The sequence below is a fragment of the Sorghum bicolor genome, chromosome 6 (genome assembly GCF_000003195.3).
Source record: "Sorghum bicolor cultivar BTx623 chromosome 6, Sorghum_bicolor_NCBIv3, whole genome shotgun sequence".
NCBI classification, from domain to species: domain Eukaryota; kingdom Viridiplantae; phylum Streptophyta; class Magnoliopsida; order Poales; family Poaceae; genus Sorghum; species Sorghum bicolor.
In genome coordinates, this window is record NC_012875.2 from 57,008,868 (window position 1) to 57,077,107 (window position 68,240).

General features: G+C 43.4%; 12 protein-coding genes and 2 long non-coding RNA genes across 16 annotated transcripts; 6 read left to right on the top strand and 8 right to left on the bottom strand.

Annotated features, from left to right (window-relative positions):
* Positions 3,807–5,020, top strand: LOC8074738. The gene is made up of 3 exons (XM_021462462.1): positions 3,807–4,492; positions 4,595–4,672; positions 4,789–5,020. The coding sequence occupies exons 1-3, from the start codon at positions 3,992–3,994 to the stop codon at positions 4,954–4,956; spliced, it is 747 nt and encodes a 248-aa protein (XP_021318137.1). The 5' UTR covers positions 3,807–3,991; the 3' UTR covers positions 4,957–5,020.
* LOC110436161 lies at positions 7,088–8,007 on the bottom strand. Its single transcript, XR_002453874.1, has 2 exons — positions 7,864–8,007; positions 7,088–7,747 (listed from the first exon to the last, which is right to left on the bottom strand). It is a non-coding gene; the product is annotated as an uncharacterized LOC110436161 (long non-coding RNA).
* On the bottom strand, positions 8,390–10,677 carry LOC8066829 (CRIB domain-containing protein RIC10). Its single transcript, XM_002448523.2, has 5 exons — positions 10,615–10,677; positions 10,303–10,480; positions 10,066–10,166; positions 9,852–9,945; positions 8,390–8,711 (listed from the first exon to the last, which is right to left on the bottom strand). The coding sequence occupies exons 2-5, from the start codon at positions 10,361–10,363 to the stop codon at positions 8,464–8,466; spliced, it is 504 nt and encodes a 167-aa protein (XP_002448568.1). The 5' UTR covers positions 10,364–10,480; positions 10,615–10,677; the 3' UTR covers positions 8,390–8,463.
* On the bottom strand, positions 11,111–20,374 carry LOC8074739 (protein ROS1). The gene is made up of 17 exons (XM_021462950.1): positions 19,957–20,374; positions 17,996–19,027; positions 17,169–17,259; positions 16,521–17,055; positions 15,456–15,538; positions 14,970–15,054; positions 14,812–14,900; positions 14,636–14,704; positions 14,508–14,544; positions 14,337–14,419; positions 13,105–13,548; positions 12,983–13,019; positions 12,807–12,896; positions 12,189–12,254; positions 11,993–12,107; positions 11,867–11,905; positions 11,111–11,519 (listed from the first exon to the last, which is right to left on the bottom strand). Exons 1-17 carry the CDS (start codon positions 20,003–20,005, stop codon positions 11,341–11,343), a joined length of 3,123 nt encoding a protein of 1,040 aa, XP_021318625.1. The 5' UTR covers positions 20,006–20,374; the 3' UTR covers positions 11,111–11,340.
* Positions 21,882–22,917, bottom strand: LOC8074740. Its single transcript, XM_002448525.2, has one exon. The coding sequence runs from the start codon at positions 22,885–22,887 to the stop codon at positions 22,102–22,104; it is 786 nt and encodes a 261-aa protein (XP_002448570.1). The 5' UTR covers positions 22,888–22,917; the 3' UTR covers positions 21,882–22,101.
* LOC8074741 (APO protein 4, mitochondrial) lies at positions 23,790–26,300 on the bottom strand. Its single transcript, XM_002448526.2, has 3 exons — positions 25,977–26,300; positions 25,584–25,864; positions 23,790–25,184 (listed from the first exon to the last, which is right to left on the bottom strand). Exons 2-3 carry the CDS (start codon positions 25,841–25,843, stop codon positions 24,458–24,460), a joined length of 987 nt encoding a protein of 328 aa, XP_002448571.1. The 5' UTR covers positions 25,844–25,864; positions 25,977–26,300; the 3' UTR covers positions 23,790–24,457.
* LOC8074742 (polyubiquitin) lies at positions 26,496–28,939 on the top strand. The gene is made up of 2 exons (XM_002447100.2): positions 26,496–26,578; positions 28,209–28,939. The coding sequence occupies exon 2, from the start codon at positions 28,209–28,211 to the stop codon at positions 28,668–28,670; it is 462 nt and encodes a 153-aa protein (XP_002447145.1). The 5' UTR covers positions 26,496–26,578; the 3' UTR covers positions 28,671–28,939.
* LOC8066830 (peroxidase 1) lies at positions 31,548–33,944 on the top strand. The gene is made up of 4 exons (XM_002447101.2): positions 31,548–31,958; positions 32,079–32,270; positions 32,503–32,671; positions 33,243–33,944. The coding sequence occupies exons 1-4, from the start codon at positions 31,701–31,703 to the stop codon at positions 33,665–33,667; spliced, it is 1,044 nt and encodes a 347-aa protein (XP_002447146.2). The 5' UTR covers positions 31,548–31,700; the 3' UTR covers positions 33,668–33,944.
* Positions 34,375–36,032, top strand: LOC8066831 (NDR1/HIN1-like protein 10). Its single transcript, XM_002447102.2, has one exon. It carries the CDS (start codon positions 35,223–35,225, stop codon positions 35,871–35,873), a length of 651 nt encoding a protein of 216 aa, XP_002447147.1. The 5' UTR covers positions 34,375–35,222; the 3' UTR covers positions 35,874–36,032.
* LOC8066832 (zinc finger BED domain-containing protein RICESLEEPER 2) lies at positions 36,050–39,537 on the bottom strand. 3 transcript variants are annotated; one of them, XM_021463684.1, is made up of 4 exons: positions 39,312–39,454; positions 38,847–39,176; positions 36,559–38,682; positions 36,050–36,431 (listed from the first exon to the last, which is right to left on the bottom strand). In XM_021463684.1, exons 1-3 carry the CDS (start codon positions 39,313–39,315, stop codon positions 36,563–36,565), a joined length of 2,454 nt encoding a protein of 817 aa, XP_021319359.1. In that variant the 5' UTR covers positions 39,316–39,454; the 3' UTR covers positions 36,050–36,431; positions 36,559–36,562. The 3 variants fall into 3 exon arrangements, with proteins under 3 accessions (XP_021319359.1, XP_021319360.1, XP_021319361.1); XM_021463685.1 differs by having other exon boundaries at positions 36,050–36,448; XM_021463686.1 differs by lacking the exon at positions 39,312–39,454 and adding an exon at positions 39,461–39,537 and having other exon boundaries at positions 36,102–36,431.
* Positions 39,895–47,682, bottom strand: LOC8074743. The gene is made up of 20 exons (XM_002448528.2): positions 47,397–47,682; positions 47,177–47,265; positions 46,466–46,575; positions 46,326–46,383; positions 45,970–46,058; positions 45,740–45,806; positions 45,594–45,656; positions 45,298–45,468; positions 45,087–45,180; positions 44,915–44,994; positions 44,747–44,819; positions 44,619–44,662; positions 44,421–44,488; positions 43,958–44,043; positions 43,719–43,876; positions 42,333–43,635; positions 41,620–41,906; positions 41,312–41,530; positions 41,071–41,227; positions 39,895–40,599 (listed from the first exon to the last, which is right to left on the bottom strand). The coding sequence occupies exons 1-20, from the start codon at positions 47,506–47,508 to the stop codon at positions 40,289–40,291; spliced, it is 3,639 nt and encodes a 1,212-aa protein (XP_002448573.1). The 5' UTR covers positions 47,509–47,682; the 3' UTR covers positions 39,895–40,288.
* Positions 54,924–58,832, top strand: LOC110436168. Its single transcript, XR_002453887.1, has 5 exons — positions 54,924–55,068; positions 55,139–55,269; positions 55,444–55,502; positions 56,839–56,893; positions 57,766–58,832. It is a non-coding gene; the product is annotated as an uncharacterized LOC110436168 (long non-coding RNA).
* Positions 59,199–61,274, bottom strand: LOC8074744 (putative F-box protein At2g33200; the record flags this gene model as incomplete). Its single annotated transcript, XM_002448529.2, has 1 exon — positions 59,199–61,274. A coding segment is annotated over one exon (1,671 nt), but the record flags the coding sequence as incomplete, so codon positions are not given.
* On the top strand, positions 63,986–66,395 carry LOC8074745 (cyclin-P1-1). Its single transcript, XM_002447103.2, has 2 exons — positions 63,986–64,461; positions 65,727–66,395. The coding sequence occupies exons 1-2, from the start codon at positions 64,019–64,021 to the stop codon at positions 66,136–66,138; spliced, it is 855 nt and encodes a 284-aa protein (XP_002447148.1). The 5' UTR covers positions 63,986–64,018; the 3' UTR covers positions 66,139–66,395.

Consider the following 68,240-nt stretch of genomic DNA (forward strand, 5'->3'; position numbering starts at 1 on the left):
ATTCACCAGAATCAATATAATTGATGGAAATTTCTTTCACCCCATTATTTGACTCAACATTTCCCAAAACTATGGAGTCAGGGTGTTCCGATGTCCCAGGATCAGAATTTGGATGCACCGTTGATCCGGGTTGTGGATTAGGTCCTGGTGTTGGACTTTCATCCACTATTGGGTGTCTAGCAACATGAGGTTGGCTTGGATTTACTGATTTGGAGGATCTAGTCCTCGGTATCCTCGGACGCTTGCTTTGAGCATTATCCTTCGGTGCGGCCGTACTTCTCCCCCTCTTCTTTGGAAGTGGGAGTTGAATGGTTTTTATTGGTACCTCCACTCTTTCAGGCGCATTGCGAGCAGGATAAGAGGATTTAGTGACACCCTTATAATCAGTAAATGCTTCTGGCAGGTTATTTGCAATATGTTGCAAGTTTATGATTTTCTGAACTTGTTGTTCAGTTTCTTGAGTACGTGGATCTGAGGGGGAATTGCCTTGGGCATTCCAGTTGATTTCCTGGCATTCACTTTGGTACTTGAAATCTCCCCCTAATGCTGGGAAATGGTCCTCATTGAATATGCAGTCAGCATACCGGGCCGTGAATAAGTCCCCTGTAAGAGGCTCGAGGTATTTAATAATCGATGGGGATTGATATCCCACGTAGATACCAAGTTTCCTATGTGGACCCATAGAGGTACGCTTAGGTAGTGAGATCGGTACGTATACAGCGCAACCGAATTTTCGCAGATGGGAAATATTTGGCATATTCCCACGTACTAATTGCAATGGGGAGACAACATGGTATGCAGTTGGACGCAATTGAATTAAGTCAGCAGCGTGTAAGACTGCATGACCCCAACATGAAGTTGGTAGATTGCAATTTTGTAGTAGTGGTCTTGCAATGAGTTTAATTCTTTTAATAAGAGATTCTGCTAAACCATTTTGTGTATGGACATATGGGACAGAGTGCTGAACTTGAATTCCTAAAGCCATACAATAATCATTGAAAGCCTTTGAGGAAAATTCAGCAGCATTGTCCATTCGAATTGATTGAATTTGATGTTCAGGATTATGTGCTCTAAGTTTAATAACTTGAGCAATAATTTTTGCGAAAGCATGATTACGTGTGGACAAAAGACACACATGAGACCATCTAGTAGATGCGTCTATTAGAACCATAAAATACCTGAACGGTCCAGACGTTGGTTGTATGGGGCCACAAATATCTCCTTGAATGCGTTCAAGAAATTTTAGTGGCTCATTTTGGATCTTGACGTGCGATGGACGCAAGATCAATTTACCTGTAGCGCATGAAGTGCACATAAAATCTGAAGATTTCGGAAATTTAGCAGTATTTAACTCATGACCATTTGAATTGCTGATAATTTTCCGCATCATCCCTATACCAGGATGACCAAGGCGATCATGCCAAGTTTTGAATGCATCAACATTCTGAAAAATTACCTTGTACGCAACATGTGGCACGGGTTTGATGTATGTGTAGTACAATCCGGACGGAAAAGAGGGAATTTTCTCAACAATTTGTTTGCCATATCCATTGTTTTTAGTAACAAGGAGAATTTCCTCATTATTGTCATCAAGGGTTTCTATATGGAAACCATTTTGACGGATATCTCTATAACTTAATAAGGTACGCTTTGAATCGGGATATAATAATGCATCCTCAATTGTAATTTGGGTACCCATAGGGAGTACGATAATGGCACGACCTGAACCAATTATCGTAGCATCGCGCCCAGCGATTGTCAAAACATTTCCTTGTCTTTTAATAAGAGTTTGGAAATATTTTGTTTCCCTAAGAATAGAATTAGTGGTACCGCTGTCCACTAGGCATAATTCCTCTTCCATCAGATCGACCCCCGTAGAAACGGTGGTCGGTACAGAGGCATGAATTGCCTCTGTTGGTTGTTCTTCTTCCTCAGTTCCTGAGAGCAACGTGTCTGATAACGTGTTAAGAGTGAATGTAAATGAACAGTGAACAACTAGTGTCTTTCATTGATCTCATAGAATATATACAAGTGAAGGGGGGCATGTCCGTACGGACACAACCGTTCAGTTTACAGAACCACCGAAGAGACATGCCCCTTCGGAGATTACTAACTGCTAATCCTATGATTAACTGCTAATCCACTTCTCTAATCTTGTTGTATCAACGGATGAGATCATTAGTGATAAGGTGTCTATTCACCAACAGACACCGTTTCGCAACACATTCTATCCTGCGATACATGACGCATCACTTGTGACACGTGGTATAATGCATATGTGTCCAACGACAAATATACCAAAAAAAAAAAAACATTTGCTCTACACTAGTCCTGGATCGAGATAACTTAACTAACATTGGTCCCATTGAAAGGATTCGGTCGCTTCAGATCAATATCACCATATCCGGCCGATACCCTTCCTGCGTCGTCGTCGTCGTCGTTGCGTGCGCGATCCATGATGATGTGGATGTCCGTCTCTCTCCGGCCCTCACTCGCTCATCACTCCCTCGGAAACCAGTAGTACGTAAGTTCAACAAACGATATCCGCTTGTGATCACGCATCGGATATTCCGGATACGTCGCGGATCCTCGGATTAGGTGGTCCATGCTGCTCGCCTCGCCTCGCCACACAGAACGTGCTCCTGCATGCCTGCCGATCCGATGTGACCTGACCGGTGACACGGTGACCCAGAGCGCGAGCTGGCCGGGCTCTCTGTCGACTGTCGTCTTCGTCTCCCCGGTCGGCCGGCCAGCAGCAGCCTTGTTGACCAACTACTACAAGCAGCAGCAGCTAGCTAGCTTTCCACTCCACCACCACCACCGCACCAACAGTACGAATGCGACCATCTTCTCCAATCTCCCTCTGAATCTTTCCTGGTGATGATTCTCAATCCGATCTCCTCGCTGCTACTTTTCGCCATTATTACGTACCCCCAACTAACTGCTCAGCACCACATTCATTCATTCATTCCGCTCAAAGTACGCCCTCTGCTCACTACTAGTGACTAGTACTCACCATTTTTATTTATTCTAGTGTTTTCTAATCCTCACCTCCGGGGTTAATTAATCGAAAAAAAAAACCTCACGCGAAGACAGAAACAACTCCCCCCCCTAACTTTGATGCCCCCCCCCCCCCCCCACCCATCCCTTTCGTAACTTTGATGTTTTTTCCACCGTACCTCGTAATGACCTATTTCTTTTATCGTTATGGTATTCATACGTCAATTTTTTTTTAAAAAAAATAACTATTTCATAGAAAATTGTAATGTATCTCCAAATAATTCTATCATGAAAATAGATTTTCAACGATCTATCTAATAGTAATATATCATAAATATTAACATTTGTCCCCCAGTAATCTTAATTTCTTGGCTTCTTCGCCACTAGTCAGCTCGTCATTATCCTCCCGCTGGTCAGTGGTCACCAGTGCTCCACATGCACTCTGCTCAGTTTTCAACACATAACCGGGTTTATGAGAACGCCATATCATGCATGCATGCCCACATATGGGATTTAATTAAGAGAACTGCATCTCCAGTTCAGTACTCCATTTCAGTTCCGAGGCAACAAAAAAAAGGCGATGATAGATGTGGATTGCTCTGAGCTTCACAGCAACCTTCAGCTGGTGAAGTGGACCTCTCACTGTATCCAAACCATATCATTGGCCGGAGCTGATGATATACATCCCAACCGCCACGCTTCGTTCGTCACTCGCCACAAAACTAGACTTCTTTTTTTTCTTTTCTTTTTCATCAATCAATGACTAATAACAAATACAATAGCAGTCGTCACCATAATAACCACACTATACAGTAGACTGTGGTACTATATATATACACATATATATGCGCTCTACTATATACTAGGTCAATAAGGATATATATATATAGCTCTCGATTAGCAAGTGATCATTACTGAATAATATACGCAACTAACGAGAAGATTCTTAGAGAGGGATTTCTCAACTGTATTCCACACGCAGACAGTTCATATGCATGCACTGCTGCTACCACTAGTCGATAGTGTCGTCCCTGGACCTGTATATATAGCCAGGGACTCTAGCGAGCTTTCTTCACTCCCATCCCATCCAGACAACAAAGCACAAGATCGAAGAACAAAGAGCTGCTTTCTGCTGCTGATAGCTCCTACTGCTCCATACTTACGGGCACTGGTCACAATGGAGAACAAATCACCCTCCTCATGCGTCAGCGCAGCCGCCACATCCACCATGTCAGCCGGCGAGAGCAGCTGGGCGATGCACATCGCAAACTTCCTGGCCTCCACGCCGCAGCAAGAAGGCATCAGAGAGATGGATGATCAGCAAGCGGCAGTCTCTGGCGGCAGCAGCTTCTCCTCTGGCTTCTCTTCTTCCTTCGATTCCTTTGGCGACGACGCCTCCTTCATCACGTCTGAACTCATGTGCGACGACGACGACGAAGAGGATGAGTCCCTACAGGACACGGCCTGTTCTTCTGCAGCTGGCCACCAAAAGGTCAGCAAAAAATTCTCTGGTTAGGCCTAGGCCTTTTTTTTTTTTCAAACAGTATAGCACATAGCTTGTCTTCTAACGTGATTGTGGACTCTCCTTGTGCAGATGGTCACCATGGAGAATTTCGATCTGAAGCAAATGTCAGCCATGGATGCGAAAGAGTTCAACATGCCCCAGCTCATGGTATGCTTGTTCTACAGCCTTTAGCTAGAGTTTAGAGCTTTACATCTAATTTTTGAAAATGGTGATTAATTAATTGCCTCTTGTACTTACACCTGTGTGTTCTTGGGATATTGCAGGCCAAGTACTTGGAAGCTATGGGTTCAAAACAGCAGTTGATTGGCGTGGATCAACAAGCCATCAATAGTTTTAGTACCAACGAGAAGGCGCTATACGAGAGTAATGAACTGAGGAAGAAAGGGCTTTGCTTGGTCCCTATCTCTATGTTGATAAACTATCTTGGATGATTGTTTTCAATGTATACCACCAGTATATTCAATGCAAGTGTATACAATTATTATAGTTCATACATCACGCTCTTCTGTCAGCTGAGCGAGAGAACCTACTCCCATCCAGCTGTTGAGCTGTCTGATCATATATATACCATTCAAATAGAAAAAAAAAGAAAACACATATTCAACTATTGGAAAACAACAAAAAAGAAAAGCAGGATAGTCAAGTTCATGACACCGAGGAAAACTTTATATAGCGGAACATATTAAATTTCAAAATTTAGGTAAACCCTGCAGTGCAATTGCTTGTCAAGAAGCAAGTTGAAAACATGTGTGCATATACCTTGTTTAAGTAGGAAAAAAATCCAAACTTTTGCGCCATTATATGCTCCTTGTCGTACTGAAATGCAGGGGATTAAACACCAACTAGTAGAACATAACAGCTTAGTGCTAGGGTGTGAACTACACAATTAACAGTTTAAGAAAGTAATTAGCTAGTTCAGTCAGTTTGCGGTCCACATGGATAGGGATGATTCCTTACGTTTGTCCACACGTCAGTAATACGGTCACCAACTAGACGCAAGCTGTAATATTGACCTCATGTCACAAGGAAGCTAGCATTTCTTTAATGAGTGGCTAGTACCAAAAACCTGCTTAATCAGCCAGAATAAGCAAAAGGGGCATCGCTGACCTTCCAGAAATACTAAGTCCTGACTAAACCAAAACAAGTAATTAAGTGTTCATCGAATTAGTTAACTCAAATAATTTATATACCTTCTGCAGAGGTTGCAACTAGCAACATACATACTTCTCTAGCAAAATAAGATATTTGCATGTGCTACCGTACCACAAGGAGACAGTTATCATCAAGTGGACCTGGAATTCTGGACAGTGTAAGAATATTGTGCTCAGTTCTCCTAAACTATATGATGCATTTGTCATTTTAAAGGACATTAGTGCAGTAGAGACATGCTTCACTTTAACATTAATTATTTGGAATTTACAATATTTCCAATCTGATGGCTCAGAATGAGGGTGGGCATCTGCCCCTATGCTCACAATGTATTTTCCTTTTTAGACCCCTTGAGGTTTCTGAAAAAAAAACATGAGCCTTCTGAAAGGAATGTCTGTATACGGTATACTAAGTTCTGAAAATTAGCTCAAAATATGGCAAACAAGTGCATGTCTTTAACATTTTAATGCAGCAATGTAAAGACAAATAAATGGACATGGCATGCCACATTTCTGTGCATTTGTGATCTATCAATGCACAAGATGCTTATACTGACTCTAGCTGGCTGGAAAAGGCATGATTATTTTATTTGTCAAGTTGTGACTATTTTTCTATTTCATTACACATCCCTAGTGTTTCCAAATGGTCAGTTTCCATAGAAGACCTAATTGGATAAGTCTTTATTAATAAAAGCCAACTTGGTATGTCTGACTCATATCCTCAGTATTTATCTGTTCGATGGAAATTTTCAGTGACAACCACGCATTTGTAAGTTTAAATATTACAGCCGTTGGGCAGTTCCTTATACTCCCTCCATCCTAAATGATAGGTTGTTTTAGCTTGTCTAGGTACAAAGCTTGAGAGCCAACTATTCCCTCCATTCCAAATTATACGATGTATTGTTTTTTTAGATACATTGCTTTTACTATATATCTACACAGAGTGTATATCTAATTGTATAACAAGAAAATGTATTTAGAAAAAACAAAACGTCTTATATTTTGGAATAGAGGGAGTAAATATGTATCTAGAAAGGCTAAAATGACCTATAATTTGGATCAGAGAGAGTAATAGTCATTTTCAGCATGTACATGGTAACAACTGGCTGAGAACTGAACTAAAAGTACCACATATCTGAATATTGTGAAGTTTAGGAGGTATTTAAAGTGGAAATGTATCGTTCAAAAAATGATAAATGGACAAGACATATAAGGGTATTATGTTTCTTTTAACTGAAAAATTATTCAGGGCATATGCCAAGTTAGAATTCAGAATATTGGCTAGTCCCAAGTCGTAGGACATCATGCATAGGATTCTTCACCATCTCAAAAGAATTCATTGGTTCATTGTCACATAGCTACTTGTAATGGTTGGGTGTTATGAAATAGTACTACTACTAGGTGACGACCTTGATGCATAGTCAAGTGATAAACTAATTAGTAATTACAGTACAGGGTAGCGCCAGCTAACGATATCAAACAGCCATTGACAAATTTCTTCGCATCATCGATCAAACAGGAAAGGTTTACCTAGTTCCTTCTTCTAAGTTCTAATCAGGTCGACAGACTAACATAATATTCCAGACAACAGTATGATATAGCCGAGAACTAAACCAAAAGCAGGGTAGGTTCACAGAATGCAGTCGCCCGGACCAACCAGAAGCATCCGGATCGGCAACGGCTATGGGGATCAGCAGCTCCGAAAGAGACAAGGAACCGATATGTGTTGGAACTGCAAAATCATGCGCATAAAACAAAGGGAGAAAACCTTGTAGTAGTTAGAACTTTGTAACCTTGTGCATCGTTTGAACGAATCTCGGTCCCCTCCCAACTTGCTCCAAGCCTACTTTTCTTGGGGGCGCCGCGCATCGCTGGATCCTGCCGCCGACGCGCGCCCATACGCCCTGTCACACGAGTATCCCACTGCCGCAACGCCCGTCGAGCGGCCGAAGTGGTTATCCAATTGCAACATGGAATTGTCTTTCCAAATGTCTTGGCTCTAGGCAAATTTTTAGTCTCTCCCGCATCCCAAATCATCAGAACCCTAATTTTTAGCAAGTTGTTGCTCGCCAATCTGCAAGTTTGGTAGCGGGAAATCGAGGGCGTCACATGGCGATTCCACGCGAAAAAGTAGGAAATGCGGGGAAGAAAACAGGATTTACTTGCTACGAGCGTCAGAGTGGAACTCACATACGCGCGCCGAGAGATTTCCAACAGCGGGGTAGAATACCGCGGGACGGAGAGAAGGAACGCCGGCGGTCGGCCGTCGGCTTGCCATCGCGCTCCGGTTCTCCGCAACATTCCGGCGAGAGGGGACAAAGGAGAGGGATGGGGAGGGGGTTTGTGATGGGCCGAGCTGGAATGTCAAACGAGACAATACCCACTGGGCCTGGCCCATCAAAATAACGCTTAACAGGCCGATATCGTTGACGCTTAATCGTGTTATTTTTTTTGAAAATTAATCGTGTTATTAAAAACTGTGATTTGGCCATATGATTTGACTTACGAACTTAATTAATTAACAAAAAGCTGATTAATTATATGATCCTTAACATAGTCTACTTTTCTATAATCTTTATGTTTACTAAGATCTGATTTAAATCTCTATTATTCGATTTAAAATCTAGTACGATTTTAGCAACCTTGGCAGAGACAGGATTAAAAAAATAAAATAAAATACACACACATACACACTTCACCCAAAGCTGAGACGATCAAACAGAACAAGCAATCTTTGTAGCCTCGCCTACACAAACCCGGAAAGCGCGGGAAACCGGAGCACAGTTCAGATCATCGCGCGGCATTTGCAGCAGCCTCGACATGACCCGCTGGTGACGGTGGCGACGTCGTCGCCACCTCGTCTGTAGAGCTGCTGGACGGTTCCGACGCCGACAGTGCCGTCGGCGACCCGTCCCTGGGCTTCTTCGTCGCCGGCTTCCTTGGCGGCCTTGGAACGTCGGGGCACGTGGTCGAGTCGTCTCGCCTGCCGGTGCCGGTGTTCTCTGCGACCGCGCCGACACGCTGCAGGCTGTCGAGATCTGTCAAACATACAGAAACCACCACGGAAGGCGTGTCAGCGGCGCGCGCATGCCTGGCAAGAACACGGCACGGGATCTTTCCTTCCTAATCCTGGGAAAGCAAAATCAAGTGCGTAATCTTGGAAATGATAAGGCCAGTCTCAATGGCATGTTTCAATGCACTGTTTCCAAAACAAATTTGCTGATAGAGCATCAATGAAACGAACAATGAAACAACCTCCACAATGCATGAGTCTCACCTTGATGTTTCCTAGGCTGGGCAAAGCATTTAATTACTGCAAAAATGATTGGATCACATGCAAGATGGTGAAACGATTTAGTCCTCAGTGGGGATTTCATCCTGTTTCACCGCGTGGGAAACAACGCCAGCGGAGTTTCACCATGGTGAAACTACTTCCTTCTCTCTTCTCTTTGTTTCATGCAAAAAGTACAGTTTTGCTGATATGGCGTTCTAATAAATGTGCATGACATCCTGGTGAAACCCCCACTGAGACTGGCCTAAGAGCGGCAGTGCAGTCTGCTCCGGATCAGATTCAGAGGAGAGAGGAGGATGTCTGCCGATTGCCTGGCCACGGTCAGCGGCTGTCGCCCGGAACACCAACCAACCACACGCCGACACCACTTGACACCAACCGATGGTGTCCCCATCACAGGAAGCTTCAGGTTTGCCTCTGCCGGTGTTACCTGTCTTATGAAGCAAGAACCGAACCAAAGATGTTTCTGGGGCAAGTTTCTCTTTCTCCTGCTGTTTGCGTTAAGCCACGGACAGAATCGAATTTTGGTCACCATTTGTCTGCACGAGACCTGAAGCGATTCAGGGTTCAGACATGCTTCTGGTATCTCATCTCTCAGAGTTGAGAAGCCTGAAGCAAGTGCATTTTCTTTTTCTTTTACTAGCATGTGTTGTGCAACGAGTACGAGTACAAGAACTAATAATTACAGAGGAATCGACACAGCAACACGCTGCGACAGACATGCGCATGATCCTACTGGCAAGATAACATATATAAGGAACCAAAACCTTTGCTAAGAAATTAAGGTGCAATCACAGGAAGCAACCACTGGAACTGAATTACTGAACCACACCAAACAGAGCGTTGCATTCTGAATGGAAGAGCAGGACACGAATGGTCACTGTACCTTGAGAAACGGAAACCCAGGAGGTCGAGGTACCAGTGAGCGCTGCAAAGTTGCCCAGGGACGACAAGTCCGAGGACGCCATGATGTCGTTCATCTGCGTTGATATACAAGATAGAAAGCAAAATTAAGTTAAAATCACTGATCGGAATTCAGACATTTGGAGAAAGTTGCAGCGGCAATGCACTGAATTCATTGTGGTGCCCTGTGCGTTTACCCAGCTCGGAGACGCGCTGCCCGCCGCGCTGTCCCAGCCGATGTGCGCGACGTGCTTCACGTCCGTCGGGTAACCGATCTCCATCTCATGCTCCTTCACCGCTGCAAGGACGATCCATGGAGATTGGAGGAAACAAACAGGCGAGCAGGAAGAAACAAGGCGTCCATGTTGGAATCGCCGTGCATGACCAAAGTTGAGGATTTCAGACGGGAAAGAAGATAAAATGCCCTCTTTTACCGAAGATCCGGGAGAAGACCTTGAGGCCCTTGAAAATCCCTGCTTTCACCTTGTACGCCATTGGAGATCGATCGATGCTGCACGTCCCTTTGAGAACAGAACAAGGAGACAGAGGCGAGGACGGTAAGCGAACAAGGGCAGCCAGCAAATCAGCAGTTTCAAAGGCTTTTCCCTGCGGCTGACAAAGATGTATCAACCAGTTGGTTCTGTGATCGTGAAGAATGAAATAGCATAGCGTGCACAATGATGGATGGATTAGTGATGTGATATGTGTCTGCAGAAGCGTTCATCTGCTAGCTGCTAGCTGCATACCTCAAGAGAGTTGTTGGCGATGTGAAAGATTTGGAGTAAACAACAAATTCTGTCACCACTCGTCACTCGTGGAGATCTAGGGCCTTGATGTATATATTGAAAGACCTCGAGGAAGCAACAGTTCTGTAGTGTAGGAAAGTAAAAGTTTAAGGATGGTAATAATCTTACATTACAAGTCAGAATCATCGTAGAATCCTGTCAACTTATCCACTCTCTTTTGTGATAGCTGACAGTCTGCTTACTTGTAGATTCACGATTTGTTAACAAATTAGAGAAGTGTTTGTAAGGTAAGGTGAGGGCAGGAATATTTTGCAGAGATTTTTATTCAAAAGCCACTGTTTTGATTAGAATTTCCTTCCCGGCCCTTTGGTGTTTGTACTGAATAGGACACCACACTTCTTTCTGATCCTATGCAGTTCCAGACTTCCAGTTGCGAATAACAGGAACATTAAGGTAAACAGTCTAACATGAATAAAAATAAAGCACGAGACAGGCAGAAATAAAATAGCTGCCACACAAGAGACATCACCATTTATTCGCTTCCAATCTCGGGCATCATGACTAACGTTTACAACAGCCAAGACAACTAACATTATCGTCTAAGTCCTAACCAGGGGGTGTTACAGAACTAGTTCAGCATTACTCCCTACAATTCGTTTCTTTACAGACCATTAATTCCTAGCTACAATAAATTTGTACACAGCTACGTCAAGGAACCATCAGCTCCTACTTAGTGGAAGATGCTTTCGTCTCGTTCTTCTTCCTCTTCCCTTCCGGCGATGTACTACCCCGCTTCACAGGCTTGTCACCAGCTGGTTTCTTTATGGTGTTGGTAGCATGCAGTGTGGCACATAGGCGCAGTGGTACTCTGGACCTCCGATGAAACGCTCTTACACAGACATATCCTGCAAAAAACCACCAAGCGGTTCTGCCCTGTAAGATTAGACCAGAAAAGATTCCCCTAAAAAGAAAAAAAAAAGATTAGACCAGAAAAGGAATTGCATGTCATGTCTGTGTCAAACAAACCCATGGGCCGTGTAACTGGTCTGCAATAGTATGCTTTCATAGCATGCTTTCTATGTCACAAAGCTCATTTATCTTGCACAGGTAGTTAGATGGATTACATGTTGGATTTTCCATCTATGATTCTGGGATTTGAACCTATGATCTATGAGCTGAGAACCTTAAGATGAAGACCAACGACTCAGCCAAAAGAAAAGAAAACCAAGAAACGTTCAGAGCCACTTGATACCTTTCTTGAAGCATTCCTGGATATCTTCCCTTGTTTGGCCTGAGGTTGATAAGAATTTAAGTTAAATTACTCATCAACAATCATTTCACGGCTGTCTTTCATGTCTATATTTCACTTATATAATACCTTTTGTGATTGAGTGTATAGATGAACCAAAGTATACAATGCTTCTCTTCAGCAACCCAATACATTCCCTAGGTATAGTTATTGGGTTTCGGCTAGATGAGTAATCTGCAAAAACCTACAAAAGGGTATATTTTTTATGGACTAGTGTTCAACGAATCTGGTATGATATTTGCTTTGATTATTAAAGGCTATATACCTCATTTTCCTGGAAGTAGGTACCATTCAGCGGAAACTTTCCTCTATTTGCTGTCCGACATGGTATCTGCAAATTTACATATGCAAATGGTTAAAGAATAACAAAACAAAACAGAGGGGAATGTAACAACTTCATATCAGCAATATCAAGGAAAAATAGTTCGATGGTGAGTTTAGAGAGAGAGAGAACATTGTTGTTGTTAGAACTATGTAAGAATTTGCATCGATTCTGACTAATTTCATCCAATCCAAAGACAAAAAAGAAGTGATAAGGAGTTGCCAAAGTTTTTTTCAATAATCTTTTGACACATTGGTCAATAATTTTAAATCAGAATAAGAATTTAACAAAATTGAAGGGTATGTTTGGATGTAAGAGAACAAAATTCAATATCCTTGGGTTGGTTGGGATGAAAAACGAATTAATTACCCAGCCAACCCCAAGGGAATGGGTTGAAATCAAAACCAGGCCATGGCTGATGATCAGTAAAGCATCTGAAAAGTCATATCATAGTGGTTGTGACTCCTAAGTAGAACCTCCAGGTCCTGGAACTCCCATAGGAGTGAATCCCATAGGAGTGAATTTCAGGATTGGTTAGAAATCATAATAGTAGTTGCTCACCAGAACTGTGCCTTCCACTGTGAAGTCATCAGGACAAGAAAGAACCACTAGTAGGTAAGGACATGTATCTCCTGGAACTCTGTCTTCGAACTGGTACACAAGCAAATAGGTCACTAGATTAATCAATGTCAGTGTAAAAAAAAAATATAACTCAGAATTGAAGTAAAGTAGCACACCTCTTCTAGGATTCGATGATCATCTGGAAGGACGTATCTACAGTAGAAGTTAGAAAAAGAACTTAGAGAGGTGCTGCTGATTTATAAGGACAAAATTATATCAAGAAATCAAAATTACTTACGCATTGTGTTCTGTCCTAAGACGACCGATATTTTTTAGCTTTTTATTTCGGACAAAGCTACCCTTTGGATTGATCACAGCCAAGTCCTTTCCACGGCTCGGTGTCCAAGAATTACTGTTCGGCACACGCTTGCTTGAACAAATATTTATTTCAGCATCATACTGTACTCCTTCTGGTGCAAAATCTTCAATATCACATACATAATAATCTCCGTAGGAATTTTCTTGCTCGTTAGGTGTTCTGTTGTGTTCATATTCTGGGCTTGGTGGCATCTCAATAATTGGCTCGCAGTTATGGATGGGTGGTGTTTCAGTAGTGCTGCTTATTGGAATTTGATACTGATACATTTGTTGAAAACTTGGTGTGCAACTCCCAGAAGCAATCATCTTTGCTTGCTGTTCTCCTTGTTCATATTCATGCTTCTCTGGAAGAGGAAGCGGTTTTCTGAAAACAACAAGAATCTTTCCAACTCAGCAAATAATACTGGTTTGAGTTAGGTGAATACAGGAAGAAACTAATTGTTTTAAAACTAAGTGTTAAGGAAAAATAACTTGAAGAGTTGAGTGAAAGGTAACCTTTTACTAATTGAAAGCAATAATGAATGAAGTCTCCCCCCACCCCCACCCCTAAATAAGTCACAAATTTCTTATCATGGACCCATATCACAGGATGTGGTTTGTAAAACACCTGGGAAAGAGGAAGGTGTGGCAGCTGGAGGATGACTTGCCTCAAAGTAACCTTAATACATTGGATCTCATATATTATATATGGAATGCAATCCTTATAATCTGGAAAATTTCTGGAATACAACTTCCTAATTCTCATAACTTAAAGGTCAAGCAACAAACTGCATAACAAAGGTGGACCCACGTTACTGTGTGTGGGAATGGAGAAGTCATGGCTGGCTTTGCTCGCTTAACTGGCTGGTTTCCTGACATTCCTTATGATAATTCAGAGCACCCATCTTTCATACTGTCACAAATGTGATAACTTACAGGAGCAGTACTCTTTTCTTTTGGTTTATTACTCCGTATCATCTGATTGGTTCTTTGAATAGGTTTAGTTATGTTGTTAGTAATTAATTTTTGAAAATCTAATCTAAACTAATGGTATCTGACTATACCTATTTGCTATGATATATATAGTTAAATGGATGCTAAGTTTAAATGGCATAAAGTTATAGAAATACTTAAGGCACAGTCTACAAACAACAGTATAAATCATGAACATACCTGGCAAGTAAACTATTGTAATATATACAACTTCCACTGAAAGGACAAGCTCTGCAGTTTGGATTTTGTTTTGTGCACACTACCTGCATCATGAAATCAATCAACCACAGCCAGAGTTGAAAAATATTCATGGCAAAACGTAAATATTACTCACTTAGAATATATGCGTACCTTTCCAAAAGTTATCATAAGACAGTGCAGTTCATACCTATTTTTGTACAGGTAGTCAGATGGATATGCTTAGAGACTAAGAGTAACAGTGAAGCGCTACTAATCTTCAAAAGAGATTGTGTACTTACAGCTTTTCCTTATCAATGGTGCACAATCGAGGCCATAAGTACCTTTGTACATCATCCAAGAGCGGATATCTTCACGAAACAAAAAAAAGGAAATATGGAGAAAATTGTTATTATAACAAAAAAAAGGAGAAAATTGTTACAATGGTATTCTCATATTCTACCTAGAAAAATCTTACAGGTTAATTAGATGGAAATCAGCACCGTTTAAGGGCTGAAGTTTGACCCATCCTAGCCTTGTCACTATGCGAGCTACGTTGACATCAACCTGAAATAAGCATGGAGTCAGCATTTGCGTTTGACCGTATTTTCTAGAGAATGACAAAGTATAACTTACTGGAAATGCTCTATGCCTCAATGACAAAAGGCAAATGCAGTCAACACTTTTCACTCCAAACCCATGTATACTGAGCAGAATTTTTCTAGTGCCAATGAGAAGAAAAATAAAAAGAATAAGTAAATTTTGCGAGATGGAATTCCATTACGCAAGTAGATTGTATATAACTGTGGACAAGTTTGATTTTCTTGATTCATAACCTGGTGGCAATTCCCTGCTAAAAATTCCATGTCAATCCTCCGATAGTTCTTATACAGTTTTAGACAACCAATTGTTAAGTTGTACTGTATCCACTAATACTGTTATCCTAAAACTAATATAGGTGAAATACTTAACAGAGTTGTTTATTTTTTTTCACAGGCACAAATACAATAAAAAGGAATATTATTCTTTGAAGATATTTCCTTCAACAACAGCCACCACAAAGAATAGAGGAAAATGGTGAAGCAATAGGCAGTAGTATATGTACTATGAGCAAAGCCATACTTGGCCTTTTCATGTGATATAAATCTAAGCCAATCCAGGTCAAAGCTTCCATCTTGAGCTTTCTGTACATGATCGAGCAATTCCTGTAAAAAGGTAAAAGAATGCTTTTAGTACTTTCATCCCAAGAATAAGAATGATAAATATGATGACAGGCTAGAAACCTTAGTAAGTGGTAAAACTAATATTTCAATCACATTGTTGATAATCTGGTGGTTGTAAAATAGAGAAATACATTTGGTTGTATTGAATAAAGAGTCCACTGTAGATGATACAAGATGTTTCAGTCATTTTCGTTAAAAGGATACTACTACGTCCATTCCCATACTTATAAAATGCCAAGCATCAAAATTTAATATGCCTTCCAACATTAAGTATTGTAAGTATATGCCAGTTACAATGCATAGATTAACATCAAATTTTGCAGCGACCAGCAAACTCATAACAATGCTCTATAACACTTGAACAGCCTATCAGGGAGACTAGAGTTCTCACATTTTCTTCCTATAAGAGTTCATTTACCTGCTTCAGTTGGCATAAAAAATCATAACTATGGATGAAGCATATGTTTTGATGAAGTAAATAATTTAAGCAAATAAATGTGTACAGTATTAATAAAAACAGCCAACGATAAAAAAATCTCAGAAAATATTTGTGCACAGTGACTCTCCTGGGAAAGAACAGAACAAAAGACTGATATTTAATCAATTTGAGGTTTAGATTATAGTATTATCTCTAATAGCACAACAGGCATGTGATGCACAAAGCTCATTTCACTAAATATACATGTAAAATAAACAACTCCGTCTGAAGAAAGTTTCCCATCTACAGAAATTTCGGATACAATTTTAGAAATTTATTATTGCAACAAACATGTTGGATATAACTTTATAAATATAATTTTGCTACAATTTTTTTAATAGGATTACAAATGTTGAACATTAACTTTTTCAAAGATGAGTGCATTCATCACTTGGGGTAAGATAGTTATAAATATAGTGATGCCACAAAAAAAACTTGGACAAAATACTAGAAATAAGTAGATGGCAGTTTTTGTCTTGGACATACCCGTATCCGCACAGACAAAATGTTATGCTGCCCCCTGACTGCAATGCATTTTGCGACCTCAGAAAATGGCGCGTTTAGAACTGATTCCCAATCTACAACATCACTTGTTTCAGTTCCACTTTTGTCATTGTATCCTTTTTTATATGCTTCCTCCCGTAACTCTTTCCAATCAGATGCTGTGTCTGGTTGTTGTAGTGCAGCTAAGATCCTTTTCAAGTTTTTTTCAGTGCATACTGGATTTCCAGATTTATCCTTCACTAAGTTCATAAGGTCACTGTCCCAAGTAGAAATGTTTTTCTGCTTCATACTAGCAGCGAAATTCCCTATAAGTCTATTGTAGTCTTCATCTTCACCATAATGCCCTTTCACCTCTGTATTATAGTCAATTTCTTCCTCAGAATCATTTCTATCCAAATGTGAATCGATGAAGACAGACGTATCCAATGCTTCATTTGAGTTCATGTTTTTATCATCACCATCCAACTTCTTCCTCTTCTTTGGAGGAAACTTTGCCGCTAGGTTCATAAAAGCTTGGCTGTTTTCCATGGATAAGGAATGAAAAATGTAGGAAAGTGGAAAATGAGGAAATTAGTTCTGGTATAAAACATATGAACATTCTAAAATCATATTTATGGATCCTCATTTTACCTTGATAAATTATCAGCAGAATTCTGTGTAAGGAAAGTACCAACCACAGAATCAATTAGGGATCCTCCCCACCGAGAATATTTTCTAGGCCCTGATGAAAGCAATTAGAAATTAGAAACCATTTCATACTCATGTATCCCATAGAGAAAGTAGGTTGTATGGTTTACTGATCCGATACAACTAACTACTGTAGAGGCAAGACATGATTTTTGTTCATAAAAATGTGACACTGTTGACAGCCATGCAACAGGTGTTTGCTTCTCCATAGGTCTTCCCAATGTCTATGTTTGAATAACTGATGTTTGCTCAGAAAAAAAAAATCATGCAGCATTATTGGACCTTTGGTCACAATTTAGAAGCTAACATACATTTAAAAGAAGTGTACAATCTAAAAGAAGGAAAGGGAAATAGAGGAGTGGCATCTCAGTGAATAACTTCAACAATTGAAGTTAATGTCTCACTGGAAGAACTATTTCTTGATCTAGGCAACACATTATCTACAAGCCTTTTTTATTTTGTTCTGTGAAATATGAAATTGACTTAACTCTGAATTTCATTTTATCAGTTGACAATGCTTAGAGTCTTGTCAAGAAATCATTTTTCCTGTTGACTCCACAAGATATTTTTCACTCTAGCATTTTGACACAAATGGAGAAAAACTAAGCTTATGGAGTGACCTGCAATAGTGCAAGATTTCCTAAGCTTTTTAGAAAAGTTAGATTAGAAGGCATTTTTTTTGTGCTGTCACTTTTTATTAAAGGTAATGTGATCCTCTTTCTTGCATTTTGCATTTTGGCACACGAAAGCATAAGGGCCAGAATAATTACCAATTAGGGCAAACATTTCATCAATGAATATATCCACATAATTTTCAAACGTGCGCCTTTCTGTATCCCATTCAGGTCCGTTGCCAATATCAAACCCTTCAAAACTCTCACTGTCGCTCCTATCCCACTCTGTCAGAACAGCAAACACCCTCAATGTTTCATCAGTAAGGTCCAAAACCTTGGCTTGCAGTTTCCCATGATTTTGAGGGCGTGGGATATCAAGTTCTGTTGAATGCCAAAGTGGGGCAAGTGCAAAGGATGCCGCAACAGTCCTCTGGTAAGGCAAAAGTGCCAGCTGACCACTTTCCTTGTCTCCTACCATCAGTTTCCTCTTCTTCCCTCTCTTGCTCCTCTTGCGCGTAGTCGGTTCACTGTTCAAACCATGAATCTTGGCAAGGGACTTCAAGTTACCCATCAGCTCGGCTCTGCTGAAACATGTTTTACTTTCTGATGAATCCAAATCCAACTTGCGTCTTGCACTATTAGACCTGGCAGCACGAACACGTTGATTACCATCCTCCGGCATCTTCTTATTCTTCTTGACTGTACTGGGCGTGGTCACCTTGGGCTTCATCACTTTATCTTTGGCCACTTTGAGCCGCTGAACCCCCTTGGTCGACTTCTTCCCCCACCTCCGAGATGTGGGCTCCACCTTCTCCGGAGTAGAAGTATGGGCAGGAGAAGCAGCATCTGCATCGCTGCCACTAGAAACACCTTCCTGGTGCTGCTGCTGCTCTTGCTGTGCAAGATTGCCAGAGGACTCACCCATCAGTGGAGGCAAGGTGCTGGATTCCTGCGTGCCCACCAGATCACAGTTCACTTGGCCCAAATCCTCCGGCATGGCGGACTGAGAATGTTCCTGGGCATGTGACGGGACTGAGGCCAGGCAGTCGCTGTCCACCTTTCTGGGGCCAGCAACGGCGCTGGTGTACAGAGCAGTGCAGCAAGAGTCATCTGCGGCGGTTGTCCCGGACGCCCGCGTTGGCTTGCGGACAATTTCAGGTGTGACCGGTGATATCCCCACCTGACGCCCTGATCCAGAAAAAAGAAAATCCATAAGCTACAGGCAGTGTTATACTTAAAAACTAAACAGTTAGCCACTTAAGCGGCAAAACAAACTTTTAATAAAAGGGATATATGGTCAATTAAAGGGAACAAACTACTAAAAGAGTAAACAGTCGATTATTAAACAGGAATGACGTAACGGTCCCTAGACGGACTAAACAATCGATTAAATGGAAACATGTACTAACAATTTCTAGACGGACTAAAGGGTCGATTAAACCGACATACTAACGGTCCTCAGACGGAACGTCGAGTTTCTCGACGGACTATACGGTCGATTACGGAATAGTCGAGTTTCTCAACGGACTAAACGGTCGATTAAACAGAAACGACGTACTAACGGTCCTCAGACAGAACAGTCGCGAGAAAAAAAACACGATTTTTCTCCGACTAGGCAAGACGGCTGAAAGATGGTTCATAGATGAATATGCAGAAAATCAATAGTCTATTTCAACTATCCCAGACAGAAGACCCTATGCACGCTCACCTATCCCCGACTCCGTTACCGCAATCACCGCAGATTGACCACCAAATACTCAAATTTTATAAGACTTTTTTAAAGGTACATTGCTTTTATACTAAGTAAGCACATACATTGCTTTTTGCTATGTATATCTATCAATACATAGCACCAAAACTAGAAATCCAAGTGAGTGACAAAGTGCAAGAGCATAAAAAACAACGGATGCGAAAGAGAAAGCAGGCCTTCTTTTTTTTTACTATATATACTCCAGACACCTAGTAGATTCACTAAGCAACGAGGCCATTAGCGGATTGCAAGCGCAGAGCATGGGCAACCACAGATTAAGAAGCCATTAGCGGATTGCAAGCGCAGCAGCATGGGCAACCACAGATTAAGCCAGAGAGGATAACAGAAGCGAGCACAGCGGACTCACCAAGATCTGCCGCCGACTCTGCCTCTGCCTCCGCTGCTGCAGGCGCCATGGCAGCAGCGCCCGCGCGGGGAGCGAGCCCGGCCGCTGCTGGGCCCTGGAGCGAGACGAAGCCGACGAGAAAAAGGGCGCGGACTTGGATTCCACTCCGCAACCCCGCTCCGCCCTGGCGTCAGTTGCTGTTGATCGAACCTGTGTTGCGGACGGCCAGAGTATAAAGAAGGGGAGGGGGGAAGGGGGGGCTCTGTCCACTCCGTCCGTCAGAACTCGGGAGGGAGGGGCGCTGCGGTTGTAAAAGGAGTCGGGAGAAGTTAGCGAGGGAGGGGGGCGCTGCCGCTGCGGTTGTTCGCCCCGGCGGCGGAGGGAGAGGGAGGGGACAAGTGGCGGAGGAGGCCGTTCCCCTGACTGGTGGGGACGGGACCGCGCGCAGTGGTTCCTTCCGTTGGACTCGCGCCGCGCCGGTTAGGATCTCGTTTGGGCCGCGGCACTGCTAGCGGACGTCCGGCGCCAGCAGCCTTCGGACGCCGAGACCTCTACACGTGCCACACCAAGAAAAGAAAAAAAAAACAATTCCTCGCCGTCCGCTCTCCGTGCAAAAAGTCCGTACTCATCTCTAGGAGCATGGGATTCACCCGCTCATCGCCTTGTCGATCTTTAGCATATCCGCTTACCGTTAACTCATTCTACAGTACATTGGACGCTGCAACACAATGCGCATAATAGTACAATAATACCGGACATACTACTACAACAATAAATTAAAGTAGCTGAAACACTGTAAATATAGTATTACAATAAACATCAAACAACTACTGCAACAACATACAGATTGAAGTATTGGATGGAGCAATAGAAACACCATGAACATAGTAATACAACAACAACGAACGACTGCTCCAAAAACATGTAACAACCAATACAACAACATAATTGAAGCATTAGATGGAGCAACCGAAACACCATGAACATAGTATTACAACAACACCGAACAACTGTCTACTGCAAACATGTTGCAATCTGAAAAGCAGTACTATTGCATAGGAAACCACTTTAACACGACGAGATACGAACCCTAAGAACTCGTCGAAACCTTAGCCACCGCCACATCCCTTAGATTCTGAGGAGAGAGAAGGAGGAGAAGGGTCAGATCTAGAGGAGAATAAGGGGGAGAGCTCAAATCTAGATCCAGTAGAGGAAGATGAGGCCTTAGATCCAGATCCCTCCACGACCTACCTCGTTGTAGCCGCCGCCCTTGTCCTCATCTCCAGTGGTGGGCATGGAGCCGGGTCACGAGGCTGGAGGGCGCAGTGGCACGAGGGAAGGAGGGGAAGGGAGGGAGCATAGGTGGTGCATGGCGTGCTATGAGCCCGCAGACATGCGGACGCGATGCCTAGGAGGGAGCGGATGAAGTGATGCAGACGTGAGCGAGCAAAGAAAGTCAGTGTGCGCGTGTGTGGATCGGTCCGTCTGATGCCGACGGACGCTACCACACATCACCATGCCAAATCAATGTTGCGGATGTGCTGCCAAATTTCTAAAATTGGTTAAGGCCTTGTTTAGTTCTTTAAAATTTTTTAAAACCCCTAAAATCTCAAAACCCTGAACAGCGGTACCAAAAACTTAACACTAATTTTTTTTGGTTTTGGTATTTTATAGTTATAAAATATTTTACAAAACAAGGACACATACAACCCCTATTTAATGCTTCAGTTTGGGATTACACAATTTTGAGCCGAAAATTTTTAGCCCCGCTTACTTACAATAAATCGGTGTTGCGGATGTGTGTTATAACAAATTTGATTTGAGTAGGTTTTCTCCTCTTTGCTTGGAAACTGGAACCACAATGTCTCATCAGCTGTTTGTGTGTGTGTGTGTGTTTGCACATCGTAGATTGGCATACGGACGGAGATCAATCAACAAGCAAGCAATAATCATAGCAAGGTCACGAGCGAGATCTTTTAACATGACTTCTTAGAAAATGACATCTGCAGTCCATATTACCAACGGCACAAGATCGACACCCTTTCAACTAATTAAACCGAGACACAAATCACGAAACAGAAGCCTCCGAAGAAAGACAACTAAAACAAACTAAACTCGATGTGATCGAAACTGATGATGCGACGACACGCGGCGCGCGCGGCGAACTCAGAAGCCGTGGACCTTGACGTTGGCCTTGGTGGCCATGCCGGCCTTGACGAGGAAGGCGGCGACGGCCTTGCGGTGGTCGCCCTGGAGCTGGATGACGCTGCCGAGCTCCTCGTCCTCCACGACGACCCCGCTGCAGCAGAGCTCCCGCTTGAGGTCCCGGAGGATCCGGGCGTAGTTGTAGGCGGCGCTCAGCCCCTGCACCGTGGTCAGCGTCTTCTTCCCGTTGCGCTGCTGCACGCGGAGGTGCACTACGTCGTCCTTGGGCGCCGCGACGCCGCCGTCGTGGCCGTCGAGCTCGGCGTCCGCGAAGGGGTCGAACGGCGCGAGCAGGCCGCCGCCGATGCCGTCCGCCGCCGAGCCGGGCATGAACTTGTCGTCCTCCTCGCCCTCGCGGCCGGCGGGCTGCTTCTTCTTCCCGGCCGGGAGCAGGTACTTCTCCTTGGACGGCGCGCGGCCCTTGCCCTTGCCGCCGACGCCGCTCTTACTAGTCCCGCCCTTCTTCGCCGCCTCCGACGACTTCGCGCGTACGGCGACGGTACCGGCGCCCTGCTGCTCCTCGTCGGAAGAGGAGTCGTAGCTCGCCAACCCCCACCCCTCCAACGCGAGCCCCGGAGTTCGCGCCGGCGGCGACGCCTTCTTGGCGGTCTTGGTCTCCACCTCGGACGACGGCGCCACGGCGCTGGTCTCCAACTTGGACGACGACACGTCTGCGGCTGCGGCTTGCTGGGCTTTTGCGCTGGAGGTCGATGGGATCTTCTTGTTGTCGGAGTTCGTTGTTTGCATTGTGCTCTGCACGGGGGGCTGCGGCGCACATTTATACGCGGCTCCTGGAGACGGAGGCGGAGTCCGGGTCGGGGACGAGATCGGTTGCTTGTGCCGTGCGCCGGTGGATCGTGGCCGTGTGATGCCGCGTCTACGGTCCCTGATCCGGCGGAACAAAACTTGGCGGCCACGGTCTCTCGATTCCGGATCGGTGTCCTGAATTCCTCCGCAACGATTTCGTGATGGACAGGCTGGGCTGTGCGGTGGGCCCAGGGTGTCAAAAGGGAAGAGAGGGACTTTGGAGTTTGGATACGAACGAACTCACGTAGGCTTGGTTCGTTTCATCATCCCTAAACCACGGTGATTCAAGAGGATTTTGACTTGTAGGGGATTTATGTGTAATGTAATTGCAATTACTAACAGCCGAGTGTATGATCAAGGAAGACAATGAACTATCAGCAGGTGGCCTAACAAGACAACAAGAACTCGCAACCTCTGGATATCAATATGATAAATTGTTTTTTATTTGAGATTTTTTTATGGAAATACTTCTACCCATCTCTATCAAAAGATCAAACAAAGTAATAATAATAATACACTAATATAATATGTGATTTGAAATATAATGTTAGAGACAAGTAGTTGTCATAGGAAAAAGAGGAGAGACTTCATTTTACAGTCCTCAACTACGAAACCTTTAGCTTTTCAGCTCTCAGCTATAAAACCGTTTACTTTTCAATCTTACCACAAATTTAGAGTGGTTTAATCCGGTGGCACGATTCAAATTCAAAAAAAACTTCACTTTGAGAGCACCCTTTACTCTGCAGTTGTTGATGCTGGGCTCGACCATGATTGGTCCAGAGCAGAAACACAATTTGAAAATAGATCTAAGTCCAGAACCATTCAGCTTTGGACAACAGGTGTCAGCCAATGTGACTCAATCATCACTTCATCAGTATCCAGCAAAAACGAACACAAGTCAAAACCTGTTTACAAAGTTACAGCAGGGTATAGTACTTAGTACGGAGTACATACAATACAGAAGTCAATCTTTCTCTCTTTTTTCGACTGATGACTATGTCAATCTCTATGTTTACATGGTTTGCACATAAAAAAAATCGCCAGTAAGGTTAAAATCCAATGAGGTGGAAAAAAACTAAGGTACAACACTCAGGTGACACTCCTATCAAAGGTAATCCTCTTGGCAAAATGAAGAACACGCAAAAGAAATGGCAGCATTGCTACTGAAACAAGTCTGAACAAATGGAGGGCAATGAAGTAATCTGTTCTAATATTTTGCAATGCAAAACTTTCCCTATTGTCTGAGGGCCTTCAAAGTAATAGTTGTGTCTGGTACTGACCTTCTGAAACCTTCTTTTTCAGTCTCACCTTCTGGTTTCTGATAACGCTAATAATCTTCAAAATAGTGTATCTCATTATCCTCAGCTAGTCATTACAGTTAACTGATGGCTTCTTCCAGAACAATCTTTTGCACTTTAGAAATTTCATTCGCAAATAAAATTATTTTGGTCTCTGATCTATAGAGTTCCTGTATCTAACCAGGCAATCAACTTTATGACAAATAATGGTCTCATCGAACAGGTGGTGCTAAGCCGTGTGTCTTCATCATGCAATGGTATTTCGGGGGTACTATCGCGCCGACTTGCATGCAAAGCTCAATGACAGCAGGCGCATGGCCATAATAATCCCTCCCGCCATCCACAAGGACCGGTGGATCATGAGGCCGCCGATGCCACACAATCTTCTGATGAACTAGGTCATCCACTCCGGCCTTGTCCCACCTGTGCATCCCTTTCCAGCCCTCAAACTTGAATACTCCACACATTCTGGCCTTGTGCCCTGATTGCCCAATATGCACTTCAGAGCAATGCTTACAAACTTTGGATGGGTACACCAAGAGGAGTTTTGTGACACCTAATCTCAGGCTTTCCCATGCATCTAGTGTTCTCTGACCAATATATCTGAGTTCATCTGGCAAGATTGGAGAAGATTGCTGATTGTTGGTTTTGAGTGTGGTAGGTATTTGTTCACTTTTGTATAGAATCTCATCAGGTATGTTTGCACCTGCATGATGGCAAAGCTCAAGTACAGCTGGGACACGAGTGAAGTCGAACCGCTGGTTATGCTTTATCTCAGTCTCAAACATGTTTTTCTGGTGGAAAGCCTGAACAGGGACAAGGATGTCATTCAAGTTGCTCGGATCCCATTCATGTGGTCGGTCCTTGATCATACGCTTGAAACCATAGCATGTTTTCATTTGATGACCTGTGGCTCCAATATGAACTTCAGGACAAAACCTTCAGTGCAAATCAATGAAGAAAGTGTTAAACAGACTCATAAAATGCAGAAATATTCAATTCAGGACAAGAATCAATAAACTGTAATCAGGCATAAATATCACAGAGAACGCTTAGCTACAAGAATGATTGGATTGTGTTTATAAAAACCTAAAATGGTGAAGATACAGTAGAAAAACAGTAACCTATCCATTCATAGTATCTCTACTTTATTCTCCATTTCTTCAATCCTTTTGATACTTGCCTAATTCAAGATGCTATAGTTTCTTTTTTTTTTTAAAAAAAAAGCACTTCCAGCAAATCATACTGGGTTTACTATATGTAATACTGCCACACTGGGTTTACTATCGTTTTACAGTTAGGACAAGAACAGACTAATTTCCCATTTATTTTCCTTACTTGCATGACTGAACAGGAACAACTTTGAGCAGTCTGGAGACACCCTCATAGACAACCTCCCTTGCCCTGACCACCTCCTCTGCGACCGGGATCATCCGCTTGATTGGGTATTCCTTTGTCCGGTTCTTAATCCTCTTAAGAATCATTGGCCGCAGCTGCTTCCAATCCACCCTCGAAGTGGAGTAGCGCCTCTGGTTCAGAGTCGTGCCACACAGCTCCGAGCAGATGTAGCTCCCGGCTCTTCGCCACAGAGTCGCCATTGTAGCACATATACAACAAGCCTACAAGTTCATAATTCGAATAAGCGGGTCACCAGCAAACAATGCGTTCTAAATTCCCCCCGTTTAACAGTTGATTAGAACTGAGAAATCATACTGGATCAGAAGAACTTACTAGTCGGGGAGATCGATCTGGCGAACCGCGCCCGACCCCTGATCCGGCACTTCCACGACTCTACTAACAGCGCCTCCCGCTCGCCGATAGCGAAACAGGGGGCGTTCCCTCGTCGGCGCCGGAGAGCAGCCGTGGAAGTGCCGACGCCTGAGCGCGGCGAGACACAGCAGCGCCTGGAGCGAGAGGATGCGGAGTGCGGTGGACCGATAGGACGGGACCTGCCCCGGGGGAGAGGCGACGACGCCGGGGCCGGACGCGCAGAGATGACTGGGCCGGCGGCAGCGCGGCCGCAGGCGGAGCCGCCGTGCGGGAAAGGTGGATGCGCGGCGTGGACGGCGTCTCACTCTCTCCATGCTTTGCCTGGGCCTCAATTGGGCCATGAATCTGGGCTCTTGGCCCATAAATATCTCCCAGCTTCAGCCTTTTTTTTTCAGCCCAAACATGCCGATTCTTTAACCGCACCGGATATCTCTCTCTTCGCACCGCCTTACCGGGGCTATAAAAGGAGAGCCCCGCACACGGGCTCCTCTCATTGATCGCCGCCATCACCATTTAATCCCCAAGGAAATACCTCATCAGACGCTAATCTTCTCCTCATCAAGGTAAAAAAAAAATCTCATCTCATTGTCAGTTCTTCGCCAAGTCAGGGGTTAGTTAGTGCGGTCGGCGGATTCATGGTTCGTTTCGTCGGCCGCAGTGTTAGGGGTTATGGTTCGTGGGGTGACGTTTGATCTAAGTGGGTTTCTAGTCAAAATCATGTCTAGTTCATTTGAGTTGGCAAATTATCTCAAAATTGCGTGTGCTGGTTTCTACCGATTTTGGCGAAAAATAGGTATACTTTGTTAGTTCTAGATTAGATTCTAATTTGCCTTTGACTGGGTAAATACTTTTATATGGAACTGATTAGTTACATTTGGATTTGTATGAGATTGATAAATACTTGTGGATTGCTGTTAATTAGATTCTCTTGTGTTTATAGAACTCTGATCTGATTATTTTCAGTAGTCTAGTCTGGCCCTCAGCAGCCGGGGTACGGGAACATAGGTACGTTCCTCGTTCCGGGAACTTCGTTCCGAAACGTGGAACGGGAACATCATGGAACATCGTTCCCAAATGCGGTGGAACACGAATCATATATAGGAGCAATCATAGGAACGTCAGTCCCAAGCGACTATGGAACTTCGTGGTGTGTGTGCATACTGCGCCGTGCCCGTCTATGAGCGGTCGGCGAAAAATCTAGATGGTGATTGACTCATTCGCCTACACATGCAATGAGCCAAAAGGTTGGAGTTGGACAGCCCTAAATGAAACAAAAATACAATAGTAAACTATATCACGCTAGAAATCGAACTCATTTGGTTCAAAACAACATATAAAACTATCTGAGCCAACCACTACGTCCCAAACACGTTCCTTTAGAAAGTGGAACGCGTTCCGCAACTTAAAGGAACGAGACGAAGCTATATACCCCCTACGTTCCATAGTTTATGAGAATGTCGTACCGCGTACCACGTTCCCGTACCACGTACCCTATGTTCCGGGAACTTGGCTGCTAAGGTCTGGCCCTTTTGAGATTCCTATTAATTGACTGTGATTGGGATTATTGTCGGTCTGGCCTTTTGGGATTCCTAATTGTTTGTATGTTTAATATCGTTTATTTAGTAATTTATTCAGTTTTGATGTTTTTATTGTTCATCTGTTAATTAATACTGTACCTATACATGTCATATGTAGAACTCTTTAGTAGTGAAAAGATTTATTTGTACATTGGTGGTTTATGATGAATCTGTTTAGTTTCCACTGTTGTCATCCTACCTATTTGTTAACCCAGGTTTGTTTCTATATGTAGCCTATGCATGTGATTAATAGCTCTAGCTGAGGTGCAGCTTGTGTGGATCCAATCATTTCATTTTTTCTGAACAGCCAGTAATCGCCGAGGCTAGCTATAATAATCTCTCAGATTTTCTTGAAATGGCTAGGGCCTCTCCCTCTTAGTTGGTAGTCTCTCCTTTTATCTGTTCTCTCGCCGGGCTTCAGTCGGCTACAACTGCTTTGCAGTTCTGTACTGTAATTTGCTTACTGTAATTACGAGCCGTTTTGGGCTAAAATAAAGTTTTTACAGGTGGGGAACGCCTCCCCCCGTTGACCCTTAAAAAAAAAATCTCTCAGATATCATTGCACATTCTGTAAGATATGAATTCGTCATGTTTCCATACCTTCTGTCCATTTCAGATGCAGATCTTCGTGAAGACCCTCACCGGCAAGACTATCACCTTGGAGGTCGAGTCCTCTGACACCATCGACAATGTCAAGGCTAAGATCCAGGACAAGGAAGGCATCCCTCCGGACCAGCAGCGCCTCATCTTCGCAGGGAAGCAGCTCGACGATGGCCGCACCCTTGCTGACTATAACATCCAGAAGGAGTCCACCCTCCACCTTGTCCTGCGCCTCCGTGGTGGCATGCAGATCTTCGTGAAGACCCTCACCGGCAAGAGCATCACCCTGGAGGTTGAGTCCTCTGACACCATTGACAACGTCAAGGCGAAGATTCAGGACAAGGAGGGCATCCCTCCGGACCAGCAGCGCCTCATCTTCGCAGGCAAGCAGCTTGAGGATGGCCGCACCCTTGCTGATTATAACATCCAGAAGGAGTCCACCCTCCACCTTGTCCTCCGCCTTCGTGGTGGTCAGTGAGCTTTTGCTGCAAAAGATTAGAGGTGTGGTCATGTCGTTTGTGTCATGTTAAGTGTGGTCGAGTTCCAGTAAGCTGAATAAGTATACTGTGTCATCGTGCTAGTATCAGTATGTGTGGAGGCCTTGTGAGCCTTTTCGATGGATGGTCTCTTGCTTGAAACAATATTATCAAGTTCTACTTGAATATCTGGTGATTCTATCTCTTTATTTGTGTTACTGAAACAGTATTACTAAGTTTTACTTGAATATATGGTGATTCCATCTCTTTATTTGTGTTTTATTTTGGATGCTTAATTGACATGTAACATGATTTAGCATTGCTGTTTTGATCATGTTTTTTGCATCAACCTTTGCTGGCTGGTGTTGTTGATTTTTTTCAGTGTTGTCTTCCGTGTGTTTTTAGTCCTCATTCAAACATGACTTAATAATTCTGCTTTTATTTGTTCTCCATAAAAGCAAGCTGATGCCACGAACTGTGCCTAAGTGTTTCTCCATCTGTAGAGCATTAAACAAACTGAAGCCAAAAACTGTGCCCGTGGTTAGGTTCTAATCAATCTGAAGAGCTACCAATCTGCTGATGATTATGAAGCCACCAATGTTTATATCTCCATTTGCTGATATATCATGCTATTGCATAGCATTTTAATTTTGATTTAAATTTAATTAGTGAGATGATTATCAGACCACCAATTTTATTGTTATGGCCCTTTTTATTAGTTGCTGGGTATTTGCAGGCTTCTTTCTAATCAGAGTGCAATCGGCAGCCTACTACCTATTTTTCCCACAGTTTTCTACAAGTGGTCAGCTTTACATTTGTTTAACACAAGCTAAACTGTGGATAACGAGTTTATGGGGGGATTATATGTTTTTGACAATTGGCAGCACCTTTTGAGGCTAAAAATTAGATTAAGAAAATTTTCAGGCCACTCCAATAAAAATACAAATTGGCACTAATATCTATTTAGATATGCAGGAAACAACCAAAAGTGTAATCCTCAGTGGATCTGAACGGTAACTAAGCTGTATTTTCCAGGAACGAATTATATTGTATAATGGGTATTTACAATCCATGAAAAACTTTTATGGAAGGAATTTATTATAGACCCTAGCTATGTTGAGTAAAGTGATCGTTGTAAGCTACAATAGGTCAACTACTCAACTGAAGAATTGTGTATGATCTGATAATGACTTAGGCTTGAAGTCTTGCAACCAAAAGCTATCACGTTTCAGTTACTCAATTAACAGTTGAATACATACCATGTGCTAGTAACCACCAAAACACTATTATTAGTTTTTTTACTTGGTTTAACTTGTAAATTAGCTGCGTACTCACCAATCATAATCCGACAACAATTTGGACTTAGAAATATGGGAGAAGTTTGCTTACATTTGTTGGAAACGTCATTTTATCAGTAGCAGAAGATTGTATGGTTTGACTAATACACAAGACTGCCCAATCATGATAGGGCCTAAGTTATTCATCATTCATATTCTTTTTTTTAGCTTCAAGCTTGAAGAAATGCTACCGATAAACCATATTCTCATCACATGTACCAATGTACGTTTGATTAGGCCGAAATTTCACTTCACGATGAAGTAGCATTCTGTATACCAACTTCTTTACTGCAACAACTTGGTAAGCTTAATAATTATCAACTAGCACTGATCTTATCTCCTTTTTTTTACTTGATTGTTTTGCTTCGGTGAGATAAGCACAATCAGCATGCACTTAAAGGTCCTCTTGCTCAACGTTATTTGGACAAAAGGAAATATTTTTCTTCAATGCATTTTTGCTTCAATACATTTTGCTGATATATTGGTATTTTACTTGAGGTTGATAATCTAAAATACATAGCATGCTCTTGGTGTTCAGAACTGGAAAGCAGAAGGGCCTACGATAAAATGTCGCTGTCATGTTGAATACATTAACTCATTTCAGCTAGGAGATTTTCGTTAAATAAAAACAACTAGGAGGTATAAAACGTGTTTATTTTTTCCCCTTTTGCATGCATAGTTCAGTTTTATTCTGAACAAATTACGAAGGATATAGTGGTAGTCTGTGGCTTTACTTTCTTTTTTGAAATGAAAATTTGGTGGGGAATCTCTCCCTCCCGTTGCATCAAAAAAAAAAAAACATTCAGTAGACAACCACGTGCTTAGTTTTCATTTCCTAGCTCCTATGTTTTGTTTTTCAAAAGAATGAAAACTTTCTCAACTTATATGTATATCAGTATATGCAAGTGAAAATATTATGTGATCATTTATAGGTTCATGGAAAAAGATCTTGTAGGTACCTATCCGTTTCCCCCTCTTGATTCTTGTACTACCCACAACTATTTATACTTTTTTGAGTTTCCATAACTATCAGAATAAGCTTTAATTTATTCAGTATTGGTCTGATATCGAATCTAAGAACAATGCATCAGAAATTCAGAATGCTACCCCCTAAATATCAGACTAGATAAAACAGAGTACGGGATCACAGCTAGCAGCTTAGAGTTCAAGTCTTTGACGTGGCACTTTTTAACAACACGCCATACTCTCTGCATCATCTTGAGAGCGTAGATTACACAAGTGCACTGGCCACTCATGGATTACACAAGTGTACCGTCGGCGATGCATAATCTGTTGGTAAACTAGCGGCCTTCAACCTCTATGTGATAATCATGTGATTGCCTACCGAATGTAATAATATGCTCGATCCAAGACTCTTAAGTATGGAGTATATTGTTTCAGATCCTATACAGGAACTGATGCCCTAGTGCTCCTGGAATACTGATCCCCAGTTTGCCCTAGTGCTCCTGGAATACTCCTAGTCCACATGGTGACATGATGACATAAGAAAAGAATGCAACTTCAAGGGCGTATGGGCTTCTGTAGCCACTATATACTAGTACTAGTACTGAAGGAAAAATGGCTGGCTTACTATCATTTATGTGCAAGCTAAGCAACTGAACTATAAAGCAGGCTGCAAGTTCTGGTTCGCCTCAAAATTCAGCAAGAAAGCAACTCTCTCATCAATCATCGATCATGCCCAGCATGGGTTTCAGGCTTCTCTTCGGATTTGTCATTCCTCTCTTCCTACAATTCTCATCATCAGCGCAATCCAATCCATTACAACTAGGGCTACAACAACCCTCTCCATCAGGGCTGAGGGTTGGTTTTTACCAGTACACGTGTCCGAATGCAGAGGCCATTGTTCGCGACGAAATGACCAAGATCATCTCCCAAGTCCCAAGCCTCGCTGGGCCTCTGCTCCGGCTGCACTTCCATGACTGCTTTGTCAATGTAAGCGTGATCGTCATGCATTTTGGTTTGTTCTGAACTGCTTCAGCTGAGTTCAGTAGTTATATATGCATGTGACTCAAGGATTATACTGAATGTGCAGTGTGCTATGCTATGCTGCAGGGCTGTGATGGTTCTGTTCTTCTGAATAGCAGCATACCGGGAGTACCAACCGAGAAGGAAGCAATTCCGAACCTCACCTTGCGAGGCTTTGGCACGATCGACCGTGTGAAGGCGAAGCTGGAGCGGGCCTGCCCTGGAGTGGTGTCCTGTGCTGATATCTTGGCTCTGGTAGCAAGGGACGTTGTTGTACTGGTAAGAAATCCTTATTCTTCAGATAAGTAAACATATGTATGGTTAAAATTTCCCTAATTGGCTGGTTGGCAACGATGAGTGGCCATAAAATGGCAGTGGCTATAAGTTAGTTTTAGCATCTTTATCTGATGACTTGCCAGTGTTGGCTCTCTTGCTGCTGAAAGTTACTGAATTGCTGAACGACTATAGTTAAACCCTGGGTTCTTTCTTTTTACTGTTTGCTATGCAACAGACCAAAGGGCCTCATTGGGATGTTCCAACCGGGCGGAGAGACGGAAGAATATCAGTGAAGCAAGATGCTCTGAACAACCTCCCTGCGCCCTTCTTTGATGCTGGTCGGAACCTGTTCCAGTTCTTCATCCCCAAGGGCCTCGATGCCAAGGATCAGATTGTTCTGCTAGGTAAAATATAAAATTTATTCAGGAGCTAAATTCGATGCCTTATCTTTAGTTAAAAAAAATGCATGGCACCCGGATGCATGATTGGTACTGCTGGCTCTCGCCTGGTTCTTCGTTCTTGTAGCCCATGGTTCTTTAAAAATCTGCGGCAGCAACATTCCCCGATAAAGGTGACCATTTGTAGTTTAACTACGAAGCAACTTGTGTTAGTGAAAGAAGTCAGCTGAGTTGGGAAAAAACGAGACTATATGGTTCTTAGTCTAATCACATGACGTCACACAGAATAATCCAGGGATAATTAAACACAACCCGTACCCTGAGTTCAGGCTTCCCTGCTGTTTTCTTCTTTTTTCTGTTTTGCTTTAGTTTTTGCTTCTTCCTTTGTCTTGTTTGTTGTAAAACTTTTACCTCTTTTGAATAAATTCCTGTAGAAGCATTTGGCCTCTCCAGTTCACTCAAAAAAAAATTAAACACAACCCAGTTCATCATTTTCAAAAACAAATATGCACTTTCTTGCTCCTGCCATTATATACAATTTGTTTCGAATATGAACTTCCCTTGCATATGCATGCAGGAGGGCACACTCTGGGTACCTCGCACTGCTCGTCGTTCGCGGACCGGCTGTACAACTTCAGCGGCACGATGACGGCGGACCCGTCGCTGGACAAGCGGTACCTGCCGCGGCTGAAGAGCAAATGCAGCAACCCCGGCGACACGACGACGCTGGTGGAGATGGACCCCGGCAGCTTCCGCACGTTCGACGCGAGCTACTACCGGCACGTCGCCAGAGGCCGGTCGCTCTTCTTCTCCGACCAGACGCTCATGAACGACGCCTTCGCCAGGGCCTACGTCCAGCGCCAGGCCGCCGTGGCCGACGCCGGCGCCTACCCCGCCGAGTTCTTCGCCGACTTCGCCGCGTCCATGGTCAAGATGGGCGGCGTGCAGGTGCTCACCGGCGCGCAGGGGGAGGTCCGGAGGCACTGCGCCCTCGTCAACTAGCTAGCAGATGCATATGCTTGTGTATAGCTACGTTGCTTTAATTAAATTATTAGAATGATGTGCATGATGAATTGTAACTTTTGTAAGGAGGATTATTGGTGATTAGTGGTCAATTTTACTTTTCCCATGCCAACATGTGTAGAAAGGTTTTTCTCTTCATGTGTTATAATTAAGTTTCAGAGTGTGCATGTACCATGTGTGGGCGTTCATCAGTTCGTTTGTAATATTTTCATGGCATCAAATAAACTTCTTGGTTCGTTCAAATCCAGACATTCAGTGATGTAATAATAGTGGCGTTTCTTTCGTTCGCTCAGATTGTCAGGTGTTTTAATTAGTTACTGAGCATCTGTATCAGTGTAATAATGTCACGTTGCTATGCCTCTCTGTCGATTGATCGGCCGGCTGCGTGCAAGAGTAGGAAACTTGAGGCTGAAATATGCTTTCTGACCACTTGGCGAATCAAGTGCACTTTGTGCAGTAGATATTCATGAAGCAACCCTATCTGAGGCCTTGTTTAGTTCGCAAATTTTTTTAAGATTTCCCGTCACATCGAATCTTTGGTCGCAGCATGGAGCATTAAATATAGACGAAAATAAAAACTAACTGCACAGTTTACCTGTAATTTGTGAGATGAATCTTTTGAGCCTAGTTACTCTGTGATTGGACAATGTTTGTCAAATAAAAACGAAATGCTACAGTACCGAAAAACAAAAAAATTTGCTAACTAAACAAGGCCTGATTGATGAAGCATAAGAACACGTTAAGCTACCTCCACGTGCATGGATCACCGTACCACATCCAACGGGTCAACTGCTCAATCTTGCCTCGCAATCCCCCCAGTTGCACTTTCCAACCTGTTGTTCTTGTTCTTCGGCAATTCGACACGACTCTCTCTGTCTCTGATTTTTGAGGTAGGCAGTGCACCGGTCCATTTAATTTTCCCTTGGAGTTTCCATCGTATGCCTAGTCCCTACCTTCTTTAGTTACCACACCTCTCTCCCTCCCGTACCGAAACCGGTCGCTCTATTCTGCATTGACCGCAGTAGACTCATTATGTCCATGTTTTTTTCTCAACGCTTTCATTTGTACTTATTAAAAAGCAGGGCCAAAAAATTGTGTGAGTCCACTACACGCCCACCAAAATCCAAACAGAAACAGAGGGGTATATTTTCACTCCAACCTTTTCATCACCTCCCTTTCTTTGCCCCTCCAATCGCAGCCGCAAGAACCTAAAAGGTAGCAATTTTTTTTTTTGTGACACTAAGGTAGCATATGTGCCCTACACTATACACCAACACACGAAGAAACTACCTAGCCTACCTAGCATGGCTTCCTCGCCTATTCGTTCCCTCCGTGCTCGTCAAAGAATCACCCACCATGCATGTCCATGTGAAAGGGAAACCGATCGAAACCGCAACAAATATTAGCTGGCGACCTGTCACGTAAACTTGGGCGACGGTCACTCCTCGGATGCCATGCCAGTGTTCACGTTCACAGCTAGTCTACAAATCCACCAGCAAGCTCCAGCTAGCGCCGCCTGTACACCACCACCGCCATGCCGCCGGAGGCCGCCGCCTCGTCGACAGGCACTGGCTACGTCGCCGCCCGCTTCCGGCGGCCACTGCCGGCGGAGCGGCCACACGTGGGGCGGTGCACGAGGCTGCTGTGCTCGGCGTTCCTCACCGCGCTCCTCATCGCCGGCGTGGTCCTCTTCGTCGTCTACCTCGCCGTCCGCCCGCACCGGCCGCGGTTCCACGTGACGGGCTTCTCCGTGTCGGGCATCGCCCCGTCGTCCGGCGGCGCCGTGGCGATGTCGGGGCAGCTCTCCATCCGCAACCCGAACCGGGACATCGCCTTCTTCTACGACCGGTTCTACCTCTCTGTGGAGTACCGCGGCACCGGCGTGGTGAAGGGCCAGGCCCTGACGACGGCGCCGCTGTACCAGCCGCCCAAGACGACGTCGCCCCTCGTGTTCGAGGGCGTGGCGGCGTCGTCGGCCGGCGGGGACATGGCGCGGGACGCCGCGGAGACCGGCGGCAGGGTGGAGATGACGGTGAAGGTGCGGTCCAGGATCCGCGCGCGCCTGGCGTTCTGGGGCAACCGGCACTGGCACCCGCTCAATGTCCGCTGCGAGGTGGCCGTGGGACCCGACGGCCAGCTGCTGGCTGAGTACCTGCAGAAGCGCTGCAGCATAGATTTCCTCTAGGGGACTAGAGGCTATTAGGGGCCATTACTACTAACTACTGGAGTATTACTGTAGTAGTAGTAGTAGTGATTAGCAACTAACAGTGTTATTTTGTAAAGCAACGAGTGGCAACTACAGCACAGCAACATCCTATATATATATATATATATATATAAATTCTTTCAGCCGCGAGACCATTGCAATGAACTGGTTTAGCCACTAGGACTGCTACTCCAGAAGGGTTCAAGATCAGCAATAAATCATGCCTGCAACATTATATTAGCCTAGCTCAGTTTTGGGCCACACATAGACCCCTCATACAAAACAGTCATTCTAATCCGAATCTGACTACATCGAGCAAATGTCATGGGCTGGTATATACACATGGAACCAAGTCAGCTACACCTACCAAATCTCTGATTCACCACCCAAACCCTGGCAGGGGACTGGATCACCGGCACGGTAAACTTTGGTCAACGGCACTATCGACATGTTCACCCACTGGTTGGGACCATCCCCTGAACAGAACTGCATCCCGTCACTGGTTGTTCTGAGTTCACTCCAGCAAGGGTGCACAATCTGGGGTGGCAAGTTTTCTGGGTCAGCAACACGTTCACGTTTATAGGCAAAGATGTAAGGAATTGAAGTTCGGAATCCATGTTGACACTAGGAATCTAGGATTACACAAAGTACAGTATGATCTTACCTCTTTATCTCGTCCAATCTCGAGTGCAAACAAGTGCCTCGATGGTCTTGATGCTTAACATGCTGTGGTGCTTTGGAATTACTGGTCCACTGCTTGTGAATGCTGCTTCAGATTGAACAGCAGATGCTGGCATCGCCAGGATGTCCTGCACAATAGCTGCTAGCGTCGGGTACTTTGTGGCGTGACACATCCACCAGTTCAGAATATCAAAATCATCCTTCCTTGGAACCAAACCTTCCTCAAGGTAGTTGTCGAGTTCCGTGGATTTCTGCCTGCACGCTTGCTCATTGAGGTGCTGATCCCAATCTTCAAATGAGTCGCTATCGTCTATATCAAAAACTTCGCTTTTTGGCACACGCCCATTTGGCTGATCCACTGAACTGCAGTATTCATTGAAGAGTTCCTGGAGTGTTTCACGTATGTCAGATAAGTAGCTTGCTGACTGTAATCCAAAAGCTCGTTTCAGACGGAACTCAATGAAACTGAACTTGAATCTAGGGTCTATAATAACAGGTATGCATAACCACAAGTATGAATTTTGCCAATACTCATTGAATGTTTCCTGCATCTCTGTAACCATCGCAATGATTTCTGCATGCTCAGTTGATGCTTCTTCTTGCAAAACTGTTCTCACTTTCCATATCTCATTGAAGTACATATTTGCTGTCGGAGAACTAGAGGTAGAAATGACTTCAATAACACGATAAAATGTCCTCAAAATCTTGCAAATAGACTCAGCGACTATGACATCCTCTGGAGACGCCACCTCTTCAGAAGGAAATGACTTACTGAAATACAAAAAAACTTCAAGCCGAAAGTAAAGTTTGTGCCACCACTTAGCATCTTCTTGTGGACACTTCAAACTCATCTGTGAAATGACTTCCATAAGCTGTTGTTGATTCAACGATGAAGATGTATGTGCAACAAAAAACTCTGTTACCATGTCACCGACAAGGTGAATGATATTTTGCTGCACTTTGGAAACAATAGTGTTAAGGACATCATCCACACAAGCAACATTATATAGCTTGCCTCTGATAGGAAGGCATTTTTTCTCTACAAGTGTTTCCTTCAGCTTCAAGGAACTGACATCATTCCTAACCTCACCAACTGAAGTCAAGCTCAAAAGCTTCTGATCAAGATTCCAATCTCTAATGGCATCCCATATGACATTATATGCTCCACATTCAAACTCTGGCACACAAGCCATCTTATAATGTATCATCCTTTCCACATCAGTAGGTGAGGACCGAAATATGCCAAACTTGATTATCATCCGGTGAACTTTCCAGTTGTTATCAATAAAATGTGCTGTCAAACAAAGGTAATTTACTGTTGGTTCGGCTCCATCAGGAGTCCAGATGCTTGCTGACAGAGAGACACGCCGGGAGGAAAGAGTCAATTGATCATTAAGTTTTGCCTTTTCCTTCTGAAATAGAGCACAGCAATGTCCTTCCATATCATTGTGTGAGACTGCATCTGCATGAACCATAGGGTTGAGGTTCTTTACAAATCTTCTCATTTCTTCATGCTCTACAATTGATAACGGATAACCATGTGAAACTATCATTCTGGCTAGCTCTTGATAAGCTGTTCCTTGGTCAACCTTAGTTGTGGTCGTAAATGAGGTTCTCTGTTTCTTCAGGCTTGGAAAATCTTGTGATGGCAGAGGTTGATGCGCTGGCACCACTTGAATTGGCCGGACAATAGGGGAAGTGTCAGCGGAGCTACTAGACCTAAAGAGTTTGCTGGAGTCTTCTGCTATCTGAACCTTCCCATTTGCCAAGGCAGGTGAGAGCTCATCTTGGCCAATGGACTTCAAATTAGGAGCACTAGAAGGGTAAACCGTTCCCTTCTGATTACTGTAGCCCCTTCGTGCCTGACAGGTCAGCAGATGTCGACTCAGATGGCTTCTTCCCCCAAACTTATTTGCACTGAGGCGTTTGCGGCAATGCACGCAGTCAGCAGCCTGGAGCTTACCCTCGACATAGATAGGTGAAAACTCTCTCCACACCTTGGACTTGAATCTGTTGGGAATTACTGAGTTTACGTCGTCGAGTGTCTCTGAAATAATCTGATTCACCGGATCACTTGGTGTAACCGGTTCACCCTGATTTACCAAAACTGCATAAAGAATCTGGATGGTTACATACATGCCACAAGTAATGCGTCTTTTAGAAATGAAATAAGCACAGCACTAATAGACCCAAGCCACTCCGGAGAATGTCATGAACCATCTAGTCTAGGAACTAATGCACGAGTCCTGAATAGGCAAAGCCAAAGCATACCACATGGGAAGTAGGAATCCTTGAGCCGCCGAAACGCCGCGTCCTCCTTGCCCGGACAGATCTTCTGGTGCCGCCAGAGATGGCTCGTCCCGTTGGAGTCCTTGCAGCTCATGCGGCTGTGGCAGTACAGGCACTCTGCAAACTGAACCTTCCCGTTCAGGAAGACGGGCTTGTACTCCTCCCACACCTTGGACCTCTTCTTGTGCTTGTACCTGAACGTGTTGTGACTGTGCAACCCCTCGAATGCCACTTCCGCTCTCATGCCATCCTCCTCCTCCTCCTCATGCTCTCCGGCTTGCTGGATTATATGGTGCTCCATACCTGCACACACTGCAACATCGAAGTATCAAGCAAGTGAACATCATTCATCGCCAGCATGCGGATAGCTACAGAACGAGCATAGCAGAGCAAGGAATCTCGAACAAAACACACTAGACAGCTAGAGGAAGAGCAAGATCTGCGTACGCATAGCACTCCGCAATAATCACCAAAAACTAACGGATCGCGTCACAAGCGGCCGGCGGAAGCCCAAATCGTTCACAAAAACGCGCATACATGCCGCTCGACCCAGAAATCGGCTGGGAAATCCGACGAGATCGAGGCGGAGGGGTCACCTGGAGATGGAGAAGGTTGGGTCCTCGCTGGGAGGGGATCGAGACTCCGGTGGGCACGGTTTGGGCATCGAGCTGGGTCTGCGGGCGGGCGGGTGGGCAAGGGTAACCCATCCGTTAGATTGGGCCGGGTATTGGGCCGATTCGATCTGGATGGGGCTTTCACAGGGCTGGGCTCCCTTTCCTGCTGTGTGGGCGTTAGCTCATATTGGGCCGGCCTTTTCACTGTTCCTTCGCCCTTTCGGGTTTTTTTCCCCCTTGCGTTTACTAATATATTGGAATGAGCTCGTTAATTAATCCGTTTAAAATATTTTTACAGATGTGGTTCATCCTTGAAAGATACAGTCACCAAGACGCTACTGCTGGTAATAAGATCGTAAAGCCCGACCTGACTACCTGATTTAGTGAACAAGGTTAAACTAAAAAATTTGATAATATGGTTGATGAAACAAATTCGATAGTTAAGGCAAGAGCCTTGCATAGACGAACGTCCAGGAGGAAAAAAAAATTGTGCGCTAAAAAAGCAACCTTCTGTGCACATTTTATACATGGAATGATACAAATGGCACTGCACTCTTCTTAATGACCTGTTTGATCATGATGCAGTGCTACACAGCATACTTCATCTGCCTACAAAATTTCCTTCCAGCTGCCTATCAACTGATTATTCCACCCCCTCTACCTTTATACACCCCCACCCAAAGAAACATATATAAATGTACACAAAAGAATAACTCAATCAGCCACCAGGACGCAGCATTTTGCCACTTCCAGGTTTGGACAGAACGACGACCTTGTGTACTGTACACAAAAACCCATGTACAACTCAGATCAATTGATCAGAGTTCTCAATCGTGTCACCAACGATTGCATGCTCTCGAGCTTTTCACTTAGCTGCCTGATGTCCTCGGCGTGGTTTTGATCCTCAGTGCTGCTTGCCTGGGAAATCAGTGCCACACATTTGGCCTTGGATTCAGAAATCTCGACTTGCAACGAGGAAATGGTTGCTTCCAGTGTGGTTTTCGAACCCATGACATCCGCAATGGCTTGCATAGTTGGAGTCCGAGGAGTGCCTATGCTACCAAAACTGTTCTGTCTGCTGAGCCTCCTGGGTGAAAAGATATTGTCCATGCCTCCACTTCCTGTAATAGCACAATTCATAAGGACATTTGGATCCTATAGGAAAGGATAGTTGCAGAGCCTTTTTCTTCTCGGTAAAAAGTTGCACGTGTAATAGGAGTGAAATAATAGAAACAATAAGCATTGAGAAAGCTACAGCACTGAAAACAATGAAAAAAAGTCCTTGGCCTTTGCTACGAAAATATGGTAGAAACCTTTGGATTTTGCAATATCTAGGGTTCTTTTCGGCATTAAAAAAAATGCCCTGCCAATGTTCTGAAAACCTGAAGTTTTGACATGGTTGCAAGACCACACTAAGCATCATTTTTCTTTTAATGAGAAGAGTAGACCAACATAAATGCAGCAGTGTTACATGCCTAGCCTCAAATGAACAGCGAACAGTTATGAGGGACAAAAATGAGCTGAAAAGAAAAAATCTAAATCCAGAGAATGTACAACAGTATCATCCAGATTACTTGAGGGGAGCTCCATACCTAGGTTACGTAGTTGTTCTATAGTTCCTTGCCCAAGAGATTTGTCAAGTTTAAGGAGACGAAGAATTCCAGCAGTGATCCTCCCCATTGCATCAGCTTCAGATCTGCAAAGCATCGCAAGGTGCTCTAGTTCTTCTTTTGTTGCAACTGCCTCGATCTGCACGATCAAATGGATAAACAGTTCAGAAAGCAGATTCAAATCTGTGACAGGTTCAGACAAGTGATTAAAATGTGTTCGCACCGGTTCTTTGACAGAAAACTTGACATTATCCATTGTCCATTTGGCACCCTCAATCTCGTCTTCACCGATGACCATGGTAGCTTCAACATCAACTCCTTGGTCACCAACAGAACTTGAACTATTAAATTCACTGGCCATTTGATTATTGTTTGATGATCCTTTTCGAGTGAGCTGATCTCTCAGGCGAGGTTTTATTGCCTGTAAACCTTCAATTCCAGCCTGCAAGCACAGAGCATCCAACAAGTGAACAACAAAAGGAGAAAGTGCCAAGCTGAAATGCAACATTATGACAGTCATGTATGTTGTACCGTAAAGCGTTCCACTGGAAAAGCCTTTTTGGGCGACACCTTTCCTCCGCCTCCCAACTTAAGTCGGTCACTGCTCTTGCCAGAGACATGTATATTCCTGAAGGTTGAATGCCAGCATTTTTCTTCTCTGCTGATACGATCACCTCCACGAGGAGTAAAACAATCTCCTACTTCTTCAGTTCCTTCAAGTGCAAATAGCCAATTTCTAAGCTCAATTGATACATCAAGATCATCTGGCACCCCGAGATCAAACCTTGAATTGTGATCATCAACTTTGGTCCTTTCATCTGTAATGTGAAGGAAAGAAAAGAAATCCATGACTAATGTAATGGAAAAGCAGCAAACCAAAAGATTGAGAATTTGGCCTGCATCTAAAATAAGGATAAAGCATTTTCTTCATGATACATTATTTCAATAGTAAAAGTTACTTATACTTAGCATATTACAGACTTGGACCAAGGTGCATTGCAAGTGAGACATGTCCATGGATGGTGGAAATGGAAAATGGTTATTGATCTGAAATCATCAGTTTTGTGAATTTAAACATCATCATATTGTGGAGAAGTTCAGCTAATGCTAAAATATGTAGTTAGAATTATCATGGGGCCCAAGGAATGTTGGATACCTATCTGATTGTCACATCTCAAATCATGACACAGGCAGTTTCCCTGAACTATACAACAAAGTAAATGGCACAGTTGTGAACACTTTACCTTCCTTTTCAGTGAGGTGAGAGGATTTAAACAGCTTCGCAAGCGGACCTGAAGATAAATCCTTCAAACCCCTCAAGAGTCCTTCCCCTGGACCGCCATCAGGACCCAGGATACCAAATCGATGCAGCAAAGACTCGGTGTAAGAAATTCCACCTCCAAGACGAACACCAGATACCTTAGCTGATACATTCAAGCTATGGCACTCCATATCCTGGATATCATAAGGCATTACATGAGTGATGTTTATATCAAGGAACTGAGCTTCTTTAGCCTGGTGTTTGCTCCTATGATCAACCCAAAAGACTGCTCTCATCTTGGGGTGCCCATTTTCATGCACCAGAATGTTATGTTCACCAGTCACTGCAGTGCCATTCTCACAAATCATAGCACTTTCTCCTTCTAAACAGTTCACTGAGACAGTTCTCCACATCAAGTTAGTTGTGACTGCAAAGGCACCACCTAGAGTGCGGTGAGAAACTTTCAGGAACAGATCCGCTCCACCGAACTGAACCAAGGGCATATGTAGATCACTTGCTGACAAAGATTCCAAGAAATTGAGCTGGAGGTTATTCATAGTTAAACTCACAGCTGTATCACTTGGCAATTTATTCTCTGGCTTGTCAGCAGATGACTTGACTGACTCAGACCTGTTACCTTTGCTGACCTTTGAGATACGCTCTGCAACTTGACCAAAGTAAGTATAGAAACCTAACACAAAAAACAATTGCTCAACTGAGGTGTTCGACGTAAACAGCTGGAAAGCAACACCAATTCTTACAACACCCTCTGGTGGCGGTACATCCAACAAAGGGCTGCCATCTGCTGTAACCATAGCTGCCTCAAATCTGATATCATCTAGTTCAATACATTTCCACAAATTTGAGTCCCTAACTGCCCTCTGTCCATTTGAAGTGCTAGAAGTTTCAAGTGAGAGGCTTAGGTGAGAAGCCCGAGTAGCCCACTTCATCTGACTCGCATCAACAGGTTGGTATTCCCACAGAAGGAAGCAAGCTGGATCTCTGTCAAGGTTTAGCAATGGACACTTAGCTGATGGTGACTGGCAGAAGTATAGGTCTTCCACATGAAGTCGTGCACCCGAAAATGATGATTGAGGGCTAGTATTCTTGGTTCCACTGCACTTTGTGATTTCCTCAGCATCTAATGGAACAGAGAGATCAAACTCTTTAAGTGAAAATGTCAGGCTGTTGATTGAAGACTCAGGCAATATGGCACCACGATTGGGTACAACTCCATCAGCCAAGAATGAGGCAATTCTTAAGCACGACTGCTCCTGGAGGGTTACCTAAGAATGAAAAGCACAGGCAATATTTAATTAAGCAGAAAAGGCCAAATAAACATGCTTCACTTAATGTAAAGGTGGCGTACCGTAAGAGGTTGGCATGTGATGACTGTTTTTGAAGCAAACTTTGGAGGTGATGGAGAAGGAGTGGTCTGAAGACAATAGAGGGAAAACAAAGGAACTCCAGCAGCGAATTCTAATAGTTGATTGCCAAATGGATAGATAGGAGGGCAAAAATTTTGACCTGATAAAACCATCAAGATCAGAATCAAACCATATTCGTTGGATATCTTATTGATACAAGAATTACAAATACTTTACTCACCGAAGTCAGGCACAGGTGGAGGTTCTTGTGAAACTGCTTGCATAGACGGCTGTATCAATGTGCATGGAGGACGAGAAAAGGTGTCTCTGCAGTAACATATCCGCACATGAGGTCAGCAAAAGTTCTTGAATCATTCTGATAGCTTAGATCCCAAATTCCCTTGTTAATTCAAATTAATTTTTGAAGTATCCTGTTTTCAACATAATAGGTACCTTGAGTAACCTAAGTGATAGTCATTGTTACTGTTGACGGTTTTATGCCATTTGATACTTTTAACATGGACAGTCCCAATATCCTATATTCAGCACTGTGAGGAACCTCAGCTGTGCATTAATCAAAATAACATTGGTCTAATGACATTCAATACTTTAGGCATGAAGGATCACAGTGCCTCAATTTGAAAGTGAATGGATACAAACATCAGGACTTGTGCAGTCTTGAGTAGCAAGGACAGATATAGTACCTCAGAAACAACCCGCCGACCTTTATGCAAGACAAGTTCTTTGAGCATTCACCATCTGAAACGCTCGCCTTTTAAGACAGAAAAATCTTAATTAAATCCTCTATGAGGACATGCATTCTAAATCAAGCATATCATCAGCGGACAGTATTAACAGTGAACAAATTACTGTAAAATCTAATGGCAGTTGGAGAAAATTACCCGTGAGAAGAACAAAGACTGCATGAGAAGTTCAAGTTGAAACTCTGTTTGCACCAATGATTAACAAACAAGTTACAATAGCAGGACAAAAAGGTAACAGATTTGAAGTCTTTGGCACTACTACTTACCAGTATCTTTAATGCAGAGGAATATGTGATCTATGATAATGGACACCAAGGAAGATCCTGCTGCTTCTGCAAGCTGGTAGAGAAATAAGGGAAGATAAAGGAATAAGGATAAAGATGAAACCTATATTACTGCATGCAACACAATATCAAAAGCACGCAGAAGTAAACCTGCTGAGCTTTTGGATCCACGTCTCCCCTGTTTAGGCATACAGATACCCCCGTCATGAATCGAAGAAAGGCCCGTAAGCCTGTCAAAAATAATTTTTAAGTTTGAATTTTTGCAAATAGAAATTGAAGTACTGAACAGAATGGTCAAGCTTCATAGATAGGAACTGGTTACCAGGTTCACTTAAGGCAGGACAGACAGCTTCAGTAATATGCAGCTGAACCTCAAGCCCAACTGGATTATTTTGTTCTGTCCGTTGAACCGTGATCTGACGTTCAAAGCAACGTGTGAGCCAAGAAGCCCCGGAAAAGGGAAGTTCAGTAAAAATGGACAAGTCAAAGAGTTTTACACAACATGTTATAAAAATAAAACTCAAAGCACTCACATTAGCCTCTCCAGATATTCCTTCCAAAAATCTTTCACCGCCAAAGAACATTCGTTTTGCACCATCATCGTCCCTTTTGTTATCTTGACTACTAGAAGAGTTAAACCTTGCATCGGTGAACATGTCAGGATGAGGCAACAGATCAACTGACAGTGATTGCCACTCCAGTTTCTGTGAATTTTAATAGAAATGTGTGAGATCAGAAATCCTTTGAGTTTGACAGTATTAGTTTGCAATAGATCAGGAAACAGTAAAAGCAGGTATTAATCTTCTGGAAGCAAGTAAGGGCATCAAACCTTGAAAACATAAATGAACCCTTTGTTGTTGGAGAAATCTCTTGCTTCTTTCAAGTTTACTACCTGTAAACATGGCACTGAAATCAGGCAATGCCAAATAAATCATTTACTAAATTAATAATAGTTCTAAAATCACGATTGCATACCTGCCATTTTTCATTGGTTGTGTACAATACAAGATCACGGAATGTGATTGCTGCTAGCGGTGGTGACCTGATAGTTAGAAGGATTAGCATTCATTTTTCCAGACACAAACATTGCAGCGGACTCTATTTGGTGAAATAAATTTAAGACAAACAAACAAGAACCGAGATATGCAAAGGACTAAAAGTAGAACTGTAGAAGGGCGCCAAAATGCTGAAATATAGGTAAATACCATGTTGCATCTCCTTTACGGCGAGCCCCTCCATGTGTTTCCAGTAGCAGGTTAACAATCCCTACTTGCACTGTCATTCCGTCTGCAATCTAAGCCCGACATAGAAGATTAAGTTCAGTTCTTGCAAGTATATATTGTTCAACGTTATCTATATAGTAAAAACAGGAATAATGGTAAAACGACAGAATATCAGAGAAGAGGAGGCATCATCACAGAGAAAATGGATAAGTTGAATTTCAGCTATCATGAAGCTGGCATTCCAGTTATCACAGAGCAAACATCAGAATATTTGTGATGTTGCATGCATAAACATGTGGAAAGTGTGTGCGCTAAACATCGAGCGCAAGGAAACATACCTTATCAGCGTAACCATATCCACTGCTCTTAGTTGCTGATGATGGAGATGATGCAGTGCTAAAAAGATAACAGAAAGAAGTACAATTACGGACTGCTCACATGATAGCTTTAAATCATGACATAAAGAAATGAAACTTACCTGCTAGGGCTGGAAAGATTTTCAGAATCGTCCTTCTCTACAAGCACGAGATCAAGCTTGTCGATGTTCACCTCAATTGGCTCTATTTGCACATTTGATACAGATGGTAACTGCAGTAGTAAACAAAAGAATTCTGTTACCAAAGCTAACAAAAGCAAGGTTATTAACCACACTGTGAAGCTGTTGTTAACTGCAAACTCAGGATTCACTGCAATTTAAGTGCCAGGTGTCAAATCTAGCCGAGATGAACCCCTGACAACTACATAACTGTAAAACATCCAAACTAGAAAAACACCAAACCCCTCCTTTCCAACTGTAAATTTCATAGTTCTGAAAACAGGTCAAAAATTAACACAAGTGCGGCAAATGTAACATCAATGCCGAGCTAAATAAAAGAATAAATTCATGGAAACATCATGTTACCACAACCAAGACTATACAACTCTAACTTGCTTAGCCGAGGAGATAATCTATCGCAACGACAGTCAAAATTCACAAGTTCAACGCAATTACTGCTTTCTAATGCCCACGAGTACAACTAGAGTATAGGGGAAACAAAATTCACGGGAACATATCAAACGTTGGCAACTTGACTGCAGCGTGGGCAAGCATCTGCCACCAATGCGGCCCATAAGCCCCGACTCTCGAGAGAGAAACAGCAAGGCAGCTGAAATACAGACAGTTACGAGCGGGAGGGTGGCGACATCTTACCGTGATCTGGAGCTTCCCGACACGCGCTGTGTCGACGGCGAGCGCGGGAGGCAGCCCCAGGCTCGCGTGCAGCGCATCGCCATTGATATCTGGTACCCCCGCCAAATCACACCCAGAACCAAAAACTCAGCACCCGAATCACAAAAAAAAAAAACGAAACAAATGAAATCTGCATCCGGATTCCGGGGTGGAAAGCCTCAGCGGGACGAAGGGAACCCACCGAGGTTGGAGAGCTGCGCGGTGCGGCCCTGGAGCTTGAACTGGTCGCGGGAGAAGGACTTGAGCCAGTACTTGAGCGTGTACTCCAACGCCCGCGCTATGATCGACTCCATCCTGCCCCGCCTCCCCGGACGGTCCCCCTGGAGCGGCGCGGCGGCGGGACGGGTCGGCGGTGGCGAGTCGCCGGATCGGAGGTGAGATTCCGGCGAGATGGAGAAAGCGGTGGGGGGGAGGGAGGTGGAGGGGGTGGAACTGCGAGGATGTGAGACGAGATTGTGGGCCCTTTTAGGTCTGAGACTGATGAGACTTTCTTTTGGTTTAAGCTTTTTTTTCTACTTTATTTATTTATTTTTCTTGTTTTGTTTTACAAGGAAATCTTTTATGAATCTCCTTCATGGTGTACTGTAGCCGTGTAGGACTGTCACTGGGACATCTGTACGGGTGTGATCCTTTACTTGAGGATCTATTTTGGGTACATGTTAAGGTTGGTATTTTGTGTCCTCGGGTGATCAACCGTTTACTCAGGCCTTGTTTAGTTCCTAGAAAATTTTGCAAAATTTTTCAGATTCTCCGTCACATTGAATCTTTAGACACATGCATGGAGTATTAAATATAGACGAAAATAAAAACTAATTGCACAGTTTGGTCGGAATTGAGGAGACGAATCTTTTGAGCCTAGTTAGTCTATGATTGGATAATATTTGTCAAATACAAACGAAAATGCTACAGTGTAGATTTTGCAAAAAAAATTTGGAACTAAACAAGGCCTCATTCAATTCGGTAGCTTTTTACTACTGCGTGGTAATAATTCAGCTAGATTTATTTATTTATTCATGTAGATTGCAGATTTGCAGTCAGTTGTTTGAGAAATATATACAGAGTAGCACCAATCAGCATCATAAGAAGTTGCTATTTGGTTATAACCTACTCAAACAATTGGGTGGCAATTAGGTTTAACCACTTGGACAGTTAACCTTGAAAAAGACAGTATTGCCTTTTTTTATATATATACAACAGGAAGCATTTGTAGCTGAGGGAATGAGCAAAGGCAGATCAAAACTCTACCGACACAGAGGACACCACCTTGTTGGCCTCATGGTCATACTGTTCCTACGTGTGCCTTTACACAAGTCACTTTCCACACATGCTTCATCATTATATTATACTATACTAATTGCACCAATCTCGACCCTATTGAAATGGAACCGAAGCTGTCGCGTGGCCATGTTACTGCTGGCTAGTATAGTACTGCTACTGTGTGCTACAAAACAAATCTAACCAGCACCGAAAAAGGAGTTATTGGAATCTTAAGCCGAAAGTAAGGACTTGTTTTAGTTCAGTCATATCGAATCTTTACGGTACATGAAATATTAAATATAGATAAAAATAAAAACTAATTACACAGTTTATCTATAAATCACGAGACAAATCTTTTAAACTTAAATACTCTATGATTGAATATTGTCTGTCAAATAGAAACGAAAGTGCTACAATATCTAAATACAAAAACTTTTGGCATCTAACCAGGCCTTAAGTTAATTCCAAAGCAACTACAAGGAATCACGCACGCATAATGCCACTATGGCAGTCGCTGGTTCTGCACGAAGCTTCACCTGGCGGTAAAGCTGCCGAATCAATCAGCCTCGGAAGTCGTGACCCGTGTGAGAGGGGAGAGGTTTTTTTTTTTGATTTTGACACTCTTTCGTTTTTATTTAACAAACATTGTTCAATCATAAAGTAACTAGACTTAAAAGATTCGTCTCGTGATTTACAGGCAAACTGTGTAATTAGCTTTGTTTTCATTTATATTTAATGCTCCATGCATGTGCCGCAAGATGTGACGATGAATCTTGAAAAGTTTGTAGTTTTTGAAGTAAACTAAACAAGGCTTAAGATTATTTGCCAAGTTTGTGTAACTATTTATTAGTGTTTTTCTCTGGCAACAAATCGGTAAATATGAAGTAGTACTTTAAGCCATGTCTTATAAGGCAAACATAGAGCACATGAGTGAGAATGTGAGATGGGTCAGTAGACTCTACTGAGTTTAGACGTAGAATAAATTCCAGTTCACAATTTAGGTTAGACGTAGAATAAATTACAGTTCATAATTTTTTTAATAAAATGAGTGGTTAAATATAGAATAAAAAATCAATTTTTTATAATTTAGGATGAAGGGAGTTGTAATTGCTTGGCGGAAACAGGAATCACAATGGTGATGATGCTCTATGCCAACCGCTCGCCTGTTCCGGTTACAAAACGGACCAACCCGTTAAACCAGCCCACTCAAAACCGCGTCTACAGGTGACGTACGGGTTGGTTTGCTGTGGGTTCCGGACCGCCAACCCCCGGCACGGCGGCAGCGGCGGCTTTTGCGACAATGGCGGCGTGCTCCCATCTTGGCTGGCAGCGCGGCGATGTGTTGCCGTCGTGCCTTCCTGCAGACTCGCCGCAGACCCTGCTCGTCAGCAAGGACTAGGCTTCCCTGGCTTCCTGTCCCGTAATCGCCGCCGGCCGTCGTCCTCCCGCTTGCGCCGCCGCGCGTCTCTGCACATGGGGGGGTTGGCAAAAGCCAAATGCGCCGCTCGGGATTGAAGCATCATCGCTGGACATCACCCACCCGGAACGCGAGCAGAGGCGCCCCTCGCCGCGCAGCTGCGTCCCCTCCGCGGCGACCTCCGAGTCTCTAGCGCCGCAGACCGTCTCGTCTTCCAGGTCCAGGTATAACCCGTGGAGACCATGATACCCGTGGGTTCCAGACCGTAGAAATAGTCTTACCTTACGGGCTGAGCTGGTGTTTAACCAAAACCCGGGTAAACCGAACCATGTACAGGCCTAAGCACACAATGTTGTCCATGCATGTGTTACTTACATGTTGGCTCAGTTCAAACTTGAAATCTGTTGGTCAGTTGGTGTTTTTCCTGACCATGCAAGGAACATTATTTTTCCTCAAACTTTACATTAAAAATAATAGCTTAGAATTATTAATGGCACTAAAGAGTTTTTGGATTAATATTATTTTTCTCTTTAATCATTGGTGGTGTTGCTTTGTGATGAGTTTACAGGGATGATCCGTGAGTTTTGGTGGGGAACATAAAAAGAAAAAAAAAAGAAGATGGCATGGCTAGCATGGGACAAATTGACGCTAAAAAGTGCGGAGGAGGCCTCGGCTTTAAGGATCTTCGTCTATTTAATCAGGCACTGCTTGCTAGACAGGCCTGGTGCTTGATCAAATATCCAGAAAGCTTGTGCGCAAGAATGTTGAAAGCCAAATATTATCTAAGGAGACATCTACTTGATATTGCGTTCGCTTCCAACCCGTCCTAGACATGGCAGACAATATTGCATGGACTTGATCTACTGAAAAAGGAGTCATATGGCGCATTGGTGATGGAAGGCAAATACGCATTTGGAGAGACCCCTAGATTCTGAGGGGTTTCTTGCATCGTGTTACGACGTTGCGTGAAAGGAGCAAGTTCCATTGGGTGGCAGACCTAATAAACTCAGATGGTTCAAATTGTGACTGCAATAGAATTACTAGCATGTTCAACGCAGCGGATAGGGAGGCCATCTCCAAAATCCGGCTTGGACAAAGAAGAACTGAAGATTTTATTACCTGACAACCGGGGAAGACTAGAAAATTCTCGGTACGCATTGCTTCGATTATAATATAGCTTTGATGGAAAAGATTTGTGATTCAAGTCAAGCTTCAAGTAATAGACCAGAGGGCGACAAGAAATTGTGGTCCAGTATTTGGAACTGCCAAATACCACCCAAGGTGAGAATTTTCGCATGGAAACTTAGGCGTGATATTCTGCCAACAAAGCCAAACAAATTTAGAAGAAAATTCTCACATTGGGTGGTATTTGACAATTCCAAATATTTCTTCTAAGAGAAACCCCTCTTAATTGGCTTGCGTCGAAGGACTACAACAGACACTTCAAGCATGCATAGTGCGAGTAGTCATAGATTGTGCAAGAATAATGTCAGCCCTGAAAAATCCGGAGAAAGATAGATCAGAGATCGACATCGTTATTGCTGAGGCCAAGGGCCTTATACGTCGAGAATAGCCCAAATAAAGAGAGAAGGAAATAGAGTTGCCAATGCTGGCTAGTTTAGCTAAGCGGTGTAAAAATATCGAGGTTAGATGGTCAGAAGCACCTACGTGTGCCTTAGATTTTCTCAGAAATGATTGTAACTTTATCTTGCCTAGTTAATAAAGTCTCTCTTTACCCACAAAAAATCGTTGGTGGTGTTGGAGGTGACCAGGTGCAACAGTGCAGCGTTCGTAAGATGATATATAAAGATTGAAATACAGTTCAGATGAAATTGAATTCAAAATGCAAAGTTTGAGGAGTCAAACGACCATCTTCTTAGTTTTAGGATGAAATTGAGCCTGAAAATAGAGTTTAATGATTAAAATGACCGTTTTGAAAGTTGAGGGATGAAACTGGGGCTCGAGTGATAGTTTAGGGGCCAAAAAGGCTATTCTGTCTTCGTTTTACATGTGTAATAAGTTACTGGCCACTAAATAAGTCACTAATTATGTTTTCGGTTAGCTCATGTTTCTCTACAAAATGTCACACCGCAGCACCAGGTTAGCTCATGTTTCTCTACAAAATGTCTATGTACCGCAGCACCAGGAGGCAGGAGCTGCCTTCTACGGGTGAGGGACCAAGAGGCAAGAGCTTTTTTTTGACAATCTGATAAACTTTATTGATCAAGAATGGTTACATCGTTTGCTAACAACTATACAATAAAAGAAGCGGATCATCGTCCCAAATACAGTTCATTTTCATAATCATAGCTTGCCTAGCTAGCTCATGCACCATCTGGTTAGCTTCCCTGTTTAAGTGTTCAATAGAGATCTCCTGAAATCCCCTCAAACAGTGATGCATTCATCATATATTGCAACAGCTGAGTTCGCTATGAAGCCCCCATTCTTCATAACTTCTACTACTTCCATGCAGTCAGATTGAATGATCAGCCGATTACCTCCAATATATTGAGCTAGCATCAATCCCTCCTTCAAAGCATATGCTTCTGCCATTTGAGCATCAACTAAATGAGGAATATAGGTATTAGTGGCTGCAATCATTCCCCCAGTGCTATCTCTGATTACCACACCCGTGCTTCCACACCCCTCATTCTCATCATAGGAAGCATCAATATTAATCATAATATAACCATCTGGTGGTTTCCTCCATCCTTGCCGAATTCTCAGGCCTTTGCCTTCTGCCATCTTGAAATTCTTTGTCAATGACACAATCATAAGACCTGACCTTGAAGGTCGACTCACATTCTCACCATGGGTAATCTTTCTTCTCTCCCACCACAGATACCAGCCTCCAGTTAAAATTAGTTCGGCAAGAGGCAAGAGCTGGTTATACAAGGGCATTGAAGACTCGGAGTTTGTGGGCATAAGTCCCTCGAAATCCAAATTAGATCTTGATTATGGAATTGAATATTTGAAATAAATTAGTTATGAATTGTAGTCGCTAAACTAGGTTTTATTATACTACCTTTTTCTCATAAAGAATGTAATTCTAGAGTTCAAATCTTATCTAAAAAAATATAGCCATAGAGTTAAAATAAACTTTTTAGCAGGATGCACTTATTAAAAAAAATCATCGAATGCTTAAAACACTACCTATACCCTATTTATCCATGCCTACAAATATTCTAGACTTCTTAAGAACATTCTATAATATCAAATAAAACAAGAGGCAAATATGTGTTTTACATCTACACTAATCTAACCTCGAAAAGTGAGATTCACATTTTTTTGGACAAAGAGAGTATTTTAGAAATCCTCATTCTGAAATTAGGTGGAGGGCTAAATTGTATGTCTAACCTCAACAGTTTTTTCTTATCTAGTCTCAACTTTTGGAAGGCGTTGTAACCAATTTCATATTTCAAGGTCAAAATTACTAGATTAGCCTATATATACCCAAGTTAAAAGATGAGGCTTTTACATGTATGTTATTATAAAAATTGGTAATTATTTAAAGTCATTAAAAAAGTTGAGCTCTCACAGATGACACTGCTCTAAACTTTTTTGACCTTCATATCATTTCCGTCAAATTTAGCTCTAACGGTGTCAAGCTGTTTCTGTGAAAAGTAAAAATACCCTCAAGGCTAGATATATAATTAATTTTTTTGAGCATCTTAATGACCTCATATGAAAAAACTCAGAACTACAAAGTTGTAGATCTTGACAATATCTATAAATTTTATATAAAAAATATTTTTATTGAATTCTATACAAAAAATATATGATCTGATATGATTAATATGTCTTAGAAAAAAAATTTATACAAAATCAAATAAAAATATTTTTTTATGTAAATATTGTAGATCTCAACGAGATCTACGAATTTCTAGTTTTGAGTTTTTTATTTGAGATCGTTAAAATGCTCAAAAAAATTAATTGAATATTTAGACATGAGGGTATTTTTGACTCTTCATACCTGCAGTTGAACATCGTTAGAGTTAAATCCAACAGAAGTGGCGTATATGGTAAAAGAGTTCGGAGCACTGGCACATGTGAGAGCTCAACTTTTTTAATGCCTTATAGTTATAGATAACTATCAACTTTCATAATGGCATATATGTAAAAAAAGGTGAAGGAGCTGCCTCACTGGCCCCACCTGACAGGCATGGTGGTGGGCCGCCATCCGTTCCGTTATAAGCCGTTGCGCCCTTCCCGTTGCGAAATCTGAATACCCTCTTCGTCTTCCCCCCAAATCCCTGAATACCACCTCGCCCGCCCGTGCTCCCTGCCATCTAAAAGCCTTCCACCTCTCTCCTCCAACTCCTCCGGGCTCCGGCCACCAATAAACCCCCATCCTCCGCCACTGCGGTCAAGAAATCGCAATCTTTCTCAGTCAAAAGCTCGGGTTCTTGAACCGAGCGGCAGTACGGGCAAGAAATCGCAATCTTTCCCAAGAACTCGGGTTCTTGAATGGGGCGGCGGCCAAGAAACGCAACGAACATGACCGGCGGCATGACCGGAGCGAAGAAAGCCGGGTGGAGAAGCAGGGCGCCTCGAGGGCTGCCTGAAGATGGCCCAGTGGTGTCACAGCCGCCGCCGAAGCACCTTTGTCTTGGAGGGCGGCTTTCTTCCAGAGCGGCCGTGGTCGTGCGGTGCGTCATCGACCGCCTACGGCTTCTCTGTAAGTACCTTCATGGCCTGGCGCGGCGACGCGGTATCTCCACCTCCGTCATCCCCGTCGCCGACCAGCTGGTCGTAAAGGAGGAGCGCCCGCCCGCCCATCTCCACCGTGGTCGGCGTCACCATACGTTTAAGCCGGAACCTCTCCGCCGACCAGTACGGCGACCATCGGTGATGACAGTGGATGAGCCCCCTCGTCCTCCCACGCCTCCAGTGGTACGCAATTTCACCAATCCGATCCAAAGTGACAGTTAGTCTTGTCAAATTTTGTTTCAACACGTTTCATTTTTATACCAATTAAAGATATAAATCGACGACATCGACCGATCGACGTCCCTTTTCATTCTAGGTGGTTAATGGGCACAGCGTCACGAAGGAAGTAGAAGCACAATACAGAGAATACTTCAGACTAAGCACTCTTACTCCTGATAGTTCTGTTTTGTGTCATATGTGTTTCTTTGAAATGCAGCGTCACGAGAACAACACCGTTCTTAAGAGCAAGGTAACACTTTTAATTATCAGATATACTCAATATTTACTGATGCTGTATGTCTAATTTCAAACTACGGCAGATTCTTTGGCATTGTAGTCACAAGCACACAATAGGTCTTCCATGCGAATTTGAGGGATGCAAAGTTCGAGTGCCCACTGCGCGTGACCTTGAACTCCATAGACACTTCTGTCATGCTCGTCTTCCCTAGAGGTGATTTCAGTGGATAGCCTGAAAGTTAGATATCTTGATCAAATACCATTAATGTCTTCTGCTGTTCAGAGCATTTAAGATATTGTGTTGTCGCCTATATGGGTCAAACTATTGCTTGTCTGTACTATCAGTTTTGACACAGCCAGTTGTTCACTCCGTTTCTTTGTTCTGCAGATTCTCATCAGTATGGTTTAATTCTTGTCTAAACTGAGCAAATGCTGACTTCTGTCCAGGTATGTTTTTATGGTCGATTAATCACTCTTCTAAAAGTTTTTCTTTAGCATGAATGATAAACTTACGTTTGAGGTCTATTTCTTCGCTTATTGGAGTTATTATCAATTCATGCTTGCCAAAGTCTTTTGGGAATGATATTGTCTTGGATATATGTGCCTCGATCTCCTGTTTGACATGAGCATGGTTTCCGAAACAATAGTTTCAATCTTATTCATACGTTTTGGAACTGAAATGGGGTTATGGTTCAGTCCCAGTAAATAAGTTTCGATGATAATTGTTTCAGAGAAAATCTTGCATGTGCTGTGTATAAACTGAACAACACCTTGAATAAAAGCAGTAGTTGCATGCTGTCATTAGTGCGAAGTTATCTGACCTCTAGGTATTTGTACCTTTGTAGCAGCCATTTCATTGCGGTCATCCGGAACTTTATATAACTAGTCTATCCAGCAGGCAGAGGATTCTGCTGTGAGAACCTGGGCACTGTTAGTAGACAGTTAATTCCGATCAAACAAGTCATATTCATATTATAAACAAAGAGACATGAATTTGACAAAATGTTGATTCTTGCTGCTCACTTTTATGATGGTGCTCTGCGGATAATTTTGACAATGTGAAATGGAATAATCCATGTGAACAGTTGCATCTCACTGCTGGGATGATAATGTTTTGTGGAAACCAGGAATGACGACTATGAAGTTGGCACACAATGCTGAACACTAAAAATTTTATTTTAAACAATGCATTTGAAAAGTTAATATGCACTAGAGTTGTGTTAAGTTACATTAAAAAGCACTTAATGTGGTACTTTTGGCAAATTTCGTTTGTTTGATAGCCATTGTTTTGTTATATCCAAAACTTATGTGTGTGCTATTTGATTTGCTACTCAACCATCAACACCTGCATGTATATTGAGAGCTTGAAAAAGGAGGGTAGTGACTAGAGGCTTATAAGAGGGAAAAAGGTGCCTAGGAATTTGTTCATCCATAATACACATGGACGGATGATGGGGTCTCGGCAATTTATTTAAGTTTAAGCTGAGCCAGGGAACTAAGAAATCTAGTAGCAGTCAGATATCTAGCTCAAATATCGTTTATATTTTCTGCTGAGTTTTTTTTTTACTGAATTGGAGGGGCTTGCACCCCTACAGGGATTTATTAAACAAGACCAAGTAGTACAAAACAGACAGAGGAGGGAAAATGGAAAAGCAAAAAGCTAGAGAAGGGCTAACTAGTCCTGCTGAGCTTCTAAGAAATAATATTCTATTTATATGTGTCAAGTTAGCATTTGTCAGCTACATGGAACTGAATATTCGCACTCTGTTTCTCTGTTCTGCAGATCTTCTTCAATATGGTGTAGTTGCTGTCTGGGCTGAATAAGTGTTGTCCAAGTAGTAAGTTTTTTTCCCCAATTATGTTTGTTTCAAAATTTCTCATTTGTAATGAATGAGGAGTTGAGGACCTTATGTTTGAGGTCTACTCTTTTGCTTCTTGGAGGTATTATTCAATTCATGCTTAGCAGGGTCTTTTGAGACTGATGTTAAATTGCATATGTGTCTTACTTTCTGAATGACGACTCTGTAGTTCAGCAACCGTTTGGCATGAGCAAGGTTGCCCAAATAGTAGTTTCATCCACTATTCCTGCATTGTTGGAACACACACTGAGGTTATGGTTCAATTCCTGTAAATAAGCATTAATGTTACTTAATTTCAGGGAAAAACCTAGATGTGTTGAAGAGCGTCGAGAATAAAAGTAGTAGTTGCATGTGGCATTACACACCTTTATCTAACTGGCTACTCAATCCAGCAGAGGCTTCTGCTGTGAGAACCTGGAGCACTGTTAGTAGAAGGTTGTTGCCACCAATAAGAGTCATATAGAAACCTTGAGTGTTGACAGAATGTTGAATGCTCATTGGCAAAGGCTACGTTTCTAATCAGGTTGTGGGGATAATTTTGACAATGTGCATGACATACTCATGTGAGCAATTCCATCTCAGTGCTTGGATATTTTTTTGTGAAAACTAGGAGTGCTCTCATATGTCTAAGTTGACATAATGTTGAGCGCTCTCATACATTTGCATTTGAAAAGTTAGCTTTAGTTTTTTTTTCTTTTTGCTTTGTTGTGCACTAGAACGATGCTAAGTTGACCACATTTGCAAATCTTGTAAGTACTTAATTTCATACTACCTGAAAGATTCCATCTGTTGATAGCTCTTTGTTTTATTGCCTCGAAACTTATACGTGCACTGTTTGATTTGCTACTCAGCTCCTGAAGCTTGGAGGAGGGTGATGACTAATGACTGAAGAGGTTTATAAAGATGCAAAGCAATGTGCTTACTAGCTGATGTATGATCGAGGAGGGTGGAGGCTCCCAGTTTCTGTAGTTTAAACCTTTAGGTGAATCGCTAGTGATCCCTAGAGCTTCAGCCTCGCGCTGGATTACTGAAGCATTTAAACTGTATCCTGACAGTGATGCTTCTGGAGCTAACATTTGTTTCCCTGAGCTACATGAGGATATTCATTCTTTCTATCTATTGGTGGCATGCTGAATCTGTAAACTTCTAGGGGTCTAGCTAGCTCTCTGTCTCTTTGCACATCACTGTTACTATCTGTAGATAATATTTCATAATGTCTGCACATGGTATTATATGGTTGTCAGAGTGCAATTCTATCGTAACTTTCATGATCGAAATTGTGGTATAAGTGTAGACTCATCTGTCTGTTTCTTAGGTAAATATATACTAATGGATGATAAGGTTAATTCTTTACAGGAGAGATGTCAAAAGTTACATGCTGAATTTTGTATTGCAGTTGAGATTAGCATTTCCACTTGGAACTTCTTTGCAGTTCATCATTTCAAGCTAGCTAAAGTACCACAGCATGGGAATAACAAACGAATTCATGAATGCTCAACAATTTCTTGACTGACACGAGCTCAAATGCTAGCTAGCTTTTCTGAGCTACAATGATCAGGTTTACTTATGAATGAGCTCAAACGCTAGCTTTCAAGAAATAAAACGATCAGGTTTGGTTCTTTTCTTTTGCTAAAATATTGGATCTATGTAATCTATATAGTATGTACATCTGGCTACCAGAAAGTTTTCTGCGTCCCTGTAACTTTCTTTGAATCATATGAAATCAAATTTATATATATATGTGTGGTATGCAGTCAAACAGTTTGTGGATGCAAGGATTGTGTATGTATAAAAATGATGCATTGTGTTCTTCAGACCCAAATGTATCCGGCGCAACAGATGCTAACTAGCACAAATTTGTGGGGAGGGGACAACCTGAAAATCATTGGCAAAAGTTGATCTGGAAAAGGATGATGATTCAATGTCACAATCCAGCACGTTTCCAGTTTCCTGCAACAATCTGGATCTAACATGCTAGGGGCTGCACATTTTGTTTAAGGGGTTGCACCTCAAAGTATGGCATTCCACTGGAATTCGAATCCATTTTTCTGTTAGTAATTATTTGGCGCAATTGTGCAAGTGTGGTTGTTCACTGGTGGAACTGTGCATAATAAATTAATTATGTTTGTATTAATGAATACTCTGTAACTTCTTTTCATGCCATTGAAAAATTGGTATTTCCTTGATGACTCAATGATACAGATCATTCGTACATCAATGACATATACAGGAACCATCTCATTGGCGTGCCTATTCATTCATCAAAGATCATCAAGAGTGAAAATTCAATACCTCAACCCTGAAGCCATGGAGAAAATATGCAAACTAACATCGACACAGAATAGCAGTACACTTACAACAGATTCTGCTGCAACACTAACAAGGTTATGAACTATGATATTGATTGCAACTCTAATCTTATGATTTATCCAATAGGCATATAGCAGGTGGCTATCCAATCGAGCACTGCTAGGCTGTTTTCTTTGCAAATCAGAGGCCTAGGGTGTAACAGCTTCATGATGCCTCACATGAAAAAAAAACAGACTGATGGATGGTTCTAACAGGGGTGTACACCACATAGAGCAGCCAGAATCCCCATCTACTTTTCTGATGTCTGACTTACATCGTTTCCATAAAAAATAACAAAACAAAGGTATAAAAATTCAATGAAACAAATTAAAAAGTAAGCCTATTTACTGAATGCCAAATTCAGCTTCATAAGATTGGGTGTTATCCAAGTAGGACAAGGCCAGTTGGACCAAATTTGAGACACAATGTCCTTCTTGACACTATTTTCCAAGTCCATAACTCCCATATCACGAGTGCTATTTTTGTATTCAACAGTCAATTCTTTAAGATCATCGGTGAAGTATGCATGATTTGACTTCAGTCCTGGGTGTCCTTCAGCACTAAGGCAAAGTGAATTGTTGTGTCCAAGAAATAAAATATGGCATGGCAACCTGTTTATTTCCATTAGCTGTTTTGCTTCCAAGTCCACCTTACATACTTTTGTTTTTAAGGTTCGTGCCCGGTAGTTTCCACTTCCAGGGACATACCATGGAGCATTCGGTAGTACCTCAACAGTCCTCGAAACCTGCAGCAGGTCACCCCATGGAGCCTGAATAATGTACATGCTTTCACATATAGGATACGTCATCTCGTCCATAATTACTGTCATTTTAACAGGAAACGCAGTAAGATCAAATGCATCAATTTCTCCAAAATAATTCAGTGCATATAAAAGACCATCCATATATATGCAATCTTTATAGAAGTGACCTTGTCCCACCCAGGTCCACTTGTCATCTCCTGGTCGTGCAAACGAAATCTGTAAATTTGGATTATGAATGAGAACCACGATGTAGCTTCCAGTGGATGGATCAGGAAACACAAATGCCTTGAAGTAGAGGCACTCGCGCAGATCGCTAGGATCATGTAGTGAGGGTGGCAATGAGACCTCCCAGATGTCATATGACAACTCGTACTTATGGATAGCACCCGATACATCAAAGATGGGCTTCACATGCTCGATGGTCATCACTGAGGGAAGTGCAACCTGTTCACCAGTTAAGGGATTGACAAGGTGCAGCTCAGACCTCTCATCTGCAGTAATCAGCCAGCCATTGGAGGACCCGATCAGGAACCTACTGCGGATGGGTGGCTCGGGTAGAGTTAACTTGTAGGACCTATTTTCCTTGAGGCTGTACAGAAACCCAACATTGTCACCGGCAGATTCAGAAGTGTAGAACAGGCACGGTGTCTGGGACTGCTTGTATTTCCCCAGGTCGCGCAGGCATGTGTAGGCAGCATGCCAGGACGAGCAGACCGAGCCTGCTCGTACAAGGTCAGGGACCTCAAGCGTACAAAAGATGTTCATCAACACATCATGTGGCAGCTCTGGCAATGTACCCATTGCAATATCCAATTCCACCAGCCCTTCCTTTCGGAATTTCTTCAGCAAACTGGCAGGAAGACCGAGCAGCTTAGGCAAGATTCTGAAGAGTAGACTCCACAGATGTTTCGGCTGCATAGTCACCACCGGCGGAGCCAAGGCCCGGCCACCCTGGGCAGCTGGCCGGGCTCCCACGGGAACAGCAGAGGCGGGAGGGGAGAGGGAGGTGCGTACGCAGGGTCGTCGGCCGGTGCGCGGAGGACGCAGGCGAGGGCGCGAGGCGACTGGCGACAGAAGGTGGGGTGAGCCGCCGACGCCGCCGCCGAGCCTGGGACTGCCCCTCCGTCGCTGGACGCCGCCGAGGGGGAGCCGCCGACGCGCGGAAGATCCGATCCTTGGGACCGAGCCTGAGCCTGAGCGCGAGCGGTGGAGGAGCAGAAGATCTGCGCTGAGTAGGGATATGGACGGATATCACTCGTATTTATTTTTACGTTTTGGTCCGATTTGGATTCGGATTCGGATTCGAATACGAATAATGTTAACAATATCGGATAAGATTCGATGGATGTCGACATTATAAATATACGATTTAAGTATTCGGATACGAATACAGTATTGGATATTGAATATTCGGACTCGAATATGGACAGATCCAAACCCCTCTACAGAAATTCGGTTTCGAATACGGTCGGAAAATATCCGTACCATTTTCATCATTAGCGCTGAGGGACCGAGCTTGAGTGGCGCTGCGAGGGAGATGAGGGTCGGCGCTGCGAGGGAGATGAGCGTCGGCGCTGCGCTAGGAGCCGACGGTCCGTTGATGGGCCACTAAATAAAAGCCCATACAAATTTTTTTCTCTTTTCTTTTTCATTTTTTTGAGCAACTTCTATTTTTTCTAACATATTTTGACGGACTAGCACATATCCCAGGGCTCAATCACATAACATTGTGACACAATGATTTCTCTAAAAATATTTTTTAAAATACAAACCCTATTAGGAAAAATTATGAAAATTTTCCCTCACACATTTTCTATATAAAGGAAAGAAGAGAGATAGACAGAAACTTATGTATTCATTTGCTCTTTCTCAATTGTTCTCCACTCTCTTCTTTTTTTTTCAATTTAAGATCAAAATTATAATGTCTACTACATCACAAAACTCTTAAGGAATTAGAAACGTTTGAGCATGCTTAAACTTTCGCTCTCTTAGCATTTAACCCCTCTTATAATCTTCTTGTTAGTATTACTATGACATTACGCCCAAACTTCACAAACTTTTGGCCCCGCCACTAATAGTCACTGCACCACACAGTCTGCTCATAGTCGAAGCTTTGCTAAAGGCCGCCATTGGAGCAGGTCAGCAAAATTAACTATTGGAAGATGAACAGCTTCTTCAAGATTACTACTTGCAAAGCTACAAATCTGGATGGAGGACGCAGATCCCGGTTGCACTTATATAGATCACTAGATATTGGCCAAGGTCACGTTCCTAATTACTAATCCGAGTCAGCGAAAGGAATTCGAGATCAAAAGATTCGGACATTAAATCACACCTGCGCAAGATCCCCAAGAGGCCAAGAACTATATCCTTCGACTCTGAATTGGATTTCTTCCCCGATTCAGCAAATTTGCATAGACCAAACAAAAAGTAGCATTCATCCCCCGGCGGCTGAATCGATGAAGACGGTAAGTGGATGTGAGGTGGGGGAGCACTGGGAGTCTGAGAGGGGATCGGAGTTGCTAGCGGTGCTCCTCCCTGCGGGCCTGCGGATAAAGATATGATTTGAGAGGAGACTGCAAAGTACATGGCATTGTTTAGTTCTACTCAAAATCTAAAAACTTTTCAACATTTCTCGTCACATCATTTCCTACAACACATACATATACATAATTCATAAAATATAGATAAAATATAACTAATTTTATCGTTTATTTATAATTTATAATATAAATTTTTTAATCTAATTAATCTATAATTAACTCATAATTGTCAAATATAAATAAAAGTGGTACTCACCCTAATGGCCAAAGCTTTCAAAGGTTCTATTGGGCTACCGCTGCAAAACGGGTCACTCAACTCATCTTCATAAGAATGTAATTCTATGAGTCAAATATTTTATTTATCGAATGAGTCAAATATTCTTAGGGTTGATTATATTTCTGTAAAAATAGTATTAATACTTATAAGTCCAAATAATATGAAAATATATTCACGATGAATATAAATGATAATTATTTGTTTCAAAGATATTAGTATTTTTATAGATTTATTTTTGTATGCATAGGTTTAGAACAAAACTAGAAATGATTTTTTATGGGATAAATGAAATAACCGTTAATTACAAATCAGTACTTCAGTACTTGTGCCCAGCGTGAGCCAATTTCTCCATCCCCACTCTTAAATCCAGCAGAAGTGTTCTTTCAGCCAGATTTGTCTGTTCCATATCTGAAAAGCTCTGAATCTTATGCTAGTGAATTTGTTCCATGCTAACAAGGAGCTTGTTCGCTTGATAGAGCTTCTAGCAGAAACAAATAGGCCCAATTTTCACTCTTCATAAACTTTGCCTTTCTACGCTCTGAACAATGCAACATGGGGTTCTTTGCATGCCAACTCTGCCTAGTGTCATGTGAGGCTTGTGACCTGTGATGTGAGCACTAGGCTGCACAGAACCCGTTCACGTATTCGTAGTCGTATAGGCCTATACATCACATGTGAAGGCCTTGTTTACTTTCAAAAAGATTTGCAAAATATAAACTGTAGCACTTTCGTTTGTATTTGACAAATATTGTCCAATCATGGACTAACTAGACTCAAAAGATTCCTCTCGCAAATTACAATTAACCTGTATAATTAGTTATTTTTTATCTATATTTAGGGCTTCATGTGTATGCCGCAAGATTTGATGTGATAGAGAATATGAAAAATTTTGCAAAATATTTTAGGAACTAAGCTCCGCAGATTGGCATGATCCGGCGACAAAAGCCAAGCGAAAGGCCCACAACACCCCATCCGCTTCCGTCGTGGCGCGGCCCAACGGGGGAAAGGAAAGCTCCACCAGTCGAAGCCCGCCGCATCGGACGGTCGCGGGCCCACCCTGGGGCCTGGGCCACTGGGCCCGCCGCATCCGCCCATGCCCGGCCGTCCCCGTCCGCGCCCGCGTTAAACACCCGCCAAGCCCCCCTGCCGTCGTGCGGCAGCAGCCTTTCAGAATGACGGCCGTGGCGCTGGTGCTGCCGACGGACGCCGCGTCGGACGGCGAAGGCGGCGTCGTCGTAGACCGCTCGCCGACGGCGCCCGCGGCCGCGCCGCCGCCGCCGCCGCCGCCGCCTAAGGAGCTGGTCATGGTGGCGCGCGCCGTGCAGCGGCTCGTGGCGCGGAACGACGCGGTGGCGGCGCCGGACGGGCGCGGGGCCGGGGGAGGGATGCGGGCGTTCGAGGCGGCGAAGGGCGCGCCGGCGCCGCGCATCGGCGTGCCCGAGTACCTGGAGCGCGTGCACCGCTACGCCGCGCTGGACCCGGAGTGCTACGTCGTCGCGTACGCCTACGTGGACATGGCCGCGCACCGCCGGCCCGCCGCCGCCGTCGCGTCCAGGAACGTGCACCGCCTCCTCCTCGCCTCCCTCCTCGTCGCCTCCAAGGTCCTCGACGACTTGTGAGTGCCTTTCCTTACTCTTGTTCTTCCAAGTGCTTCCTTGCGTCGATGATTAACTACACCGTTTAAACTGTACTGTGTCTTGGCATATTTTCTACCACAACCTCAAATGAATTCGATCAGAATTCCAAACCAGTTATCTTCAGTAGCATGTGTACGTACTGGTTCTAACGTCTTAATCCGAAGGGCAGAGCGCCCGCACCACGACCATGATAAAACCGAGAATTACACACCGCGAAAAAACAAAGAAATGGACCTTAAAATAGTGGCGACTTGTCGCCGAGAAAGCAATGCAAAGGTGACTGAATTTCTCTACTCACGAATAGTTCTTGTATATATTATTACTCCAAGGTAGGACCTAGCACCTTCCCTCTTTTTCTCACTTGTACGTGCATCGACGATTCCATATTTCCATGTAAAAAGACAGTATATGACACTCATACAAATTTCGTCAGAAACCTCAGATTCATGCCATGTAAGGATGGGGGTGGAGTGATCCACAGATCTCCTCTGGTTCAACCTAATGAACTATACATATGCAAAAATGAAGGAAGAAATTGAGTTCTTTGAGCTGAATTAGAAGAGAACCGGGATACCTTTGGAGCACCACCCCCATCCTTAATACCAGGAACACAGAGTTTTCTAGACCGTTTATTTAGTTATTTGGTGACCTTTTATCCAGCAAGAAACAATTTCTGCCAAATCAGTTATCTTGGTCAGAATTGTCAAACAACAGCTACATGTGTACTTTGATAACGTCGTGATCTCAAGGGCAGAGTGCGCGACGACTACCACAATTAATCGAGAATTACAGACCGCACGAAAAAATAGAGTATCGAGAGTTAAATTAAAATACTAGTGAGTAATCTTGAGCCGGGAAAAGAAAGGTACAATACCTGTTTCTACATACTCGATTGGTTTTTGTCACATTAATTTATTTGGCTTGTTGCTGTTGTACTCTGACAACGACATGAGACGAACATGTAGCCTAGAAGTATATGCAAAGCATGATAATAGATTGATAGCTGCCCCCTTCCTGCTGCTTCATGATAAGCTGCATACACAAATCTTTTCTTTTTCTTTTGGGGGTTCAGAAAATGCTTTTTTCGAGGAAAAAAAGTTCAGAAAATGGTAGTGGTACTAATGACTATTGTACAGTACAATACTAGTTAGAGTAGTTACTGTCATGCATGCATTTGCAAATAATCACCCATTGTAAATAAATTAAACTAAACTTTCACACTGATCTGCACCGTCGCTCGCAGCCACCACAGCAACGCCTTCTTCGCGCGCGTGGGCGGCGTGAGCAACGCGGAGATGAACAAGCTGGAGATGGAGCTGCTGGACCTGCTCCACTTCGCCGTCGCCGTCGACCACCGCGTCTACCACAGGTACCGCGAGCACCTGGAGACGGAGATGCTGCGCAGGGACTACCACCACGGCCTGATGCCCGTGTCCGGCAGCGCGGCGCCCAGCAAGCCGAGAACGACCGCGTCGTCCGTCGTCAACAACCCGCCTCTGCCGCCGCCGTTGACGGAGGGTCGTCGTCCGGCCGAAGCTGGCGACGACGGCGACGACCGCGAGGAGCACGAGTACCGGAAGGTGCCCAACGGCCTGCCGGCGGTCAACACTATGACGACGTCGTCTCTTCGAGAGCTGTGGACCTTCGATTACTAGCAGTAGCTGTCCAAACTAAGAGTGTGTGTGTCTACGGTGTACCAGGAGTACTGTTGCGTGCAACTGTGCGTGCTAATCCAATTCCAACGTGTATATATATCTGCAGAGCTGTGTTTGTGCCTTACATGCATATACGGACGCTGAGACAGTGTAAAACTGAAGATCAAGTCATTGAGCCACTGTCACGCATGATGCATCGACTGAAATTAAACCGGTGTCAATGCAATGGTGTGGATGGTGCCACACATCGAAATTAACTATCCTGTCCCTGCACATGCTAATGGACTAATGGTAGTCCATGAGTTGAGCATCTATCTCCACTGGCATCAAAACGATGTTTTTTTTCCATGTTGAGATTGTGAAAAGCAGACTCTTTTTTTTTTGAGCAATCAACGGGGGGATTTTCCCACCTGGTTTTATTGAAGGGTGACCCATTGTCACAAAGGATTACAGAGATAGTTTTTGTAAGGGAGACTTTACAAGTATATACATGCTAGTCTATGTAAGCTGGTTTAAAATCGACTGTAGAAAAGTACACCAAGCCGTGTTGATGTCTTTCTCTTTCTTCTTGAATCTTGGACGCCAAGCTTCTGCATTCAAGGCACAGGCAAGTAGCACCTGGCGAAGTGTAAGACTTTCATTGCGGAAGATGAGAGCATTACGTCGCTTCCAAAGTTCCCAGCAGCATAAAGCTATGAAGCTACTGAACTGCTTGATCGGAACGTTTTGGATCCTGGGCAAGGTTTGTAATTGGTGCACAGAAAGTCCATCATCAATTGAGAGCCCCAAGGCATTCCAGAACCCTCTTGCAAAAGGGCAATGTAGCAGGATGTGATCCGTCGTCTCTTCCAACCCTTGGCAAGCTTCACAGGATTGGGTTGGCACAATTCTCTTCATGAAGAGGTTTGCACGGCATTGTAATCTTCCTTTTGAGGCAAGCCACATGAAGAATTGAACTCTTGGGGGGGAGCAGTTCCCCCAGATAAAATCCGACATGGGGTCAGCTGGGTTTTGCTTAGCCTTAAGAAGCTTGTAGATCGAAGAAGAGTCTAGTCTTCCATTTCCGCAATCAAATAGAGATTTTCTTATGTCGTTACCTGATTCCAGGGAGGTTAGAGCAACTATTTGTTGCAGCTGCTGCAATTGTACTGAGGCTTGCGGGGTGAGTCTTGGAACAAAGGCTTCATTCAGTTGGCAAAGGATCATATCTCTGACTGAGACGTCCTTCTTTGTGCAGTGGCTGAAAAGCGCTGGAAATTTGTCAGCTAAAGCTTCTTCAAGGTACCAAACATCATTCCAGAACGAAGTGGCTGCTCCATCCTTAATCTGGACCGTGGTGATCGCTTGGTATAAGGGCAGAATCGATCTCAGAGTTTCCCAGTGAGTCCCCTGAAGATCTCCTTGTAAGGTTGCCAAACTGGAGTTCTCCCTGACCCAAGCCCCCCAAGCAGAGTTTTGTGAGCAGTGTAGCCTGTGAATGAGCTTTAGTAGGAGGCAGATGTTCTGGGTGGCGAAGTCTTTGATTCCCAGCCCACCCAGATCTTTGGTGGTACAACACTTTTCCCAAGCCACCAAGCATTTGGCAGAGGAAGTGTTTGCTTCACCGGCCCAAAGAAAGGCTCGACGTCTTCTGTCAATCTCAGCTATTGTGGTAGAAGGCACACTGAGGGCAGACATAGCGTAGACAAGCTGACTGTCCAGCACTAAGTTGATCATAACCACCCTTCCCATTTTATTCAGCAGGGACGCTTGCTAGGAGGACAAGAAAGCATCTGTTCTATCGATGTAGGGGTTGAAAGCCGCAACCGGCAGCTTGGAGGCAGACAGTGGAAGACCCAAGTATTTCTGTGGGAAGGATTCTACACGGCATTGAAGCTGCTGGACACAGGTCTGCAGAGCTGTCGAGCTTAAATTCAGGGGTACTATGGAGCTTTTGTGATAGTTGATGTTGAGCCCCGTCGCATCTGAGAACATCTGCAGGGTCTCCTTAAGATGTATAACATCTTGTGGCTCCCCTCTCATGACGATCAGGGTGTCGTCCGCGTACTGGAGAGTCACGCACCCGAGGTTGGGAGCAATCGGGTGACGAATCAAGTCGGGCT

Coding starts and splice junctions, on each gene's coding strand:
- LOC8074738 (XM_021462462.1), top strand. CDS start 3,992: ATGCATGCACTGCTGCTACCACTAGTCGATAGTGTCGTCCCTGGACCT. Junction 4,493..4,594: donor CTGCAGCTGGCCACCAAAAG/GTCAGCAAAAAA, acceptor CTCCTTGTGCAG/ATGGTCACCATGGAGAATTT. Junction 4,673..4,788: donor TCAACATGCCCCAGCTCATG/GTATGCTTGTTC, acceptor GGGATATTGCAG/GCCAAGTACTTGGAAGCTAT.
- LOC8066829 (XM_002448523.2), bottom strand. CDS start 10,363: ATGGCGTACAAGGTGAAAGCAGGGATTTTCAAGGGCCTCAAGGTCTTC. Junction 10,167..10,302: donor GGTCTTCTCCCGGATCTTCG/GTAAAAGAGGGC, acceptor TCGTCCTTGCAG/CGGTGAAGGAGCATGAGATG. Junction 8,712..9,851: donor CTGGGTTTCCGTTTCTCAAG/GTACAGTGACCA, acceptor TATGTTTGACAG/ATCTCGACAGCCTGCAGCGT.
- LOC8074739 (XM_021462950.1), bottom strand. CDS start 20,005: ATGGCGCCTGCAGCAGCGGAGGCAGAGGCAGAGTCGGCGGCAGATCTT. Junction 14,420..14,507: donor TTATGATAACTTTTGGAAAG/GTACGCATATAT, acceptor TTCATGATGCAG/GTAGTGTGCACAAAACAAAA. Junction 12,897..12,982: donor ATCATCGAATCCTAGAAGAG/GTGTGCTACTTT, acceptor CTTGTGTACCAG/TTCGAAGACAGAGTTCCAGG.
- LOC8074740 (XM_002448525.2), bottom strand. CDS start 22,887: ATGCAAACAACGAACTCCGACAACAAGAAGATCCCATCGACCTCCAGC.
- LOC8074741 (XM_002448526.2), bottom strand. CDS start 25,843: ATGGCGACTCTGTGGCGAAGAGCCGGGAGCTACATCTGCTCGGAGCTG. Junction 25,185..25,583: donor GTTCCTGTTCAGTCATGCAA/GTAAGGAAAATA, acceptor TTTGCACTGAAG/GTTTTGTCCTGAAGTTCATA.
- LOC8074742 (XM_002447100.2), top strand. CDS start 28,209: ATGCAGATCTTCGTGAAGACCCTCACCGGCAAGACTATCACCTTGGAG.
- LOC8066830 (XM_002447101.2), top strand. CDS start 31,701: ATGCCCAGCATGGGTTTCAGGCTTCTCTTCGGATTTGTCATTCCTCTC. Junction 31,959..32,078: donor TCCATGACTGCTTTGTCAAT/GTAAGCGTGATC, acceptor GCTATGCTGCAG/GGCTGTGATGGTTCTGTTCT. Junction 32,271..32,502: donor CAAGGGACGTTGTTGTACTG/GTAAGAAATCCT, acceptor GCTATGCAACAG/ACCAAAGGGCCTCATTGGGA.
- LOC8066831 (XM_002447102.2), top strand. CDS start 35,223: ATGCCGCCGGAGGCCGCCGCCTCGTCGACAGGCACTGGCTACGTCGCC.
- LOC8066832 (XM_021463684.1), bottom strand. Junction 38,683..38,846: donor GGATTCCTACTTCCCATGTG/GTATGCTTTGGC, acceptor TTCTTTATGCAG/TTTTGGTAAATCAGGGTGAA.
- LOC8074743 (XM_002448528.2), bottom strand. CDS start 47,508: ATGGAGTCGATCATAGCGCGGGCGTTGGAGTACACGCTCAAGTACTGG. Junction 44,489..44,618: donor AGTCTTTGTTCTTCTCACGG/GTAATTTTCTCC, acceptor CTGTCTTAAAAG/GCGAGCGTTTCAGATGGTGA. Junction 43,636..43,718: donor TCACATGCCAACCTCTTACG/GTACGCCACCTT, acceptor TTTCATTCTTAG/GTAACCCTCCAGGAGCAGTC.
- LOC8074745 (XM_002447103.2), top strand. CDS start 64,019: ATGACGGCCGTGGCGCTGGTGCTGCCGACGGACGCCGCGTCGGACGGC. Junction 64,462..65,726: donor TCCAAGGTCCTCGACGACTT/GTGAGTGCCTTT, acceptor CGTCGCTCGCAG/CCACCACAGCAACGCCTTCT.